Source organism: Aegilops tauschii, chromosome 7 (assembly GCF_002575655.3).
Source record: "Aegilops tauschii subsp. strangulata cultivar AL8/78 chromosome 7, Aet v6.0, whole genome shotgun sequence".
In the NCBI taxonomy this organism is placed as follows: Eukaryota; Viridiplantae; Streptophyta; class Magnoliopsida; order Poales; family Poaceae; genus Aegilops; species Aegilops tauschii.
Window position 1 is genome coordinate 317,179,178 of NC_053041.3, and position 72,089 is coordinate 317,251,266.

General features: G+C 45.9%; 1 protein-coding gene, 1 long non-coding RNA gene and 2 pseudogenes across 4 annotated transcripts; 2 read left to right on the forward strand and 2 right to left on the reverse strand.

Moving 5' to 3' along the window:
• Positions 1 to 2,910: 2,910 nt before the first annotated feature.
• Positions 2,911 to 16,369, reverse strand: LOC120969587 (uncharacterized). Of its 3 annotated transcripts, none has more exons than XR_012188750.1 (3): positions 15,725 to 16,369; positions 4,200 to 4,279; positions 2,911 to 3,176 (listed from the first exon to the last, which is right to left on the reverse strand). It is a non-coding gene; the product is annotated as an uncharacterized lncRNA (long non-coding RNA). The 3 variants fall into 3 exon arrangements; XR_012188751.1 differs by having other exon boundaries at positions 15,721 to 16,369; XR_005763913.3 differs by lacking the exon at positions 15,725 to 16,369 and having other exon boundaries at positions 4,200 to 5,607.
• Positions 8,831 to 13,658, forward strand: LOC141028081 (uncharacterized). The gene is made up of 7 exons (XM_073505939.1): positions 8,831 to 8,836; positions 10,332 to 10,412; positions 10,832 to 11,127; positions 11,217 to 11,481; positions 11,567 to 12,011; positions 12,091 to 12,287; positions 13,428 to 13,658. Exons 1-7 carry the CDS (start codon positions 8,831 to 8,833, stop codon positions 13,656 to 13,658), a joined length of 1,521 nt encoding a protein of 506 aa, XP_073362040.1.
• Positions 16,370 to 30,993: 14,624 nt separating the features above from the next.
• LOC109787386 (uncharacterized) lies at positions 30,994 to 31,254 on the reverse strand (annotated as a pseudogene).
• A 13,463-nt stretch (positions 31,255 to 44,717) lies between these two features.
• On the forward strand, positions 44,718 to 46,770 carry LOC109732345 (uncharacterized; annotated as a pseudogene).
• Positions 46,771 to 72,089: the final 25,319 nt, after the last annotated feature.

Consider the following 72,089-nt stretch of genomic DNA (forward strand, 5'->3'; position numbering starts at 1 on the left):
CAATTGATGGGCATCTCCATAGCCCGTTGATTAGCCTCATTAATGTGAGACTTTCTCCTTTTTTGTCTTCCCACATAACCCCTACCATTATACCTTATTCCACCATAGTGCTATATCCATGGCTTGCGCTCATGTATTGCGTAAGAGTTGAAAAGGCTGAAGCGCGTTAAAAGTATGAACCAATTGCTTTGCTAAAACCGGGGTCGTACATGATATGAATATTTTGTGTCGGGAAGATGGAGCATAGCCAGACTATATGATTTTGTAGGGATAACTTGCTTTGGCTATGTTATTTTGATAAGACATAATTGCTTAGTTAGTATGCTTGAAGTATTATTGTTTTTATGTCAACATTAAACTTTTATCTTGAATCATATCAAATCTGAACATTCATGCCACAATAATAAGAATTACATTGAAATTATGCCAAGTAGCATTCCACATAAAAAATTCTGTTTTTATCATTTACCTACTCGAGGACGAGCAGGAATAAAGCTTGGGGATGCTTGATACGTCTCCAACGTATCTATAATTTTTTATTGCTCCATGCTATATTATCTTCTATTTTGGATATTATTGGGCTTTATTATTCACTTTTATATTATTTTTGGGACTAACCTATTAACCGGAGGCCCAGCCAGAATTGCTGTTTTTTTGCCTATTTCAGAGTTTCGCAGAAAAAGAATATCAAACGGAGTCCAAACGGAATGAAACCTTCGGGAACATGATTTTTGGAACGAACATGATCCAGGAGACTTGGACCCTAAGTCCAGGAAGCTTCCAGGAAGCCACGAGGTAGGGGGCACGTCTACCCCCTCTAGGCGCGCCCTCCACCCTCGTGGGCCCCACGTTGCTCCACCGACGCACTTCTTCCTCCTATATATACCTACGTACCCCCAAACGATCAGATACGGAGCCAAAAACCTAATTCCACCACCGCAACCTTCTGTACCCACGAGATCCCATCTTGCGGCCTGTTCCGGAGCTCCGCCGGACGGGGCGTCGATCACGGAGGGCTTCTACATCAACACCATAGCCTCTCCGATGAAGTGTGAGTAGTTTACCTCAGACCTTCGGGTCCATAGTTATTAGCTAGATGGCTTCTTCTCTCTTTTTGGATCTCAATACAATGTTCTCCCCCTCTCTCGTGGAGATCTATTCGATGTAATCTTCTTTTGCGGTGTGTTTGTTGAGACCGATGAATTGTGGGTTTATGATCAAGTTTATCTATGAACAATATTTGAATCTTCTCTGAATTCTTTTATGTATGATTGGTTATCTTTGCAAGTCTCTTCGAATTATCAGTTTGGTTTGGCCTACTAGATTGATCTTTCTTACAATGGGAGAAGTGCTTAGCTTTGGGTCAATCTTGCGGTGTCCTTTCCCAGTGACAGTAGGGGCAACAAGGCACGTATTGTATTGTTGCCATCGAGGATAACAAGATGGGGTTTTTATCATATTGCATGAATTTATCCCTCTACATCATGTCATCTTGCTTAAGGCGTTACTCTGTTCTTATGAACTTAATACTCTAGATGCATGCTGGATAGCGGTCGATGTGTGGAGTAATAGTAGTAGATGTAGGCAGGAGTCGGTCTACTTGTCTCGGACGTGATGCCTATATACATGATCATACCTAGATATTCTCAAAACTATGCTCAATTTTGTCAATTGCTCAACACGTTCACCCAATGTAAAATACTTATGCTCTTGAGAGAAGCCACTAGTGAAACCTATGGCCCCCAGGTCTATCTTCATCATATTAATCTTCCAACTCCGTTGCTTTTTATTTTGCTTTTATTTTACTTTGCATCTTTATCATAAAAATACCAAAAATATTATCCTATCAGATCTCACTCTCGTAAGTGACGATGTAGGGATTGACAACCCCTTATCGCGTTGGTTGCGAGGATTTATTTGTTTGTGTAGGTACGAGGGACTTGCGTGTACCCTCCTACTAGATTGATACCTTGGTTCTCAAAAACTGAGGAAAATACTTACGCTACTTTGCTGCATCACCCTTTCCTCTTCAAGGGAAAACCAACGCAGTGCTCAAGAGGTAGCAATCAGCTTGTTCACCTTTGCCTTCTTGCTGGGTTTGGCTTGGCCCCAGAAAATAAGAAATGTAAAAAGGTCAGTATAATGATCAAGCATAAGGTGTGAATAATTAAAATATATCCTTACCAGGTACAGTTTTGAAAGCTGGGATTTGCGTTACCGTTGACTCGCCAGAGGAGGAATGAGAAGTCCCCTGATAGTTTGAATCAGACAGGTTAAGAGGTTGTCGGAAATGACCCGCCTTAGGATAAAGTATGTCAGAAATATGTAAGACCTCTGGCCGGCATTTGCGAACCGGTGTGTTTGGTAAGCCGGAGGAACTAATCACGCCGCCACTATGTCGGGTGGTGCGGGGAGCTTCGTGTTGTTGTTTCTTCAAAAGAAACACTACACCACAACACTGGTGTAAGGACATATAAACTGCCGGGAAAAGGCTCTTTAAAGGGCAAATAAACTGCCGGGGCAGTGGTTCTCCTGACAAATAGAACCGCCACGAGAACGGCTGCCAGGGATTACTTGTCCCGGCAGATAAACTTCTCCCGGCAGTTTTTCTGCCTTGGCCCATGCATTTGCCGGCAGTCTATTTTCTCCCGGCAGATTGGTCGGGGCAAGGGAAACTACAATTACCGGCAGTTTAACTGCCTGCACAAGCACATTTACCCGACAGATGTTACTCCACCAAGTTGATTTCGCTAGCAAAATTTTATAGGCATTCGTATTATGTAATATCCATCCACTATATATGTCTAGACAACCAGGACATATCATACAATTTATACATGTAATTCAATCAAAGTAACATACAGGCTTCATCGAAATCTTAAACATCATTCCATAAACAAAATGACCATATATAAGGAGGTTGTTCACAAAAGGAGTACATATATGTTTGCCACAACCAGAATAAAGTACCGCCACAAGAGGAGATGTACATATGTTTCTAAATGTGTGCCACACAACCAAAATGAGCTTAACAAGCACCAAAATGGGCAGAGCAAATCTCTAGGTTCAACAAACAAGACATACAACATTATCACTCCATCTTAGTTGTAGATATTCCAAATCTCCAGCATCTTGAAGATCTTCCAAACCTTAGTGAACTTGTACCTTTGGGAAACCTGCAACAAATCAGAAGATGTTACATACAACAGTTGCATTCAGCACTTAAGGAAGAAGTTACAACAATCACATGCAACAGCTGGATAGCATTCTGAAATATAGAGCAACCAGTAACATCTCTAGAGTAATCTCTACTATAGTAGAGAACAAGTCCATTTTTATTATCTTAACAAGTAACAAGCTTATCTTCTCATCAAAATTGTGCAAAGTCTGTACAAATATTAACAGGAATATGTTACAACAATCATATACAGCAGCCGCATGGCCACATACAACAGCCGAATATGTTCTGAAACATAGAGCAACTAGTAACATCTCTAGAGTAATCTCTACTTTAGTAGAGAACATGTCCATTTTTATCATACTGATAGTAGCAAGTTTATCTTACTTCTCATCCAAATAGTGTGCAAAGTACAAATATTAACAGTAAATAGTACGTGTACCTATCTTGTATAGCAGAAAGTGGTATAATCATGTTCCATGCACAAAGTTACTGTACTAGCCAGCAAAAAAAGGAAAACTAATTTGAATCCTTATCAGCTTGAGGATTGTCACTGCAAGATGGCAGGAATTTTGAGAAAACAGTTTGACAGGCTTGCAAATATCTTAAGAATAATAATATAAAACTTCACAATATGACGGAGGTGTTACCATCGAAAAAACTTGAATGCAAGTACGTTATCATCAAATGACACTCCTAATAAGGCAGAGACACTAAAGATGTCCACAATCAGCTTTAATTTAAGAAACTGAATCATATTAACAAATCTAAGCTTTCAAAAGTGCAGAAGCAGAGTAGCAGTTATATATTAAGTTTTAGGCCAACAATAACAATGAATAAGCATGTGGTTCCAAGCTCTGATTCCTTGCTAGAAGTAATCCATATACATCATATGGGAAACTTCTTTGTTACTCAAGCAAATTTCTTTCTCAAGATATACATTGGAGTCTGCAACATGCAGAGACAGATAATGCCTGCCAGACATCAATCTCAAAAGAACATCTTCCAAGAAGGAACTTACATTACACCTTGTGTCAGAGTTATTCGATATAGCTATAAGGTTGGTGTTATTTTCGCCAAAGCATTATAATCCACCGCCATCTGCAAAAATAAAACACTGACAAGTAGCTTGAATTATATTCCTTGGTAGAATATATCAATAAGTACATATTATTACATGCTTGTGTAGCTATGACAATTTATTAAGTGGTTGTTGTAGCGTTCTCTTTTATCAGATTCGGCTAGAGTGTAATAGAAGAAATGCATAACTTAATTCAAAACCATTGAGTGATTATATATACTAACAATATAAGGTGTACTACTCGAAGCAGGATACAGGTTAACTACAATGTCAATATATATCAACAGTGAGAGGCTTTTGAGAAGAGCCTAGATTTAGTTATGTTTAAATTCTGGGACAAGATTGTTTGTAACAATTTCTAGGCAGAACCACCATAAGCCCTAGAGCTCCAGCCCTTTCCCAAAGCTTCTATCACTCCATATTCTATCCTTCAGCGAAGAAATGTGAGTGCTAAGCAGCAATGACGGAAAAAAGTCGGAATTAGTGCTGATTTCTAACACTATCTGCATGTAACAAGTACTGCTACACTACCCAGGTGGCCAAATTCAGAGCAACAAAGGTCAATGGGGAAAATCAAGAGCATGCACTTTACTGAAATAGTAAGGAGTTTTAACCCACATTGGAACAAATATAACTGAAATCCTAATAGAGTCAGAATAAATCCTAAACCCGAAGAATTAACAACCCAATCCACTGTCACTGCTTGCATAGCCATTGTATCCAAACAGGCCCTACATTCAGTGCTACCACTTCTGTATGGTTCTGAGCTTAAAAATAAGTTCTAGCTGGAGGAATGTAATCAACCAATAGAAAAATTAAGGCATGGGAAATAAGAAAACATAATCGAAACAACTGATGAAAATTTCCAATTCTCAAGATTTTGTTAGGAGAAGAACTTTGCATAAGTTTGAAGATTCTAAACTGTTCATATTTGGGCGGTGATCTTGCTCGCAATATTTATCCTTGACAGATGGATCAGAAATGAAAGCGAAAGTCAGTAACATACCCTTCTTTTTTTAAACGAACATGGCCTACATTTTAAGAATCTTCCGTATGACCTCATATACCTGAGCCTTTTCTTGTTTTGTTTTCTAAACTTACTCTTAGACCTGAAATAGGAAATGACTCTTACACCTGAAATAGGACCATATAGTTTTGCTATTACAACTGATAGGTACAAACTCAACTATATGGCTTCAAAAGTTGGAGCAACAAAGCTTCACAAAATGTACGCATAACTGAACTAATGCTCAAGGCATAAACCATGTGTGTTGTGGTGTATATTGGTTAATTAAAGGTAAAAGTTCCACTAGGCGCTAATTTTTTTTAAATAATACATTTTTTTAAATTACAGAAATAATACACAGAAAAAAAGAATTTACAAAAATAATACACCGTCGCCCACTGCAGGCCGACTGAGCCCAGTCGGCCCACAGCAGGCCGATCGGCTAGCAGGAGGCCGACTGCAGGCCGGGCTGGCACGCGGCGGCCTGTGGTTGGTCGGGCCACGTCGCGAGGGGGAGGCAGTGGCCTGTTGGCGTGGTGCGCCCCTGTCGGCCTGCGGCCCGCCGATCGGCCACCTGGTGGCCGACAGGGTGCTGCCGACCTGACGCGCGCTGGCCGGCCCGCCCTTATCCTCTCCTTCCTCTCCTTCCTCCATTATTCTTCTCCCGTGGCTCATTTCTTCTGTGTTCTTCCTCCTCCTCTCTCTAGAGAAAAATGGCACACATTTTTACACCTAAATGAGCTACATTTTCGCGATTTTGGCACCGTGAATGGGTTCAACTCATTTAGGGCAGCCAAAAGAGGTGTCGATCTACTGACGGGGTAGCTCGTGGTGGTCGTGGTGAGCATTTTGGTGGAGGTGGTGGTGGTGAAGTTGGGGCAGTGTTCGTCGTTGGGGCAGTTGGGGTGGTGAGGTGGTGGTGGTGGTGGAGGTGGTGGAGGTGGTGGTGGAGGTCGTTCGTCGTTCGTCGTTCGTCGTTCGTCGTTCGTCGTTCGCACGCACGCTTCAAGGGTATATTTCAGCCCACATTTTATTTTTCGTAGGTGCTCCGGTAGTATACGTAAATATTGTTATTTGCCGCGGTAGTATACGTAAATATTTGTGTGCGATTATTGTTATTTGGCCCGGTAGTATACGAAAATATTGTTATTTGCCCCGGTAGTATACGTAAATATTATTCGTTCGCACGCACGCTTCGTTCGATGTGAAATTAAATTTGTGTGCGATTATTGTTATTTGCCGCGGTTGTATACGTAAATATTTGTAGTTGCTACGGCTAATATTCGTAATATAGTTATAGGTGTGTGAATTGTATTAGTTGTTAGTGGGGATAATAAGTTGTTGCTTAATACTTGGCACGTACACAGGTGCGGGATAAGAAGTTGGAAACATGAATAAAAAGTTGGAAAGAAGAGACAAGTTTTTTTTAAAGAGTTGGGGTCGGCATGTGCATAGCATGTCAGTGTGATGGAAATTTAACAAGCAAACAAAAAATAGGAAAAGTAGAACTACATGTTAAAAAACGTTTCAGTCCGTACCCGATGCCAATATGAAGCAGATTACCCGCTAACCTTTATTATGCGTATTTTCTAAAGTTTTACCCATAACAAGCAATGCCACACTTTTTTTTAAACGGCCACGCTGTAGTTTAACAAAAAAACTTCGGATAAAAACTTCTTTGCAAGGAAGAATTTTACATGATCGTAGAAATAAGACGCATGCCTTTTTCTAAATTATTCTTAACATAGATTAAAATAAAAAATACATCAACATGGGCCATATAATTCAAATAAACTGAATTATCATATTTGTCGGTTATATTATTATTATTATTTGAGGCCTATTTATTATTAGTAAACATGGGCCTATTTATTATATTATTTTTAAAACAAGAGTCAAGCAACTCATCATGATCGTCCACATAGATTAAATTATATTGATCGTGAAATTTACTATGGTCCTGGTAATATATATATAGACATGTCTAATACTTGTATTTCTATGTTGAAAAAAAATAGGTGAGTCGAGATGTCCGATGTAGTGAAGTTGAGATTTTACTATGGTCCTAGTACTGTCCAAACAAATGAGTTGGGAGAAGATCTGAGTGAATTTACTCACATAGAGGTGGCAATCAACGCACCACAAACATGGTCTGTTAGTCAGTTGAAAGAATGGATTGCGGCAAGTTTAGGTCTTGATACTGAAACACACACCGTCGGTGTTCATGCATTGTGGACACGGTCAAGTTCAAAAATTTACTTTTATTTGAGGCCAATAGAGGGAGACTCCGATTGGGTGCGGTGGTTACAAGGTTGTGAACGAAGGGGATGCAATCCTGTTGCTTTAGTGCTTCCCATCGTGAAGGAGGTCACTGCACATGAAGGGGAGTGTGGCTACGAAGGACAGAGCAGTCATGTAGCAGGAGGAAATGCTTATGGTTACGAACAAGGACAGAGCAGTCAGGTAGAAGGAGGAAATGCTTATGGTTATGAACCAGGGCAGAGTAGTCAGGTAGAAGGAGGAAATGCCGATGGTGATTACAATGGCGAGGTGGACGCTGACGAGGTAGATGGGCACATGCAGAACCAGATGGAAGAAGAAGACACCGATGTTGAAAGGGGTCATGCCGATGATTCTGACGAGTCAGATGAAGAAGAAAATGCAGAGGAGGTCCCGAATCCTGCATGGTGGAATCATGACTTATCATCTGCAATGACCGTGAATGATGGACATGATTCAGCCTGGCAATATCACCAGAACAATATTGCGACGGGTGCTATGTATCCGAACAAGCAAGCCCTGAAGGATGCAATAATTAATTGGGCAATGTCCACGCAAAGGGTTTTCAAAGCTGAGGTGTCCAGTCAGAAATTCCTCACAATGGTATGCAAGAACGCAGATTGTCCCGCAAGGGTGCACGGCTTTCTCCCTAAGTATGGCACAAGTTGGGTGATAAGTGACTTAGTTAATCACACTTGTCTTATTCCCTGCATCCCTCAAGATCATGCCAACCTTTCATCCACGCTTATTGCTCGACTGTTTTATGATGAGATAGTGCAAGGCAAAGCTATGGAAGTGAAGGCAGTGCAGACAAAAGTGTTCGCCAGGTTGAAGTACAAAATTTCTTATTGCAAGGCTTGGAGGGCTAAGCATGCAGCGCTTGAGAGGAGATTTGGTTCTTATTTTGATGCATATGACTCTGTTGTCCACCTCCTCCACACCCTGCAGCAGCGGAATCCAGGCACCTATATCGATATCCAAGACATGTTCATGCCAGAGTTCCCAACTGTGAGGGTTTTGCATCGTCTCTTCTTCTCTTTCGGTGTATGCATCGAAGCTTTCAGGCATTGCCGACCGGTGATATGTGTTGACGGTACTTTTCTCACAAGCAAGTACAAGGGTCAGATCCTAACAGCCATAGGTCAAGACGGCCAAAATCAAGTCGTCCCACTGGCATTTGCTTTTGTGGAGAGTGAGAACATTGAAAGTTGGACATGGTTCTTCAGGTAGTTGAATATATCAGTTGTGAAGGAGAAGCCCAATGTGTGCATCCTTCATGACAGGCATGCAGGTATACTCAGTGCGATAAGGACACTGACAAACCCAGGCCCTGAGGAACAAGTTCCATGGCAGGACTTGCAGAGCCGTTGGTGCATGCGCCATCTCGGGGCTAATTTCTTCTCGCAGTTTAGAAATAAGAACCTGATGAATCTGTTCAAAAAACTCTGCAAGCAGAACCAGTTATGGAAGTACAATTTGATACGCGACAGACTTAATGTGTGCACGCAGAGACACATGAGGGACAGGAAAGCTGCAAGAGATGCAGCGGTGAGGGCACATGTTGAAGCAGTAGCTGCACAGTTGGCAACAGGAACAGCGGCCGTGGAGGAGGAGGCTGTTGGGCTATGTGACCTGCCAGGCTTTGACCCACCTGGTACTAGGAGAAGGCTCGGGAGGTCGATTAAAACCTTCGAGCAGTGGATAGAGCATGAGCCTCTGGAGAGGTGGTCTTTGCTACATGACACACATGGAGCAAGGTACGGTGTCATGACAATGAACCTCGCGGAAACATACAACTTTGTCCTCAGAGGAAACCGGGCATTGCCACTTACAGCCATCGTTGAGGGTATTTTCTATGGCACCGTCAAGTATTTCAGAGACAGACGTCAAATAGCAGAGCAGCATATCTTGAACAACCCAAATACACGGTACTGTGGAAGAGTCACGAAGTACATGGACAACAAGATGCAAAAAGCTAGGTCACACACTGTAGTCGCCATCGGTAATCAAGGAAGAAGGTTTGAGGTCCGCTTAGCCAACAACAAATTCGGATGTGCAAATGAGTTGAGGACGCATGAGGTGAAAATTGGCAATGAAGCCTGGCCAACGTGTGAGTGCACATGCAATAAACTGAAATTGCTTCACCTACCTTGCTCACATGTACTTGCTGCTTGCGGGCAGCTTGGAATGGACGCAATATCGTTTGTGTCTCCATATTTTCTGAAAGAGGCTGTCCTCAATACCTGGACAGGTGAGCTGATGGGTTTTCGATCAATGGGTAATTTCAACAGCGTCAACCCCGCTGAAAGGCGTTACATTCCAAACCCAGAGCATATGCGTACAAGTAGAGGCAGACGGCAGTGTTAGCGCATCCGAAATGATATGGATGAATCTGAAGCAGGAGTCCGACTAGGCAATGCATTCTATGCAATGAGTTTGGCCATAGGGACACTAATTGTCCCACTTTCGTCACTGGGCATGGACCAGGCAACCGGGGAAGAAGAGGAGGTAGAGGCAGTAGAGGAGTAAGGTCGAGAGGAAGAAGAGGAGGTAGATGCCATAGGACCGTTGGACGCACCGGCTGGTTGGGAGCGAGCTCTTACACAACGTTTTCACGGTGTTTTTCCGGATGCTCCGGATCCGGTATGGGAGCATCACGGACCTAAGTATGAGTGGTTGCTAAATTTCCGGGTAATTTGCCCTACCTATTATCTTCAAGTTATCGTGCATAAAGTTTTACAGAAAATAATTGCGGCTTACTAAAACTTTCTCTTTGCTTAATGCAGATCCAGAACTTCCGGGCGCCGTTGACTGCGGAACAGATCACTCGGAGCCTCGAGGCCTACTTACTATGGCTTTTCGGCAAGGTGATGTTCACGCAGAACCATGTCACCACTATTAGCGCCCTCTACATCCCTATGGCACTCGAGATAGCGAGCGCTCAGACGGTGGATCAGATCAGACAGAGGAGTTGGGGTTCGGCGGTGTTAGCGGCTACATACCGAGGTATGTGCAACGGTTGCCAGCTTACATCGAGAAAGCCAGCCCTTCTTGGATGCCCTCTATTCCTCCAGCTGTGGTCGTGGGAGAGGTTCTCTATAGGGCGACCAGATGTACGTGTTCATGAGCCTATAGACGCCATGTTTGATGTTGACGGCATCGACATGCCTACTTTTGGTCTGTGTTGGACTCGTCGCAAGGTATGCACCGTGTTGTAGTTTAATGCAACTTTTTCTGCACAAGAGATCATTCGATGCTAGCGGCTACTAACTTTTATTCTCTGCAGAGACGCTTTGCTAGTGATCAGACCAGGAAGGCATACACAGCATTGAACGAGCAGTTCGATGCGTACACCGGGGTCATCTGGCAGCCCTACACGGAAGCAGCCATACAAGCGAGATACCTTGCTCGTATGTCTGTGCTATGCACAAGGGACCGAGATTACTGGATGACAAAATCGAAGATCATCTTCGATGTCTTCGTCGAGGAGATGGCACAACAGAGGGTTATGAGGCAATTTGGTCTTCTGCAGTTGGAGCTACCTCCCCCTATAGAGAACCCGGTGCCAGCACACATCCACAGGTATTAACCAGTTTTTCAATGTTGCATTTTCTTTCATAGTACTCCATTCGAAGCTTTAGGTAATTGTTGAACACACACCACAATTTTAGGACGACAAGGAAGGGCATGAACAGGACAACTGCTGACTGGCTAGTTAGACTAGAGCCGTATGTTATAGAATGGGAGACAGCAAACACAAATCTATGGCACGAGAATCACAATTTCGATCTCGATGAATTCAATCTCTATTTGCGGCGCTACATGACCGGAACACGGTTACGCATTGTTGAGTACTCCCACCCAGAGGAGTTACCGGATCCTACTCCGTCGGATATGTACCCGAGCTATGATACTTCGGGCTCTAGGCAGTACGCGGTAAGATATTTTTTCTTTACTTAATGTTGTCACATACTTTGACATGCAAGAGACAGACATTATTAATCGTCATGCAAATTTGCAGGCTACCTTGACACGCGAACTGTACGACGACGTGACCACCTTTGGACGATCACTATCGTCTGGACCTCTTCTTCATCATCGTCCAGTGGTACAGCCCTTCTTGGAAAGAATTCAGAATAAGATACGGACTGTGTACGAGGCTATCACGTGCACCCGGAGAACCGATGTTGTTCAGCACGAGCAGGAGCAGCCGCGTCACTCCATGCACCGACATCAACCACGTCCACGTCTAGCACAGCAGCCGACAACCAGGCCACCCCGTCCTGACCAACCTGGCAGTTCTACGTGGCACCCGCAGCACTATGGTCCCACGTCGAGCTTCGTGTTTTCTCCACAGCCACAGCAACACGGTCCCTCGTCAAGCTTCGTGTTATCTCCACAGCCACAGCAGCACGGTCCCTCGTCCAGTTTCGTGTTTCAGCCAGAGCAGACGTCACACCCAGCAGGTATGTGTCTTCATATTTATTGTTTTCAATATTAATTGATGCAACCTCCTTCTTCATGATGAAACGTTCCATCGTGTAGGGGCCTATGGATATCAGGCGTCTATGTCGGCATCACATGATACGTGGGGGAGTGATCAACATCCCGAGGACAACATACAGGCTCAGACGTCGCAGCACACCCAGTGGATGAACATGTTTTCGACTCCTCCACCAGGCCCGACACAGGATACACAACATGACCAGGGAGAGTCTGAGATTCCTCCTCGTCACATTAGGGCAACCGACAGGTTGGGATGGTCTCCGATTCCAGATCCGCCTCCCCGCCAGGCCAGACGTCGTCACTGATGCTTCTATGTATCAGTAGAGACATTACCATCTATTTCTGTGTAAGACTTATGTCTATTCTATGTATGAGACAAATGACTATGTACTTATGTACGAGACATATGCCTACTCTATTTTAGTACTCTGTTATCGGAAGTACAAGATCATATTTAGATAGAACATAATATTCATACAACGAGACATTGCAAACAATTAGATAGAACTACATCTAATTAAATGGTACGTAACTAAACTCACAACATACAACATAAAAACTACATGAAGTCATCATCGTCATATGTTCGCGCCAACTTTTTCCCGCCATATGTTCGCGCCAACTTTTTCCCGCCACCCGTTTCCCGCCACCCGTTTCCCACCACCCGTTTCCCTCCTGCCATTTCCCGCCCCATTTCCCGCCACCCGTTTCCCGCCACCCGTTTCCCGCCACCCGTTTCCCTCATCCCATTTCCCGCCAACCCTTTCCCGCCATACCGCAGTCATTCTTTCCCGCCATTTTCTCCTCTCTACCTATAAAACCCCCTTCAGACGGAGCTGGATAAGCATTGCAGTGTGCTGGTGGTGAAGTTGGGGCACTGTGGTGGAGGTGAAGCTGTTGTTCGTCGTTCTTTGTTGGAGCCGGAGCACCGGCAGTTTGGTGGCCGCCGTTCGTCATTCTTCCTTCGCAAGCACGCTTCAAGGGTATATTTCACCCCACATTTTATTTTTCGTAGGTGCTCCGGTAGTATTTGTTAATATATTTACATGTCAACTAATTAGTTGTGAAAAAATGTGTAGTTGCTCCGGTAATAATCCGTCCTATATGTGGATGTCAAGTATTTAGGAGTGTCAGTATATGTAGGAGTCCAGAAAAAAGGTCCGTAATATAGGCAGTCCAGTCAAATATATTAATCTGTTAATATTTGTAGTTGCTACGGCAAATATTCGTAATATACTTGTAGGTGGGTTAATTGTATTAGTTGCTCCGTTAATATTCTGTAATATATAGCTTCGTAATATATAGACATGTCTAATATTTGTTAGTGGGGATATTAAGGGGTAGGTTAGGTACTCAATGCGATTTGTGTGTTGCAGATGGCTGAGGGTACTCAGTGGGTGCTTACCCCTATTGTTCATGTCCAAGGCTTGTCTCCAAGTGTTGTGCAAGTTAGTGAAGTGGACCTCACTTTTGATTGGTTGAAGACTAAATTCATGTTGAAGCAAGGGTTGAAGGAAGATGATTTTGTGTACTACGTCAGCAGGAAGCATTCAGATGGCCCTGGGGAAAGAAAATTGATTGACATAACTGATGATGGCAAGATTTAAGAAATGCTGAGCAAATGGGAATGGAAAAGGGTTGTTCAGTTGCATTGCTATAGGAAACCGAGTTATATGTGATGAATTTGTCATTCGAGATCCGCCTCCCAGGCAGGCCAGACGTCGTCATTGCCGCTCCTATCTATCAGTAGAGACATTACCATCTATTTCTGTGTGAGACATATGTCTATTCTATGTATGAGACAAATGACTATGTACTTATGTACGAGACATATGCCTACTCTATTTTAGTACTCTGTTATCGGAAGTACAAGATTATATTTAGATAGAACATAATATTCATACAACGAGACATTACAAACAACTAGATAGAACTACATCTAAATTAAATGGCACGTAACTGAACTCACAACATACAGCATAAAAACTACATGAAGTCATCATCGTCATCCTCGATTGATGCAGAACTCTTGCCCTTCGACGATGAAGAACTCTTGCCCTTCGACGATGCAGAAACCTTGCCCTTCGATGATGAAGAACTCTTGCCCTTCGACGATGCAGAAACCTTGCCCTTCGATGATGAAGAACTCTTGCCCTTCGACGATGCAGAACCCGGAAGCGGCGGCATGAAGATATCGTCTTCGTCCTCGCTCTCCTCACTCCATAAACATGGATTATTTGCTGCAATCCTTCTGAAAGTTTCACTCTTCGGCACCACTACCTTCTTCCACCTGTCATGCAACCTAAGAAGTTCTTTACGTACCTCCTCATAGGTCCTTTCAGGCCACCCAGACCTACGTAATTGGTGAGCCAACTCATTCATTATGGTGTCACTACCGGTGAGTTCGTCCCATGGAACTATCCTATTATCCATCCTGAAATCGGTAGCTAGCCTCAGAAGAGTCCTGCTCATCCCAGGGTGAAAACTACGATCGAAAAAATAATGGGACATCTCAACTACACTACACTGCAATGCTTATCCAGCTCCGTCTGAAGGGGGTTTTATAGGTAGAGACGAGAAAATGGCGGGAAAGAACGACTGCGGTATGGTGGGAAAGGTTGGCGGGAAATGGAAGGAGGGAAACGGTTGGCGGGAAATTGGTTGGCGGGAAATGGGTGGCGGTAAATGGGTGGCGGGAAAGGGTTGGCGGGAAATGGGTGGCGGGAAATGGGTGGCGGGAAAAGCGCAGTTTGGAAATGTCGATAACTTTCAAAACAAATGTTCATCACAATGGAAAAAGGTTCCCGCCTTTCAAAAAATGCATGCAATTTTTTTCGAAAATATGAAAAGAAATAGTTCGTGCCACTAAATGAATGTACGTCACCTTTGCTAGAAATATTCTCGTGTTTCCAAAAAATATCCATGACATTGTAAAAAAATGGTACTCCCTTCATCCCATAATATAAGATGATATTACAATCAATATACTCACATATCACGTGGGTTAACCAATGTTTAGATGGATCATGACATTTTAAGAAAATATTCGCGTGTTTCTAAAAAAAGTTTGTGAAAATTTCAGAAAAGCATTTTTAAAAATGTTGTGTGGTTTAAAAAAATGGTATTTCCATTAAAAATGTATTTGAAGAAATGTTACCATGTATTCATAACGTGTTAAAATATATACTTTTAAAAAATATCATCATGTATTATTAAAAATAGGCATGCACCAGTCGGCCCACAGCAGGCCAACTGAGCATAGTCAGCCCACTCCAGGCCTGTCGGTGTACTGGAGGCCGACTGGGCTTGAATCTGGTGGCCGACAGCCCAATCGGCCAGCAGCAAACTGATGGGCCACCAGTCGGCCTGCTGTGGGCCGACTGGGCTCAGTCGGCCTGCAGTAGGCCGATGGTGTATTATTTTTGAAAATTCTTTTTTTTGCGTATTATTTCTGTAATTTAAAAAAATTGTATTATTTAAAAAAAATTAGCCCACTAGGCTATCAGAATACTCGAGAAGATTATAAAATAATATCACATGAGAATTCTTTTACATAATGTTTACTTTGGTACAAAAGATTTATTTGGTGCATTGTGACCGTGAGTGTCCTTGTTAAGGAGAGAAAAGACATACAGGGAAACAAACAAGTGATAGCATCTTGATCCATACATACAGGTGATGAGCTCGATTATGATAGAGGTGTTGTGGTGCTCACTGGTAGCGAGTGTAGAGGAACTGGTGGTGCAGCGCGTGGTTGAACAATTAGTGGTTGAGCTCGACAGGGCCGACGTGGAGCAGCTCTACCAGCACCGCGCCATCTGTCTTCCACAGCAGCAGGTGCTGCACGGCTGCACCCCGAGAAGGTGCAGGCCCGACGAAGAAGAGGGACGCTCGATGACGATACAGCTCGCGGTTGACCCTGCTTGAACTCGATGCCACGAAGAAGAGCACCGTGTGGCGTTGGGAGTGAGGAAGAGGGAGTCCTTGGAGAGGCCGTCGGGGATGAACTCCTCAGGAGACAGGCGGCTACTCTCCCGGTCTCACTCTCTCAGAGGATCTGGGCGAGGCAGACAAGATGACGATGGGGGAAGTGGTGATGTGGAGGTGAACAACCGGGGCGGCGTTGATGAGGCCCGGGCCAGATCCGGCAGCATCGACCACCGGTGCGGCCAGACCGCCAGATCCAGCAATGACCAGGTCGGGCCGCTTCCATGGAAATGGCAGCTCAGCGGAGGAAGAGAGGTAGGGCGGCGGCGCACAGGGAAGGGGAGAACGGGCCGGCCAGAAGTAGAGTTAGGAAGGGGCGGCGGTGGAGGGGGGGCGGCGGCGGCGGGTCTGTGATTTGGGGAAGTAGGGTTAGGATGGGACGGGAGTGGCTGGGTCGATACAGAGGGATTTGGGGAAGAGAGGTTTTTTTAAGCAAAAGGAAAGAGAGGTTGGGCTAAGCGGCTATATTTCTTCGGCCGCGAAACTTTTGGGGATCTCCCGCGGTAGGCCCGATACTATTTCAGTTTGGCGTCAAATAAAGGGGCCCGGTAGAAAATGGGCTGTGGTTGTGTTGTCTCGGCAGAATATGCGCCTGAAAGACGTACCAGCAGTGTAAATGCCCCTGCGGCTCAAGTTCTATCGGCAGTTTGCGTGCCCTAAAGTATATGTACCGGCAGTAACAAATGTCCCGACAGATAGTTTGTCCTTATTCAGCAACTTCTCCCGGCAGTTAACTGCCCCTAATTAAGTGTTGTGGTGTAGTGAAAGTTGGGATCCAAGTGAGCTAGAGGGTGAGTAAAGCTTACTTTCTGGCTTGCTTGTCGGATTTTATGTGTTGGCAGAGGTTTTGAGCTGGAGGAAAGAATAATTACCTCTGCGTCACCTGCACGGCTAGCCTCTGCATCGTCCTGGTAATAATCATGGTCAATGAAATGTACAAAAAAGGAGCCAAGAGAGTCAAGTTTTACCTCTGACTCATCATCATCATCATCAATGTTTAACTCGGCGGTCTTCTTCTTGGCAGGCCTCTTGGTGGCCTTGGTTTTTGTACGAGCCGGTTTGGCCGGCTTATCTTACGGTTTCTTCTTCCAAAATGGAGAATCAGCCTGTTGAGGTCAAAAAGATCATGAGTAGGCATAACTACTGAAAGTATTGATTGAGCGGAAGGTGTGCAACACTTACGGCTGGCGGCTTATTGAAGGTGTTGAAAGGACTAAGTCATGTTTTGTTGCATTCCTTTAAAGGTCCGTTTAGCAATTTCTTGGTGGCCTCAGTGATTTCTGTATCAGACAATTGAATGTCACAGTGGCGTTGGGGATCTCTTACATCGCCAGTGTATTCGCACATTAAGCCGGGGTGACGGCTTAATGGCAAGATACTCCAGGACACCCAACACCGGACAAAGTCAATGACGGTTAAGCCATTGGCCATAAAGGCTCTGAGCTTTCAAAATGATGGCGCGTATTTGGCCCATTCCTTCGCACTGAGCCGTGTGGGGAGTGGGTGTGTGCTGCTAAGTCGGTGATCGCGGTAACCCGGCAGAGGATTCTCGCTAGTTGGAGATGTGTCTTGACAATAGAACCAAGTCTGGTTCCAATCTTTGGAATGACTTGGCGGCTTAGCATGCAGAAAGCTGACTTCTTTCCTCTTTTGAATTGAAACCCCACCGAGTTCGGTGTTGGGCCCGTCAACAAACTCTGTCTGACGGTTTAAATAGTAGAATTCTCTGAATAAATCAACTGTGGGCTCCTCTTGAAGATAAGCTTCATAGAATACTTGGAAGTTGCAAATGTTGGACACGGAGTTGGGTCCAATATCTTGAGGGTGAAGTTGAAAAAAATGAAGCACGTCACGAAAAAACTTTGAGCCGGGTGGGCTGAATCCCCGACTCAGGTGGTCAGCGAAAACAATCACTTCTCCATCCTTGGGTTTAGGAGGATTTTCTTCACCAGGGACCCTCCAGTGGATGACCTCTTTCTTGGCTAGGGCGCCAGTGGCAACAAAATTGTTTAAGTCTTCTTCGGTAACTCGGGATTGGACCCAGTTGCAAGCAGTATATGTCTTAGCCATGTTTCAATGATCTGAAAGAACGATTATGCTGGTTCAAGATTGTATGGTTAAGCCGGCTGTTGACTTAAAAGGCAAAACAATAATGAAGCATGTATAGGTATTAAACTAGAGATTGGCATTGAATTCATAAAGAGCTATTGGCGGCTTAAGAGGGGACTAATGGTACCTGGCGGGTTACTATTTATGCGTTAAGCCGCCCACACAATTATTGATTTACAGATCTAAGAAACGAAAAATTGCTAAGTGTTGGAAAAACAGGTTTCACAAATTGATACCATAATTTTGGATCTACGGCGCTTCAGATAATGGAAAAATATCTAGACCTAAATTGCACTGCTGTAGCAGTTCATATGTCCAGATCGGATTTTTTATGCAAAAGGAGATGACCTAATAGTGAAAATGAGTGTTACGACTACCACCGCGCAGGAGAGGTACCAAGTTCGACTAAAAAATGAGTGCTACAACGAAGAACGAAGATGAACTTCGATGAACTCATGGAAACCCTAATGGGATCTATGGGAAAAGAAAGAAGGATAATTCACCAGAGCTGTTGAACAGCGGAGGTGCGCGGACGAACTCTGGTCGATTCAGGTTGATGCAGCGGCCGTTGTTGAGGCAGTGGCAAAGGTCAACGACGACGGCGGAGCTCGGGCGCTGAGGCGACGCGAGGTGGAAGACAGAGACGAGGAGGCAAGGGGGGAAAGTGGAAGGGACCCCTGGCCCTATTTATATGGCTGGAAAGATAAGTGGCATGCGCGAGAATCGAGGAGACTAAAAATGGATATGTGACGGCGCAGACGCCTCGATTTTCGGAGGTTCATTAAAAGAGGAGATATATTGAGATTTTGGTTTTGTGTAATATTAATGACACGTGACGTCACGACGGGTTACCATAATCTTAAAAGATGACGTCACGGTGGGTTACAGGGCCTCGCAAGAATAAATGAAGAAGGATTTTTTCAAAGTGTTGAAGATTGATATGAACAAGTTCAAATCAACCTGGGGCCTAATGTTGGGGATATAACTACTGGGTACAACCCGGCCAGGAGGGGCCGGGTTATACCGCTGATGGTTGGTTATGACAAAGCCCATGAAGATGTTGAAGATGGTGGTTCACGAAGCAAGCTTACTGAAGGCCCAGAACCCAAAGGCGACTTAAGGCCCAACAGGTGTAAACCGCCAAATATGCATGACTTGTATTATAAAGCATGTATAGTTACTCACCGAGCCGGACACGTTGTGTATGAACCGGTCGGGACTCCGTGAGCCATCGGGCGTCAACCTGTGTATATAAAGGGACGACCCAACGGCGGTTCAGGACAAGAGACAAGACATCGAAAGCTAGGTCAAGCGTATTCGCTCCCTGGTAATCGAGACATAAGCAATACCACCTCAAACTAGATTAGGACTTTACCTTCACCGCAAGGGGCGGAACCAGTATAAACTCCTCGTGTCCTTTTTTCCGTTTAACCCCTTTAAGCTAACCTAGGTGCGATGGCTCCACAACTAAGTCCTTCTGCTAGGACATTTGTCGTGACAATTCGACGACACCATGTAAGGCCAATAGTTGAGGTACCTAGATCCAGACAAAACTCCAGACATGTAAGAATCTACCTTGAAGCAAGGTTTCTACTTGTTAAGGCGTTCCTCCCTATTGATGACAACTAATGCTACTAAAAGCTTAGATGAAGAAAAAGCTTCTGAGCGAAGGCTTGTTGGCTTTGGTTGTTTGCGTGGATTATCTTGTTAAGCTTTGTAGAGATGGTGAGCGTGAAGAAAGGACACTACCATCAAAGAAAGACAACTCTCAAATGGATTTACTGGTCTATGATGACCAAGTAGAAGCATCCGTTCCACATAGGTGATTTTTATAGAAGCATAGGCGCAAGCTCTTCTCAAAAGAATTTCGTTTTAGGATTCAGTCGTCCGTTTGTTTTGTTTTGAATTGACATAGAGAAATCTTTCTCGCGTTCCCTTAATTCAGGAATAGGTGGCAAAGGCTACTTGTTCCTTGTATATATATAAAGGAAAGGGGTTATTTTTCCTTTACGGCAATAAGAGTTGATTCCCTTGCTTGTAGTTTTGGATTGATTCCGTGTATTTCGCATATTTAAGAGTGGTTAGGAGAGAGAATCAATGTTTATGGGAAGATCAGGGGAAGAAGCGAGGTAGAGGAATTGGTCAACACATCAGGCTCATGACCTGAAGACTACATGTTCGAATCGTGTCCCCGCCTAATCATAGTCAAAATCTGAGATTGATCCTGGCTCAGAAGGAACGCTAGCTATATGCTTAACACATGCAAGTTGAACGTTCTTTTCGGGGAGCTGGGAAGAAGGAAAAGAGGCTCCTAACTAAAGTTGTCTCGCCCTGCTTCAAAACTACAGGGCGCGCGCTACGGCTTTGACCTAACGGCCTCCGTTTGCTGGAATCAAAATAGTTGAGAACAAAGTGGCGAACGGGTGCGTAACGCGTGGGAATCTACCGAACAGTTCGGGCCAAATCCTGAAGAAAGCTCAAAAGCGCTGTTTGATGAGCCTGTGTAGTATTAGGTAGTTGGTCAGGTAAAGGCTGACCAAGCCAACGACGCTTAGCTGGTCTTTTCGGATGATTGGCCACACTGGGACTGAGACACGACCCAGACTCCCACGGGGGACAGCAGTGGGGAATCTTGGCCAATGGGCGAAAGCCCGATCCAGCAATATCGCGCGAGTGAAGAAGGGCAATGCCGCTTGTAAAGCACTTTCGTCGAGTTCGCGATCATGACAGGACTCGAGGAAGAAGCCCCGGCTAACTCCGTGCCAGAAGCCGCAGTAAGACGGGGGGGCAAGTGTTCTTTGGAACGACTCGGCGTAAAGGGCATGTAGGCGGTGGATCGGGTTGAAAGTGAAAGTCGCCAAAAAGTGGCGGAATGCTCTCGAAACCAATTCACTTGAGTGAGACAGAGGAGAGTGGAATTTCGTGTGCAGGGGTGAAATTCGTAGATCTACGAAGGAACGCCAAAAGCGAAGGCAGCTCTCTGGGTGCCTACCGACGCTGGGGTGCGAAAGCATGGGGAGCGAACAGAAATAGATACCCTGGTAGTCCATGCTGTAAATGATGAGTGTTTGCCCTTGGTCTACGCGGATCAGGGGCCCAGCTAACGCGTGAAACACTCCGCCTGGGGAGTACGGTCGCAAGACCGAAACTCAAAGGAATTGACGGGGGCCTGCACAAGCGGTGGAGCATGTGGTTTAATTCGATACAACGCGCAAAACCTTACCAGCCCTTGACATATGAACAACAAAACCTGTCCTTAATAGGATGGTACTGACTTTCATACAGGTGCTGCATGGCTGTCGTTAGCACGTGTCGTGAGATGTTTGGTCTAGTCCCATAACGAGCGAAACTCTCGTTTTGTGTTGCTGAGACATGAAATTGCCACCGAGTGACGTGCCAGCGCTACTACTTGATTGAGTGTCAACACGTAGCTGTGCTTTCAGCAAGAATTTCACCATTGGGAGCCAGTGCCTTTCGAAGCACTTTCACGTGTGAACCGAAGTCTTCTTGCGCAAGACCCACGGAGACCTACCTATAGTGACATCAAAATACCAGTGAGCATGGAGGTTTGGTTGAAATTGGTAACGACGACGTCGAGTTGGCGGCGGAGGAAGACTCTGCATGAAGGCCAGAAAATGGTGTGGAACGTAGTGGTAATAGTACGCGCCCCGCTCCGAAACAAAGAAAAAGGTGCGTGCCGCACTCATGAGGGACTGCAGTGACATACTGGAGGAAGGTGGGGATGACGTCAAGTCCGCATGGCCCTTATGGGCTGGGCCACACACGTGCTACAATGGCAATGACAATGGGAAGCAAGGCTGTAAGGCGGAGCGAATCCGGAAAGATTGCCTCAGTTCGGATTGTTCTCTGCAACTCGGGAACATGAAGTTGAAATCGCTAGTAAACACGGATTAGCATGCCACGGTGAATATGTGCCCGGGCCCTATACACACTGCCCGTCACACCCTAGGAATTGGTTTTGCCCGAAACATCGGACCAATGATCACCCATGACTTCTGTGTACCACTAGTGCCATAAAGTCCTTTGGTAGTCTTATTGGCGCATACCACGGTGGGGTGTTCGACTAGAGTGAAGTCGTAACAAGATAGCCGTAGGGGAACCTGTGGCTAGATTGAATCCTTCGCGATGGAAATGCCCTCGCCTACTTGACTAAACTAAGGACCTCAACGGTATAAGCATGTAGATTTTCTACTTTTCCATTTCCTTCTTCTCTATCAATCACTAATCAAGACAAACCGGGCACTACGGTGAGACGTGAAAACACTCGATCCCATTCCGACCTCGATATATATGTGGAATCGTCTTGCCCCATATGTACTGAAATTGTTCGGGAGACATGGTCAAAGCCCATAGAAAGAGCACGAATACTAAAGAAAGCATTAGCGCATTGGACTCGAAATCCAAATTGTGCTAGCTGACAAAGAAAAAACAGAATATAACAGAGAAATATTGGTTCCGACTGGTTGGTAAAAGGACTCTAAATCCTTTGAGTTGTTCGACTCCACAACAGAACAAAGAATGAAATGAATGAATGAAAGCCATGACCTTGCCTCCAGTAGGAAGATCGAGGAACCGGTGCTGGCGCTCCTGGTTCATGGGATCCTAACCGCGATGGGGAAAAAGAGATAGGTTGAGGAGAAAGAAAGGAGAAAACTAAAGAGAAAGATGGACAGTATCCGAATCAAATAAGAAAAAAAAACGTAGCTATTTCATCAAATCCCGATTGTGTGGGTGTGAAGTGGAAAAATCCCGTTCTGGCTGGCAGCAGGCATAGGACTGAAAATCCTCTTCCGCCGGGCCTTTTGGACTCGAAATCCAAACAGAGAGAGTGGTTCAAATCCACCTGATGAGGACATGACTAGCTTGGATAAGACCAAAAATATTGCATACATGTATATTTGTGAGGTGATTTCTAATGCAAACTATGCAATAATTTATTTATGTCATCCAGGACAAAAATACTTCGCAAACTTTTGTGCCATGTCTAATTGTAGGTGTATGGGACATTTGTACAATCCACATATGAAGATAAGGGAAAAAGAGAAGTTTGGGTGCTGTTCAAAAACTCCTCTCATGTCACTTTTGGGCCAAGAGAAGATAGAGTCCATGTCTCATACGTGAATTTTTTGACTCCTCATATCAACTCGGAATTGAGTGATTCTTTTTGCGTTTGAAAGCTTGAGTCAGTGCCATTCTTGAGAAAAATTGTCAAAAATTTGGCACAAACCTTTCTAGAGGAAAGTTGGAGAGAAAGTTGTTGGTATATCCCGCTTGGCAGTTGTTTCACATCATTATCTTTAATGCTATTGTGATCTTCACTTTTATCTTGCTGTCCAGAGCTACTTCATATCCTTTATTGATGCTAGTTGTGCTACGCCGTGACCTCATTAGTGTTCTAGGCTCGCGTCTCTAGTCCGGTCTAGCCTAGGACCAGCTCAGTACCGTCGTTGAGCGTTTATTCAACATTGCATCTCTGAATTGATTATTGCTAATCTTTTGCTACCATATATTTAAGCCTTCCAAGCTCCACATGTTTCTACACCGTGTATACGTACGTTCCCCTGGCAATCGCTTTACTCAATCTTTGGAGTTATTTGACACCGTTGGTTGCCTGTCACCACCTGCTGCTTGGTAAGAACTTGTAAGATATTGATATTTGCTTTACTGTGAGCGCTTTAACACCACATCCTAGTAGTTCATAGGAACATTATTCTTGAATTTTGTTTCCTTTTTCTACTAATCATGACAGGTTCCGAAGATAGAAGTTCTTGGACGATGGATACATCTTCACCATCACAAGAGGTGGGACAACACACAAAAGCACGTGGTCGGGTTATCTCTTTACCATCATTTGAGGGTAGATTTAATCCTGCTATTTATCTAGCCTGGGAGCTTGAAGTAAAACAAGTTTTTAGTCACCATAATTTTTCTGAACTTGAGAGAGTACGAGCTGCCACTTGATACTGGTTTTTCTTATGTATGGTGGAGTGTACATTGTAAGAAAAACATTGATAACCAACCCACAACTTGGAAAGATTTGAAAGCTGTAATGAGACAACAATTTTTTCCTCCTTACTCGTCGTGAATTGCTTCGCAAATTGGAACAAATAAGACAAGGCAGTAACACTGTTGATGCTTACTATCAAGAGTTCAAATCTTATATGCATCATTGTGACATAGAAGAATCTGAGGATGATACAATGAATAGATTTTTTGGTGGTTAGAACCATGATATTCAAGCAAGATTTTGGTATATTCCTCGTTGCATTACTGGTATGTATGTTCATGCTTGTACCTTTGAGAGACAGATACAGGAGTACTCACTGGGTGACTACAACAACTACTATTCCAGTTCATGCTCACCACCACCGGTTGGTTCCTCCACCGTTGCACCTACTAGAGCAGCCACACCTCATATTGTGAGCGCGACATCATCTCAAGAGTATGGTACATTGCCATCATCCATACCTACATCCGCTACATGTTTGCGACAAGGTAACTGTAAAGGTATTGATGCTATAACTTCACATGAGAATGATGCATGCCTAGTTAACTTGAATACATCATGTGTTGAGTTACCTGTTGATTTAAGCACATCACCGATTTTAGAGAATGGAGTTACTTTCATGAATGCGTCATATGATCAAACAGTTGAAGTACCAACAATTTTGAGTGCATCCAATGAATTAATTGTTGATGCAAAAGAACCAACGTTTAATCATTTTGATATGACCTCTAATCATGGTGATGATTCTGTGCCAAATGACTTATTGCATGTTTGCTTATTTAAGCATGTTGTATCATGTAAATTTGATGCAAGTAAGGTTTATTCACCAATGTTAGATGGTCTAATAATGAACATTGTCAATCCTTTGATATGAATAAGAGCTTCACTTATATGTGCAAATGGAGTTGCAATATTTTCATGCCTTATACTACTTGTGATAATATTTTGGCTTTAAATTTTATGAACCATGAAAGTTACTCATGTATAGATGTGTCATATGTGCAAAAATCAAGGGAAGTAAAAATGGATGACATATACATATACAACATGTACACCTTGTCTCTTTTGTTAGCCACATTTCAGATTAAGCAACACTGAGGACGCCTTTGTTTTCAAGAAAGGGAGGATGATGAGGACATGACTACCTTGGATATGACCAAAAATACTGCATACATGTATATTTGTGATGTGATTTCTAATGCAAACTATGCAATAATTTATTTATGTCATCCAGGACAAAAATACTTCACAAACTTTTGTGCCATGTCTAATTGCATGTGTATGAGACATTTGTACAATCCACATATGAAGATAAGGGAAAAAGAGAAGTTTGGGTGCTGTTCAAAAACTCCTCTCACGTCACTTTTGGCCAAGAGAAGATAGAGTCCAAGTCTCTTACGTTCTGGATTCAGATTCGGACTGCACAGACATACCAAACTCAAAATGCCAAGAACTCTTTCATATGAACTCTGAACTGGGTGATTCCTTTTTTGTTGGAAAGTAGATTTCGTTCTCTTTCCAACTCAATTTGATTCACTTTAAAATTCGTCCGGTGCATTAAGTTGTTGACAAAATAATCTGACGCTGCAGCAAAATCCGAGTCAAAGTAGAAATCCAAAGGTGTTGCATCACCTCTACTTGGGCCCATGAGGCTTGTACGACCTAGGGTTAGTTTTAGGCTGCCTTGGGATGTCCTCCCACCTCCTTGGTTGCCACACCTTGCTCCTATCTAAGTAGATCCATCTAGTAGATTTTTCCTTGGGATTTGTTTAGTTAAAAGTTATCCATTGCAACTTCGTGTACTTCATTTGTGTCCAACGACAAGACCAAGACCGCTTTCGGATCCCCACCTTTATCAATACTTCATCTTTATTCGCAATATTCAGATTGCACTATCATATTCTTGCTTGTTCTTCGATTGCGTGCAGGACTAGACCTTCGTGGTTAGGTTGATCATGCTCCGGCGTGGTCAATAACTTCTCGGAGTTAGTTTAGCGATTGCTAAGGCGCAACGTCGTGCATGTTTGTAGTCGGATCGTCAAAGTCGACTCCACCAAATCGATAGTTATCATCTCATCAAAAGATCGGGACACCCTTGCCTCTATCACCACCTCAGAACAAACAATGAAAAAGGCGTCGAGCGGGTGCAAGCTCGAGGAGCTAGGAAGGATGAAAGAAAGCTTGACCGTTTTTTCACTGAACTACTTGAACTTTTTGTTCGAAAAAGCGGAGATAGCTCAATTCGAGAGAGGGTTGAGCTTCATCGGTTAGTGTGCACCAAAGGATGAGGTTTCTTTCCCGTCCTACAAGCTGAAACCGTTCTAACTTGATACTGCGATATCGTCAAATCATCCAACGGAGCATGGAAACCATTTCGGTGGCTGTAATGGCCTCCAATAGTTTTCTATGGAACCATACCACTATGGTCATCTATATGATTAGACCGTGCTACTTCACTAGACTTTCCTGAACTATCCATTTGATCCCCACGCTCGTGACACCACTTTCTAAACAAATGTTTCCAAAATCCAATGCGGAACCAAGTAGTAAGAGAAATTTATCATGGTAATTATTAGTAGAAAACCAAAGTGGAACGGAGAGAACGGAGAGTCAGTTACAATGAAAAAATTGTTGTGGAATCATGTTGAAAGAACAACATTCTGTGTCATAAATATCGTATATAGAGATTTTTCATGTATCGACGCTTTTGATTGAATTATGAAAGTACGTTGTACTGGACTTGCACCCCTAGTTACGCAGAAGTGCAAGCACAGAAGCGGATGACCGGACCTTACCAACATACTCAAAAAAGTATTCTATACTGGGGTATGTGCTCTTGACAAGCAATGTTTCCAGTCTAGCTGTGTCAAATCGGGTGTGAAGTGTCCTTCTAGGTTCTGGCTGGTAGAGCATAGGACTGAAAATCCTCTTTAGTTTCACACATGGGAATCTAAATCCCAATTGCGCTAGCTCTGTGGTTCGAGTCCACAACAGAACGAACAATGAATAAATGTGGGCGGTCAACCAGGTAAGCCTGTGCCCAGGAAAGAAAGGACTAGGGAGGGATTGAGAGAAGCTTTCACAGTGGAAATGAAAAAAAGCATATCGTTCTTAGAAATTGTGGAATTTGACTTAGTTAGAGCTATGGTTTAGCATCAAGAGGGAAGTTTTGTAAAAGCAACAGGAAGAATTGCTCAGATACCCGTGAGCGTATATAACTTGGGTCGTGTTATAAATGCTCTGGCTAAACCTATTGATGGGAGAGGCGAAATTATAGCTTCTGAATCTCGCTTAATTGAATCTCCTGCTCCAAGTAGAATTTCTAGACGTTCCATATATGAACCTCTTCAAACAGGGCTTATTGCTATCGACTCGATGATCCCTATAGGGCGCAGTCAGCGAGAGTTCATTATTGGGGACAGACAGATTGGCAAAACAGCAGTAGCCACAGATACAATTCTCAATCAAGAAGGGCAAGGTGTAATATGTGTTTATGTAGCTATCGGTCAAAGAGCATCCTCCGTAGCTCAAGTAGTAACTACTTTCCATGAGGAGGGGGCCATGGAATGCACTATTGTAGTAGCTAAAATGGCGGATTCACCTGCTACATTACAATACCTCGCTCCTTATACGGGAGCAGCCCCGGCTGAGTATTTTATGTACCACGAACGACATACTTTAATAATTTATGATGATCTCTCCAAACAGGCACAAGCTTATCGCCAAATGTCCCTTCTATTAAGAAGACCTCCCGGCCATGAGGCTTATCCAGGGGATGTTTTTTATTAGCATTCACGCCTTTTATAAAGAGCCTCTAAATGAAATTCTCTTTTAGGCGAAGGAAGTATGACCGCTTTACCAATAGTTGAGACTCAGTCTGGAGATGTTTCGACCTATATTCCTACTAATGTAATCTCCATTACAGATGGACAAATATTCTTATCTACGGATCTATTCAATGTCAGAATTTGAACCGCTATTAATGTGGGTATTTCTCCTTCCAGAGTAGGATCCGCGGCTCAAATTAGAGCCATGAAACAAGTAGCTGGCAAATCCAAATTGGAACTAGCTCAATTCGCAGAGTTACAAGCCTTTGCACAATTCGCCTCTGCTCTCAATAAAACAAGTTAGAATCAATTGGCAAGGGGTCGACAATTAAGGGAATTGCTTAAACAATCCCAGGAAAATCCTCTCCCAATGGAAGAGCAGATAGCTACTATTTATACCGGAACAAGAGGATATCTTGATTCGTTAGAAATTGAACAGGTAAAGGAATAGTTCAATCACCCCAGAGTCATCGAAATCCCCTCGAAATGGAGAGCGGCGCAAGTCTCACACTCTTTCTCTCACTCTCTATCCTCTGTCTTTAAGATTTTCCCCTCGTAGCTGATACAGTGAAATATTATTATGTAAGGGAGCTGATCCACATGATTCAATGGTGAATTCTGATTTCCCCACAGACTGAATCAAAGGAGAAGAATAGAATAATTCACTGGTGCATGCGGAGCAACAAACCTTCGTAGAAAAGGGAGAAAACCTGGAAAAAAAACTGGAAGTCTTGGTTGTATGACAAATGCTCAAATAATTGAGCTGCGTATTCGGATCCAAACGATCAAGAAAGGATCCCAGACTGCTCAAGATTATCTGCGCAGGATCAAATTCCAGTCTGATCAACTTGCAGCAGCAGGAGAACCTGTGACAGACAAAGATCTTGTCTTGTACACACTTGGTGGATTAGGCAGAGACAACCACTGATCAGATTCAGCTGACCTCGGAGAGGACTGAGATGGTGGAGAATAGCCACCAAGGAGAGTGGCATAAGACATCATATCCAAGGACCAAGAGAGTAGCAAATAAGATGAAATGTAAGTCACCATTCAAAGCCATGAGGAAGAGCTCAAGGATTCAGGACACTGGGCTGACCATCCAGGAGAAGGCGACACAGAGGGTATCATAAAAGAATCTGGAAGGTAATCCCTCTTGCTCCAAAAATGCTTTTGCTATCCTAAATGCTGTCCCTAATACATATTATTACGAGATTGCTTCCAAAAAGTAATATTAAACTAAAAGGATCCAATGAAGAACCGGTGAATAGCTTATATCCAGTCCTTCTCTATGACTTGCCGAATAGACTTATTCACAACCATTCACTGTCTTATTTAAAAGAGTCCCCTGTCTCGTGAACGATCAAACTTGGTAAACTTTGAAATAATCGTTTAGATAACATTAGCCGCTTTTCTTCCTTTTCTCTGCCAGTCTTTCAAGTTCTCACCCTCCCAGAAAAGAAGGGAAAGTCTTCTTACTAGATAGCTTTTATATCTCGCGAATAGGGAGTTAAGGAGTGTAACTATAACCCATTTGTCACAAAGTTCAATACTCTCTAGAGGAGGTAAACCAGTGGATACGGGTACGCCTGGTTGAAGCAGCCCCTACACTTCTATGGGTTGTTCCAGCCTCTGCTAGTGGGTGGTTTTTCATTTCCACAGCAGGTGCTTGGTTCAAAAAAGCTTATGAGTTGAGTTCGTCCTCAGCTACGGATTGGGGGCAGCATTCTCAGATTACTTGACTTGCTGCTAGCTTAGAGGAGAGAAAAAAATCCCGCTTTCCTTTACCTTTAAGTCCGAGAGAAGGCTTTTTCTTTCTATTAAAAGATGACAAATAAGAGGGGTGATCAGTCCTCTTTCAATACTTCATCTTCTTATGAGTAGGCACCACAGGGGGTCCTCAGTCTGAATCCTCCACTAGCATTGGACCAACAGTCAGTCTAGCTCTCGCTCTTATCCAATTTCCTTATCCTTTCAGGGGAAGGTTGGAGTAGTAGGAAAATACAATTTCTTTTGTTGCATGCGTACTCGCTTGTGAGACTGAAGAAATTAAAGCTAAATGACAATCTTAACCTACCTGCTTACAGGATCCTTAAGAAACTGTGGACTTTTGCACCTTTCTGTCTAACTTGAGTTATCTTTTACTTCTCTCCCCTCGGCAAAGTGGATAGGAAAGAGTCTTGCTTCCATTCCACTAGCCAAGAATAAGGAGAGCGACTTTCTCTTTTGAACCTCTTAAGCTGACATGGAAAAAAAGTGGTGCACCCCTCAAAGATATAGGGACCGCCATGCTCGTCCACTTTCTTGATAAACGACTCGATGCATTTTCTCTTCCTTGCCGCTGAGACTGAGACCTATCAAAAAGATCTATTACTAAAAGGATATTGGGATCATCCTATGGTTACCGGATGATGGGAATAACTAATCATAAATTTGGAAATGAGCACGAAATGTCTATAAATGAATTTTCTCACCATTCATTATTTTCGGGTCTTTTCGTTGCATTCACTTACAACAAGAAACAACCACCAGCGTTTGGTGCAAAACTTGCATTTTGGTGCATTCTTCTTCCTTTCCTTGGTCTTTCGTTCTGTCATATTCCAAATAACTTATCTAATTACAATGTATTAACCGCTAATGCACCTTTGTTATCAAATCTCAGGGACATGGTCTAATCATGAGGGTAGTATTTTATCATGGTGTTGGATCCCAAGTTTTTATGGATACCTTTTTTGTTACCGGGGTCGACCCCAAAGCCATAATGTCTCAAAACGAAGAGGCTATAGAGAAACTTTGATTTTTTTTCCTTTGTCTCGAACTTCATGAAGAACTCCATTCTATCTCTCCAACAAAAAAGTTGGGCTGCGCCCTAGTTGTACACTCCCTTCGTTCGGAGAACCCTTGTTGATTCTGAACTTCGTTCTCAAAGTAAGCATCCTTTTAACGGGGCATCCCTTTTTAATGTGCCACTTAACCCTGTTTTGAAAATGAGTTTTACTCTTCTGGGCGCTCCCGTGGTTTGCAAGAAGGAAAAAGGACTAATCTTTTGTTACATTTGGCACGAGATGAAAAAGAGAGAGCTTCGTCTGTCGATGAACAACAGATTGACGGAGCTCTTGGCATTGCTTTGTTTTTCTCTCCTTTCCTATCAGCGAGTTCTGATCCTTTTGTTCGAAATTTCTTCGTTCATACCGAACCGCTTGCAGAATCAAATCCAGTTCCACAAGATCCTATATCAGCTATACATCATCCTTGTATTTATGCCAGAGATGTCGCCAGTGCTATGGGCTTTGGGTTATGTAGTTCAAAAATGATGAATCGGATTGTGGCACTCCACTCGCCGCCAATGCAGAAGAATGTCGTCGAAAAAATGGAACGCTGCTTCGCTATGCTGCATGCGTCAGATCCCATATAAGAAGCTCGCTCTTTACCTGATCATTCAAAGATTTTGTGGGTGGCGCGCCTGCTCTATTGTTGCGTAGCAATAGAAGCCTGCTCATGCTGCTTCGGTGGCGCTTTTTCACCTTCTCTTCGCTCTGGACAGGAGCGCTAATGGACACGGGGAGGGAGCAGGAGAAGCGTGTCGTTCATAATGGAAAGAAAGACACCACTACTTCGCCTCTTTGTTGGAACGCCGGCGCGAACACGGTGGTCTCTGACCAGGACGAGGAACCAGTTTGAATTTGGATCTTGACATGTCGGTTGTTTTTAACCATAGGCATCTTGCTAGGAAGTTGGTGGGCTCATCATGAATTAGGTCGGGGTGGCTGGTGGTTTCGGGATCCCATAGAAAATGCGTCTTTTATGCCTCAGTAATTCTACCCCTTCTTCATTCTTGGACCTCGCTTCCGAATATTTTGACTCTTCCATGTTGTGTCTTAGGAACCTTTTCAACACGGTCCGGATTGCTAGCTCCCGTTCATAGTTCCGCTATAGACGATACACAAGGAAGATTTTTATGGCGGTTCTTCCTTCTAATTATAGGCATATCTATGACTCCTTTTTACCAGATGAAGCAGGAGGCATCGGTCCGTAGAACCTATAAAAAAGAGATGGTTGTGGCGCGAAGTACTCTTGTGCACCTACGTCACTCGGCTCGCGCGCAACCCCGCCCCGTTATGTTATGTTATGGAAGACTTTAGATTCTTGTTGGGCTGGTTATTCAGAGCCAGCAACTGGCTGCCGGATTTCGTCCCGTCCGTAGCGCTTCAGAAGTCACTCTGGCATGGCGCTGCTGGATAATTCTGACCAATAGGAATAGGAGGAAAAAAAGATTATGATGAACATCTATTGGAGTCGATCATTTCCAACATCCAATTCAAGTATCTTATTATGTAGTGGAAACGCCTCACAATCTTCAGTTTTACGCTTACGCTTAAGGGAAGAAATGTTCTTGGTGGATGCAGACCCTGGTACCCCCAAAATTTGTATGCAAGATGAGCTTACAGGACTGCCAATCAAGCGAGCCACCAGGTTTGAGAATAAGGTGGGATATGTAGTGGCTGGTGAATCACTGATCAAAAAGCGGATTTTTGATAGATTATTCATCAATATAGTGGCCGGTGAATCACTGATCAAAGAGCGAGCAGCCTCCAGGTTTAATGATTTTTTGGGATCCCTGGATGTAGCGGCTAGCGAACCGCTTCTTCTTCCACAAAGATTCAGACAAAACCGAGCTTGGATAGAACTGAAGAAGATTTGGCGAACGAAGAAAAAGGTCAACGGGTTTATTTAAAAAAATCAAAGGAGGTTATTCAGTAGCCATCGCGGGTTTCATTACTTTTCTTCCATTCAAAAAAGCTCTTCAAAAAAAGGATAGCGAATGATCGATTCACCATTGCTAGCATTAACCCTAAAAGGAGAGATATTGTGATAATAGCAGGAGATCAAACAAGAACTTGATGAAAAGATAGAAAAAAATTATGAAAAATCCGAAGCCCACCTTAATCCATTTTGTTGAGGATCTTGCATTTATTCCGGCCCTATAGTTACATAGCCAAGAAAGGCTCTGGCAATCATGCATGACTGGCGGAGCGCCTATCGCCCTAGCACGACACTCTAAAATGGATGTTGGGTTGGGCCAGCAAGAAGACTTCGACTAGGGTAACGAAGAATGGAATTGAAGAAGGCAGCATAGTCTAAGATAACAAGTAAGTGGTGGATTTGGATGGAGTCTCGCAGAAGAAGAGTACGCGCGCTAGCGTGCCCCAAGACCTCAGCCCTTTTTCTGCTTGCTAGCCAAGGTCAGTTTACTGAATCCCCCTTCCAAACACCAACCCAATCTCCATTCCTTGATGAGAAATGAGCAAGAGCATATGTTTCTCAAAAATATAGCTCCTATATAAACCTAGCCCTTACTACCCGAACTTCTTACCTTCAAAAAGGACTAACTGCCTGAACCCGCTTGCTTATCTTCTACAATCTAATTAAGTTAAGCACTGGTTATTTTTTTAAGTGACCGGAAGTTCTATCAACTACTATTCTAGCACCCAGCTGTGCCATTTGTTTATTCTATTCTTCAGGTATTCCTTTGAATAACTCATCTTATAAAGCCAAGGCCTGACATCCATTGTGGGGATCATGTTTTATCGGGAGACATGGCCTGGTGGTTTCTGACCGAGATTCCTAATCAATAGGGGTAAGATCTCTTCGCATGATCTGGTCCTACCTTTCGTCTACGCTATCTTTTTCTCCCTTCTCAGCTACTGTCCTTACTCCGGATAAATTGGAACACATAGATTATGTTCGTTCCTACCCTTCGCTTCAGGCCATAGTGCTTCTGAATTATTTCTATACCCCTTTGATGATGCAGCATCTGACTCTCGTGGGTAAACTCCTACTTGATTAGTTAGAACTTCTCTGTCTCAACTCGTGGACCTATCTATCTTCTTCTTTTTAAGAGATAGGGGTTTGCTATTCTCACGGATTGCAATTTATTTACCCCATTGAATAGTTTTTTCCTTGTTTTAGCCCTTCCTTCATCTGAACCTTCCAAGTACTAATCTATCTTTATGGGGAAGACCCTTCATCTGACCTCCGGGCTACCTTGTCAATTGTAAAAAGTAGTTGAGTCGTGTCTCGCAAGAGCAAAAAGAGTGAAATGAGGACGTAAGCCCCCTGGGTCTTCCTCTTCCTTCTAAACTAATTGCTTTCGCTTGAATCATCTAGTAAAAAAGTATACTGAGTGGTTGAAGGAAAGCGAAAAGGAATGGCTTTTTCATGTACCAGATCTGGTGAGCCAGACATCAAGCAAAAATGGACATACAATCAAAGAGTAAGGACGAGTTATTTGCAATGACGGGTGGATTGTGTTGGGGAACGTAGTAATTTCAAAAAAAATTCCTACGCACACGCAACATCATGGTGATGCATAGCAATGAGAGGGGAGAGTGTTGTCCACGTACCCTCGTAGACCGACAGCGGAAGCGTTATCACAACGCGGTTGATGTAGTCGTACGTCTTCACGATCCGACCGATCAAGTACCGAACGTACGGCACCTCCAAGTTCTACACACGTTCAGCTCGATGACGTCCCTCGAACTCCGATCCAGCCGAGTGTTGAGGGAGAGTTTCGTCAGCACGACGGCGTGGTGACGATGATGATGTTCCACCGACGCAGGGCTTCGCCTAAGCTCCGCAACGGTATTATCGAGGTGTAATATGGTGGAGGGGGGCACAGCACACGGCTAAAATATCGTATATCAAGTTGTGTCTATGGGGTGCCCCCTGCCCCTGTATATAAAGGAGCAAGGGGAAGAGGGCCGGCCAAGGGGAGGTGGCGCGCCCAAGGGGGGAGTCCTACTCCCACCGGGAGTAGGACTCCTCCTTTCCTTGTGGGAGTAGGAGAAGGGAAGGGGGTAGGAGAAAGAAGGAAGGGGGCGCCCCCCTCCCTAGTCCAATTCGGACTAGCCCATGGGGAGGGGTGCGGCCACCCTTTGAGCTCTTTCCCTCCTTTCCCGGATGGCCCATTAAGGCCCAATACGAATTCCCGTAACTCTCCGGTACTCCGAAAAATACCCAAATCACTCGGAACCTTTCCGAAGTCCGAATATAGTCGTCCAATATATTGATCTTTACGTCTCGGCCATTTCGAGACTCCTCGTCATGTCCCCGATCTCATCCGGGACTCCGAACTCCTTCGGTACATCAAAACTCAATAAAACTGTCATCGTAACGTTAAGCGTGCGGACCCTTCGGGTTCGAGAACTATGTAGACATGACCGAGACACCTCTCCGGTCAACAACCAATAGCGGGACCTGGATGCCCATATTGGCTCCCACATATTCTACGAAGATCTTTATCGGTCAGACCGCATAACAACATACGTTGTTCCCTTTGTCATCGGTATGTTACTTGCCCGAGATTCGATCGTCGGTATCTCGATACCTAGTTCAATCTCGTTACCGGCAAGTCTCTTTACTCGTTCTGTAATACATCATCCCGCAACTAACTCATTAGTCACAATGCTTGCAAGGCTTATAGTGATGTACATTACCGAGTGGGCCCAGAGATACCTCTCCGACAATCGGAGTGACAAATCCTAATCTCGAAATACGCCAACCCAACAAGTACCTTTGGAGACACCTATAGAGCACCTTTATAATCACCCATTTACGTTGTGACGTTTGGTAGCACACAAAGTGTTCCTCCGGTAAACGGGAGTTGCATAATCTCATAGTCATAGGAACATGTATAAGTCAATGAAGAAAGCAATAGCAATATACTAAACGATCGGGTGCTAAGCTAACGAAATGGGTCAAGTCAATCACGTCATTCTCCTAATGAGGTGATCCCGTTAATCAAATGACAACTCATGTCTATGGCTTGGAAACATAACCATCTTTGATTAACGAGCTAGTCAAGTAGAGGCATAATAGTGACACTCTGTTTGTTTATGTATTCACACATGTATCATGTTTCCGGTTAATACAATTCTAGCATGAATAATAAACATTTATCATGATATAAGGAAATAAATAATACTTTATTATTGCCTCTAGGGCATATTTCCTTCAGTCTCCCACTTGCACTAGAGTCAATAATCTAGTTCACATCGCCATGTGATTTAACATTAATAATTCACATCACCATGTGATTAACACCCATAGTTCACATCTCTATGTGACCAACACTCAAAGGGTTTACTAGAGTCAATAATCTAGTTCACATCGCTATGTGATTAACACTCAAAGAGTACTAAGGTGTGATCATGTTTTGATTGTGAGATAATTTTAGTCAACGGGTCTGTCACATTCAGATACGTAAGTATTTTGCAAATTTCTATGTCTACAATGCTCTGCACGGAGCTACTCTAGCTAATTGCTCCAACTTTCAATATGTATCTAGACCGAGACTTAGAGTCATCTAGATTTAGTGTCAAAACTTGCATCGACGTAACCCTTTACGACGAACCTTTTGTCAATTCCATAATCGAGAAACATATCCTTATTCCACTAAGGATAATTTTGACCGCTGTCCAGTGATCTACTCCTAGATCACTATTGTACTCCCTTTCCAAAATCAGTGTAGGGTATACAATAGATCTGGTACACAGCATGGCATACTTTATAGAACCTATGGCCAAGGCATAGGGAATGACTTTCATTCTCTTTCTATCTTTTGCCGTGGTCGTGCTTTGAGTCTTTACTCAATTTCACACCTTGTAACACAGGCAAGAACTCTTTCTTTGACTGTTCTATTTTGAACTACTTCAAAATCTTGTTAAGGTATGTACTCATTGAAAAACTTATCAAGCGTCTTCATCTATCTCTATAGATCTTGATGCTCAATATGTAAGCAGCTTCACCGAGGTCTATCTTTGAAAAACTCCTTTCAAACACTCCTTTATGCTTTGCAGAATAATTCTACATTATTTCCGATCAACAATATGTCATTCACATATACTTATCAGAAATGTTGTAGTGCTCCCACTCACTTTCTTGTAAATACAGGTTTCACTGCAAGTCTGTATAAAACTATATCCTTTGATCAACTTATCAAAGCGTATATTCCAACTCCGAGATGCTTGCACCAGTCCATAGATGGATCGCTGGAGCTTGCATATTTTGTTAGCACTTTTAGGATTGACAAAACCTCCTGGTTGCATCATATACAACTCTTCTTTAATAAATCCATTAAGGAATGTAGTTTTGTTTATCCATTTGCCAGATTTCATAAAATGCGGCAATTGCTAACATGATTCAGATAGACTTTAAGCATAGATACGAGTGAGAAACTCTCTCATCGTAGTCAACACCTTGAACTTGTCGAAAACCTTTTGCGACAATTCTAGCTTTGTAGATAGTAACACTACTATCAGCGTCCGTATTCCTCTTGAAGATCCATTTAATCTCAATGGCTCGCCGATCATTGGGCAAGTCAATCAAAGTCCATACTTTGTTCTCATACATGGATCTCATCTCAGATTTCATGGCCTCAAGCCATTTTGCGGAATCTGGGCTCACCATCGCTTCCTCATAGTTCGTAGGTTCGTCATGGTCAAATAACATGACCTCCAGAACAGGATTACCATACCACTCTGGTGTGGATCTCACTCTAGTTTACCTACGAGGTTTGGTAGTAACTTGATCTGAAGTTTACATGATCATCATCATTAACTTCCTCACTAATTGGTGTAGGAGTCACAGGAACAGATTTCTGTGATGAACTACTTTCCAATAAGGGAGCAGGTACAGTTACCTCATCAAGTTCTACTTTCCTCCCACTCACTTCTTTCGAGAGAAACTCCTTCTCTAGAAAGGATCCATACTTAGCAACGAATGTCTTGCCTTCGGATCTGTGATAGAAGGTATACCCAACTGTCTCCTTTGGGTATCCTATGAAGACACATTTCTCCGATTTGGGTTTGAGCTTATCAGGATGAAACTTTTTCACATAAGCATCGCAACCTCAAACTTTAAGAAACGACAACTTTGGTTTCTTGCTAAACCTCAGTTCATAAGGCGTCGTCTCAACGGATTTTGATGGTGCCCTATTTAACGTGAATGTAGCTGTCTCTAATGCATAACCCCAAAACGATTAGTGGTAAATTGGTAAGAGACATCATAGATTGCACTATATCCAATAAAGTACGGTTATGACGTTCGGACACACCATTATGCTGTGGTGTTCCAGGTGGCATGAATTTGTGAAACTACTCCACATTGTTTTAATTGAAGACCAAACTCGTAACTCAAATATTTGTCTCCGCGATCAGATTGTAGAAACTTTATTTTCTTGTTACGATGATTTTCTACTTCACTCTGAAATTATATGAACTTTTCAAATGTTTCAGACTTCTGTTTCATTAAGTAGATATACCTATATCTGCTCAAATCATCTATGAAGGTCAGAAAATAATGATACCTGCTACGAGCCTCAATATTCATCGGACCACATACATCAGTATGTATGATTTCCAACAAATCTGTTGCTTGCTCCATTGTTCCGGAGAATGGCGTTTTAGTCATCTTGCCCAAGAGGCATGGTTCGCAAGCATCAAGTGATTCATAGTCAAGTGATTCCAAAATCCCATCAGCATGGAGTTTCTTCATGCGCTTTACACCAATATGACCTAAACGGCAGTGCTACAAATAAGTTGCACTATGATTATTAACTTTGCATCTTTTGGCTTGAATATTATGAATATGTGTATCACTACGATCGAGATCCAACAAATCATTTTTGTTGGTGTGTATGACCAAAAAAGGTTTTTATTCATGTAAACAGAACAACAATTGTTCTCTAACTTAAATGAATAACCGTATTGCAATAAACATGATCATATCATATTCATGCTCAACGTAAACACTAAATAACACTTATTTAGTTTCAACACTAATCCCGAAAGTACAGGGAGTGTGCGATGATGATCATATCAATCTTGGAACTACTTCCAACACACATCGTCACCTCGCCTTTTTACTAGTCTCTGTTTATTCTGCAACTCCCGTTTCGAGTTACTACTTTAGCAACTAAACCAGTATCAAATACCGAGGGGTTGCTATAAACACTAGTAAAGTACACATCAATAACATGTATATCCAATATACCTTTGTTCACTTTGCCATCCTTCTTATCCACCAAATACTTGGGGCAGTTCCGCTTCCAGTGACCAGTCCCTTTGCAGTAGAAGCACTTCGTCTCAGGCTTAGGTACAGACTTGGGCTTCTTCACTTGAGTAGCAACTTGCTTGCCATTCTTTTTGAAGTTCCCCTTCTATCCCTTTGCCCTTTTCTTGAAACTAGTGGTCATGTTAACCATCAACACTTGATGCTCTTTCTTGATTTCTACCTGCGTCGATTTCAACATCACGAAGAGCTTGGGAATTACTTTCTTCATCCCTTGCATACTATAGTTCATCACGAAGTTCTACTAACTTGGTGATGGTGACTAGAGAATTCTGTCAATCACTATTTTATCTGGAAGATTAACTCCCACTTGATTCAAGCGATTATAGTACCCAGACAATCTGAGCACATACTCACTAGTTGAGCGATTCTCCTCCATCTTTTAGCTATAGAACTTGTTGGAGACTTCATATCTCTCAACTCGGGTATTTGCTTGAAATATTAACTTCAACTCCTGGAACATCTTATATGGTCCATGACGTTCAAAACGTCTTTGAAGTCCTCATTCTAAGCCGTTAAGCATGGTGCACTAAACTATCAAGTAGTCATCATATTGAGCTAGCCAAACGTTCATAACGTCTGCATCTGCTCATGCAATAGGTCTGTCACCTAGCGGTGCATCAAGGACATAATTTTTCTGTGCAGCAATGAGGATTATCCTCAGATCACGGATCCAATCCGCATCTTTGCTACTAACATCTTTCAACATAATTTTTCTCTAGGAACATATCAATAATAAACACAGGGAAGCAACAACGCGAGCTATTGATCTACAACATAATTTGCAAAATACTATCAGGACTAAGTTCATGATAAATTCAAGTTCAATTAATCATATTACTTAAGAACTCCCACTTAGATAGATATCCCTGTAATCATCTAAGTGATTACGTGATCCAAATCAACTAAACCATGTCCGATTAACACGTGAGATGGAGTAGTTTCAATGGTGAACATCACTATGTTGATCATATCTACTATATGATTCACGCTCGACCTTTCGGTCTCCGTGTTCCGAGGCCATATCTGTTATATGCTAGGCTCGTCAAGTTTAACCTGAGTATTCCGCGTGTGCAACTGTTTTGCACCCGTTGTATTTGAACGTAGAGCCTATTACACCCGATCATCACGTGGTGTCTCAGCACGAAGAACTTTCGCGATGGTGCATACTCAGGGAGAACACTTATACTTTGATAATTTAGTGAAGGATCATCTTATAATGCTACCGTCAAACAAAGCAAGATAAGATGCATAAAGGATTAACATCACATGCAATCAATATAAGTGATATGATATGGCCATCATCATCTTGTGCTTGTGATCTCCATCTCCGAAGCACCGTGCTTGTGATCTCCATCTCCGAAGCACCGTCATGATCACCATCGTCACCGGCGCGACACCTTGATCTCCATCGTAGCATCGTTGTCGTCTCGTCAATCTTATGCTTCTACGACTATCGCTACCGCTTAGTGATAAAGTAAAGCATTACATGGCGATTGCATTGCATACAATAAAACGACAACCATATGGCTCCTGCCAGTTGCCGATAACTCGGTTACGAAACATGATCATCTCATACAAGAAATTATATCACATCATGTCTTTGACCATATCACATCACAACATGCCCTGCAAAAACAAGTTAGACGTCCTCTACTTTGTTGTTGCAAGTTTTACGTGGCTGCTACGGGCTTAGCAAGAACCGTTCTTACCTACGCATCAAAACCACAATGATAGTTTGTCAAGTTGGTGCTGTTTTAACCTTCGCAAGGACCGGGCGTAGCCACACTCGGTTCAACTAAAGTGAGAGAGACAGACACCCGCGAGTCACCTTTAAGCAACGAGTGCTCGCAACGGTGAAACCAGTCTCGCGTAAGCGTACGCGTAATGTCGGTCCGGGCCGCTTCATCTCACAATACCGCTGAACCAAAGTATGACATGCTGGTAAGCAGTATGACTTATATCACCCACAACTCACTTGTGTTCTAATCGTGCATAGCATCAACGCATAAAACCAGGCTCGGATGCCACTGTTGGGGAACGTAGTAATTTCAAAAAAATTCCTACGCACACGCAAGATCATGGTGATGCATAGTAACGAGAGGGGAGAGTGTTGTCCACGTACCCTCGTAGACCGACAGCGGAAGCGTTATCACAACGCGGTTGATGTAGTCGTACGTCTTCACGATCCGACCGATCAAGTACCGAACGTACGGCACCTCCAAGTTCTACACACGTTCAGCATGGTGATGCATAGCAACGAGAGGGGAGAGTGTTGTCCACGTACCCTCGTAGACCGACAGCGGAAGCGTTATCACAACGCGGTTGATGTAGTCGTACGTCTTCACGATCCGACCGATCAAGTACCGAACGTACAGCACCTCCAAGTTCTACACACATTCAGCTCGATGACGTCCCTCGAACTCTGATCCAGCCGAGTGTAGAGGGAGAGTTTCGTCAGCACGACGGCGTAGTGACGATGATGATGTTCCACCGACGCAGGGCTTCGCCTAAGCTCCGCAACGGTATTATCGAGGTGTAATATGGTGGAGGGGGCACCGCACACGGCTAAAATATCGTATATCAAGTTGTGTCTATGGGGTGCCCCCCTGCCCCTGTATATAAAGGAGCAAGGGGAAGAGGGCCGGCCAAGGGGAGGTCGCGCGCCCAAGGGGGAGTCCTACTCCCACCGGGAGTAGGACTCCTCCTTTCCTTGTGGGAGTAGGAGAAGGGAAGGGGGAAGGAGAAAGAAGGAAGGGGGCGCCCCCCTCCCTAGTCCAATTCGGACTAGCCCATGGGGAGGGGTGCGGCCACCCTTTGAGGTCTTTCCCTCCTTTCCCGGATGGCCCATTAAGGCCCAATACGAATTCCCGTAACTCTCCGGTACTCCGAAAAATACCCGAATCACTCGGAACCTTTCCGAAGTCCGAATATAGTCGTCCAATATATTGATCTTTACGTCTCGGCCATTTCGAGACTCCTCGTCATGTCTCCGATCTCATCCGGGACTCTGAACTCCTTCGGTACATCAAAACTCAATAAAACTGTCATCGTAATGTTAAGCGTGCGGACCCTTCGGGTTCGAGAACTATGTAGACATGACCGAGACACCTCTCCGGTCAATAACCAATAGCGGGACCTGGATGCCCATATTGGCTCCCACATATTCTACGAAGATCTTTATCGGTCAGACCGCATAACAACATACGTTGTTCCCTTTGTCATCGGTATGTTACTTGCCCGAGATTCGATCGTCGGTATCTCGATACCTAGTTCAATCTCGTTACCGGCAAGTCTCTTTACTCGTTCCGTAATACATCATCCCGCAACTAACTCATTAGTCACAATGCTTGCAAGGCTTATAGTGATGTGCATTACCGAGTGGGCCCAGAGATACCTCTCCGACAATCGGAGTGACAAATCCTAATCTCGAAATACGCCAACCCAACAAGTACCTTTGGAGACACCTGTAGAGCACCTTTATAATCACCCATTTACGTTGTGACGTTTGGTAGCACACAAAGTGTTCCTCCGGTAAACGGGAGTTGCATAATCTCATAGTCATAGGAACATGTATAAGTCATGAAGAAAGCCATAGCAATATACTAAACGATCGGGTGCTAAGCTAACGGAATGGGTCAAGTCAATCACGTCATTCTCCTAATGAGGTGATCCCGTTAATCAAATGACAACTCATGTCTATGGCTAGGAAACATAACCATCTTTGATTAATGAGCTAGTCAAGTAGAGGCATACTAGTGACACTCTGTTTGTTTATGTATTCACACATGTATCATGTTTCCGGTTAATACAATTCTAGCATGAATAATAAACATTTATCATGATATAAGGAAATAAATAATACTTTATTATTGCCTCTAGGGCATATTTCCTTCAGATTGGTCAGAGCTGCAAGGAGAGACTCAGTTATGGCGAGATAAACAGCTTGCTTCAATGCTCGGATTCAGGTAGAAAGTAAGAGAAGTAGCATATTCATAGGAGAGCTTTGTACTTGAATTAGTAGTCCCAGTAGTTGGAAAAAAGCTCTGAATACAGATTTAAAGCATCAAGATAGGTAGTCCTATCATTAGTTGGCCAGTCATAGCAATTTAAGTAGAGAGCTTGCTTCGGGATCAGATCATTCAGCTAAAGCTGTCAAGCCGGGTAGGCTTTGAGGAACATTGGGGGTTCCTTATGTTGTTACTGAGCAGATATGTCTATTGTGCCCGGCAAAAACAGATTTGCAAGGAGTTTGACAAAGGCTTTCTCATTCAAAAAAAAACAATTTCAAGTATATCTCCCTTGTCCATTCTCTGCTCGGATGATTGCCACTTATGTGAATTTCATTGCTGTGGGTCCCGTGTGTGCTCGAATAAGATTGTTTTAGGATTCTATTTAGTTGAATTTCTTGACTCCACGATGCTGGTTATCGAGTTTATGGCGCCGCCGACCATCCAAAAAGTCAAAGATGGCATCGGCATTTACTTATTATGTTCTCTTCTAATAGTGATCCCTTGGTATTCAGGTTGTAAAATCCTGATAGGAAAGTCGACTATTATACCTTGTTTTTGTAATGGCCTATCATCTTTAAAAATCCGAAAGATAAGGATTTCACAAAACTTTTGCATTCCTTTTTCTTTGAAAAGAAAACCTTGCCATTTTGGGCCGCTGTTACCATTTCCATTTCCTGAACCTAAACCTAACTAATACTTAGTTGTTTCCACTTCCTCATCTGGTGATAGATCTTCATCTTCTTCTGGCTCAAATCCCTTTTTCATATCCAGGGCAGGCTTTAGGTATGCTTTAGTTCGAAATCATTAAAGATATGCTCGACCTCGTTTATGTCCATGGTATCAGTGTACGTACCTTCTACTATCAACCAGATGAGATAGGGCTTTGAATGGTCAGAGTCAGTCTCCTCTTATTCTTTTAGGTCGTTTAGCAGTTCCCCAACCAGCTTTCTCCTCGAGAAAGCCTTCCCGAGATTCAAAGAACAAGGTTTGAAGGTTGATCTCTGGGATCAGTGATAGTTCGGAACCAGCAAAGGGAGGCTGAAAAGCCGTAGTGCTAACGTACGCCCTGTAGTTTTGAAGCTAAAAAGACAGCAGCGAGCTCCGCGTCGAAAAGCGAAGCGAGCCGCGCTAGCGCGCTACTCTTCCTTTATGAGCGAGACTCTATCCAGATCTACTGATCTAAGAACTCCGCGAGCGAACTGAGCGAGCCACGAGGTGCCTATCGGCAAGGCTTGGAAAAGCCTTAAGTTTAGGCTCCCTTCCTTCACTGAACTGATTCACCCAGGTCCAAACCAGCTGAGCTAGCTAATTTTTCCTTTATGAGATCTCGGCTCTTCGGAATGATTGGAGAGAGCCCCGCCTCCTCTTGGTTGGTGTCGGGCCCGAGAGTTATGGGACTAGTTCCTTAAAGAGCCTTTCGTTCGGGCTGGCAGGAGGGGCCCTGATCTATCAATTGAGGGAGCAAAAAACAGGCTTTGCTCCCCCCTTTTTAAATGAAGAAAGAAAGAAGGGTCGAAGTTTAGACCGCTCACAGTAGTTCTACCCGTAGAAAAGATCATGAAATAGGCGACCAAAATGGTACCCGAATCCATTTACGATCCTGAGTTTCCAGACACATCGCACTTCCGCTCGGGTCAAGGCTACCACTCGGCCCTCAGACGGATCAAAGAAGAGTGGGGAACCTCTCGCTGGTTTTTGGAATTCGACATCAGGAAGTATTTTCACACCATTGACCGACATTGATTCATCTCAATCTTGAAGGAAGAGATCGACAATTCCAAGTTCTTTTACCCCACTCAGAAAAAGTTTTCTGCCGGACGACTCGTAGGGGGTGAGAAGGGCCCTGACTCCATCCCAAACACTGTACTACTGTCGGCCCTACCAGGCAATATCTACCTACACAAGCTCGATTAGGACATAGGGAGGATCCGGCAGAAGCACGAAATTCCTCTTGTAGTGAGAATAAGATCGGATGTATTAAGAATAGGTCGTCCTATTGATCACGAAGAAAAGTATGGAAAAGATGCAAGCTTCAACGCTCCCCAAGACAACAGAGCCCTCATAGTGGGGAGGGTAAAGAGCATCCAACGCAAAGCGACCTTTCATTCCCTTGTTTCGTCGTGGCACACCCCCCCCCACAAGCACCCCCAGGCGAAGGGGAGACCAGAAAACGCCTTTCGTTTCCCCCCCTTCAGCGGCCCTAGCCGCCTTCCTTAACGAGCCCTCGAGCCTCCTTTGCGCCGCCTTCCTCATAGAAGCTGTTGGGTTGACCCCGAAGGCCGAATTCAATGGTAGAGAAGGCTTTAATAAGAATTTGGCCATGGGAGACCTTCTTAAGTATTGCAAAAGAAGGGGCCTGCTGATAGAGCTGGGCGGGGAGGCGATACTAGTTATCAGGTCAGAGAGAGGCCTCACCCGTAAGATGGCCCCCTTTAAAAGCCATCCCTTATTAATAAGGATTTGTTACGCGCGATATGCCGACGACTTACTACTGGGCATCGTGGGTGCCGTATTTCTTCTCATAGAAATACAAAAATGTATCACCCACTTCCTACAATCCGGTCTGAACCTTTGGGTAGGCTCCGCAGGATCAACAACCATAGCTTCATGGAGTACGGTAGAATTCCCCGGCACGGTCATTCGGGAAGTCCCCCAGAGGACGACTCCCATACAATTCTTGCGAGAGCTGGAGAAGCGTCTACGGGTAAAGCACCGTATCCATATAACTGCCTGCCACCTATGCACCGCCATCCATTCCATGTTTAGGGACCTAGGTTATAGTATCCCTATCAAAGAGTTGACGAAGGGATGAGCGGAAGAGGTCATCTACTGGACGCGGTTCAACTAGCAGAGACTCTTGGAAAAGATGGACTAAAAAGTCCCCAAGTTAGCGTATTATGGGGGACAGTCATCCGGCAAAGATCGAGGGGGATCTTGTTGTTGCATAGCTCAGGTCAGAGCAAGGTGCCATCAGGCGTTCAACAGGAAGTCCCACGATCGGGCATGAGTGTCCTGAAGAAGAAATTGTATACTCCCTTTGGTCGGAAGGCGGCGGGGGAAGGAAGGGGACACTGGGCGGGATCTTTCAGCAGCGAATTCCCCATACAGATAGAGGCGCCTATCAAAAAGATACTCTGAAGGCTTCGGGATCAAGGTCTCATTAACCGAAGAAGACCTAGGACAATCCACGTGGCCTCGTTGACCAACGTCAGCGACAGAGACATAGTAAATTGGTCCGCGAACATCGCGCTAAGTCCTTGTCCTACTACAGGTGTTGCGACAACCTTTACCAAGTCCGAACGAGTGTCAACTACCAGATCCACTGGTCCGCTATATTCACCCTAGCCCACAAGCACAAATCTTCGGCGCCGAATATAATCCTAAAGTACCCCAATGACTCAAATATAGTCAATCGAGAAGGTGGTAAGACCCTTGCTGATTTCCCAAACAGCATAGAGCTTGGGAAGCTCGGACTCGGTCAAGATCCGAACAACGACGGAGCACTCAACTACATGTTTAATAAGTAGTTGTCTTTTTCTATTTGGATTTTAGCGAACAGGCGTTTACATGAGATTAGTTGAGTAGGCTTGCCTTATCTGCTATAAGATAGCTAGTTGTGGGGCTTTCGAAAAAAGGCTGAAGGCTTCGCTATCGCTCATGGCTTGTATTGTAGTCGTAGTCTTGTAGTCGGCCCTTCATGCCTCTTTAGTCTTTCTAATCCTCAGGCCTTTTTCCTTCATTCATTTTGCGGTAGCTTATGCGTCAGAAAATAAGAACCTTTTCGGCCCGGAAGATCGCTGCTTCGCTTCTGGCGACTAGCTTCTACCCACAATGGCTAAAGCTACCTTGAATCAATGAACGAATGAATGATTCATAACCCCCATGGGTTCGAGGACCCGTTGGTCAAAGGAAAAGGGGGGTACAGATTCTAGGACGGAGCCGTACGAGGCGAGAGTCTCACGCACAGTTCCTTTGAGAAGGGTGTGATACCACCACCTATCAGGCCCGACGAGCGGTCCACGGAGCTGCATCCCTACTCACTTGGTCTATGCACACCGCTCTTTCCAGGAGGTTGGCTGCCTATCCTAGATCTTCCCATTTCCAAGAAGATCCCTTGTTCGATCTGGTTTAGTATCAAGGTTCTTCTTTTTCTGTTTCTATATAGATGGGTCCGTGCAGCATTTCCACGATATCGTTATGATAAATTAATGGGACTTGGCCGGAAAGTGTTCTTGCCTCTATCATTAGCTCGGGTAGTCCCCGTTTCAGGTGTTTTAGTCACCTTTCGATGGCTCCCTTAATGTATGTGCCAGGAAGTTTCTTATGAAGGGGGCTACTCCCCGAAAATGCCCCGCCCCTTGTTCGTTTGTCGTTGGGGATTCATTGCTCGTTCTGCGGTTATAAGTAACGTAGCCAGCATAAGTTCTAGAATAGGGTTGCGGGCAGGAGGGCTTTGTTTGTGCAATCTTATTCGCAACACCCTCTCCTCCGGCGAACCTGCGATCGCCGCCTCTAACTGAATGCTCAACTGAGGTCGTGTACAACAACCTTAACCGCACAAGCCTGGGCTGGGCCTACCCCCATCCCTAGAGGAGCCGTATGAGGCGGAAGCTCCACGTACGGTTTGAAGACGAGCCTTTCCAGTAATGGGGCCTAGGGACCGATATGATGATTGGTTTAGGTAGGGCGGTCGGCCTACTACGGGCACCTGTAGGGATTAGTGCGTGAGACCACGACCCACAAACTGACACATGGGACTCACCCTTGACTTGAGAATGGAAGAAGGGAAACATAGCATGTCACAAGAGCGAGGCGAGGGGGCTCCGCCCTACAGCGAGAGGGACGCCTCGCGAGCCAGGCTTTGGAGATGAGGCCTTTTGGCGAAGCCAAGTCAATTTTGGGCCACCAAACCCTGCAACTGAGGAAAAGGCCCTATGGAGTAAAGGGAAGCATGTACGTTGTCACACTCCCTGCCCTCCAAAGTTGCCTAGAGGACGGGCCAGACGCAGCAGAGCGAAGCCCCAGGAGCGGATTCCTCATGAGCAGGGGGACAGGACACGGCCATCTCGAGGCACATCACGACCTACAGGCAACACCAGCGAGACCTAGGAAGGTAACCCGATTGGGAGTTAGAGGATCCATAATACCCGCAGCCTCCCGGACTTCATATTCATCATTTTCTAAAGAAAGGGTAAGGGATCTCTTTTCTGCAATGGAAAAAAATAAGCTCCGCTGATTTGACTCGGCACAACCTAACGATACATCCAATACCAATGATCTGTGCCTACCGATAGGATACTCCTCCAAAAAATTGACTATATAAAGAGCTAGTGTCAATAAAAAGGCTAATGACAGAGAAGAGTCAATCTCCTTTACTCCTCCCGACACCTCAAAATGAGAAAATCCCTTCATCTAGGGGGGCGCCCGTGCCTACTCAGGGAGGAACTTCTACCACGGCTGACACATTATCTCCCACAAAGACCAACGACCCTTCCCGAAGAGAAGTTGGCTGACGGGGATGTCTTGAGAAGAAATACAAGAATTGGTAGCCTCCCAAATCAAACATACATTGACAGGGGTTGCCAACAAAAAGAAAGGAAATAGGCCCTAGTGAATTTGATATGGTACCGTACCCCAAGGAAGAGGTATAGTACACTGCGCCAAAATGCAAAATGTTGAATGGGGTAGGGAACCCTGAACAACACCTCGCCCTTTTCAAAGCTACATGCGGGAATACCGGGGGCAATGAAGCCCTTCTTCTCGTATTCTATACTAAATAAACAATCTAATCTAGAAAGAGTTTCAAATACTAAAACTTAAAGGAAGGGCGGTTAGAACAAAGAAAGGGATGACACTTTCAATGCGCGAAATCCGTATCGAGTTAGAGTGCGAAAGTTCTTGCTGCAGCCGTTCTATTCGCTGCTTGCTACTTTCTAGAATGGAAGATAAGATGAATGAATGAATAGATTGCATTGTTTTCTAGTTCAATCTATAGTCTAGATTCCATTCCCTCAATCCACTCTAGTTTAAATGACGGGATTGGGCCATACCAACCTTCACTTAGTCTTAATAAAATACTGCTTCATAACTTCAAGGATTGGGAGGAGGTGGCGTAAAAAGGAAGGAAAAAGGAATTCAAAATCCGTCCCTTCCCACAGAATCATCGGTCTTGACTTTCCTTACTCTCCCAACCCCACTACTGTAAAAAGTACTCTTTTTGTTTTGAGACTAGCTAGTCGCTATGGTTTGTGGGAAAACTCTTCTCTCTCTGGTCTCACTTCGAGTCCTTCTAGAAGTAAATAAAGGAAATGCTTATTCAACTACGGCATTGTCGGACAACCGACCGGATTCAAGCCCTTGGCCCTCAACTCGGACGGACTTGTGGAAATCCTCGAAAACAAGTATTGCTCAACTCACCTATCTATAACATAGAAATGTTGCATCCAACCCTGGAACGAGAGGTAAAGAATAGGCTACCATACGAGATGAGACGACTTCATTCTTGGCTTTCATCCCTATGCTTAAGAAAGATAAGGGATTGGATTTCATATGTTTTATTTAGAGCTCCGTCGTTCCGACTGGAATATGTAACCTTCCACCACACGTAAACCAAACCTCTTTGCTTTTTGGCGTTTCCTTCCAATAAACATCAGGGTGCGAATCTGAGTAGTTCCTTGCTCAAGACCATGAAGCAAGAGCGAAGCAGAACCGGTTTTCAATTCATCGAAACTCTTGAAAAGTTCCTTTGCTTTTAAAGCGAAAGCACATGCCAACAAATTGGAACCATAATCCCCTCCATCTGCCTCACTCTCTGGTAGTATATGCTCTGATCGAGGCCCTATTCTTATTATGATGATTTGGATATTTAATTGCCTTTGACTGATTCATCTTACCATTTTACTAGAGTTTTTTTTCTAGTAAGTTTAACATGAGCGGAATTGGTGTACTTGACCAGTAGTGAACTCTCAGTTGTGTTCGATAGTCGGTTACGAGTTCCCATATCTTACGCAACCTTACCTTTTCTTACCATGGGCCAAATTGCGGAGGAAAGAAGAATCACTATTTTTCATAGAACTCACTTTTGGTACTGGAGAGTACCTTCCACTAGGTCAGAGCCATGGATCCAAAGCCTACTAGTTAGCTTTGAAGGTTTAGGCTTGAGAGAAATCTTGAACAGAACACCGCCTCCCTCCTATCAACCTATTCAGATTTGCTTATAACTTTCTCTTTCGTTTTTGTAGATATAGGCTTTGGCGGATTTTCTCAAGGCTCGAGTGAAGTGACAAGCACATATTACCGGAAGCTAGTGATCCCGCCCGGCCAGCTCAGCATGCTTTAGAGCTCCTTGATTGGTACGAGGTAGTGATAGCAAGAGACAACTCTCAATTGTTGTAATATAGAGACTCCTTTCAATGATTATAGATCCAAAGGATCGTTATTGATAGGAAACTGCCTTGACTTGAAGAATTGAATCCGAATTCTTCTTCTTATTCTTCTGAAAGTCTCCCAGGCATGGTATCATCGGATCCACAAGGTCAATTTGTATCCATTTGTTTGGAAACCGGAAATGCCAACTGCTCACTTCTTGCTGACGATGAAGGTGCCATGGGTGATTGCGCCAGCCATTCCCTCATTGAAAAGAAAGCGCCAACCCTGCCACTAAAGCTAAGGCCAACCACAACCCAGTGAAATGAAATGAGTATGAAAAATAACATAGATTAATCTTGATGCGATCGATGCAGACACACTTCTTTTCTTACAGGCTACAGTCAGAAACAACAACTTCGCAAATCACCCTAAGTGTGCCATATGAAAAAACAAAAGCAACTGTGGGTATAGACCAATTTCCTGCCCGAGAAGAGGCTCAGCCTACCAAACTGTAACATCCCAAATTTTCAATTTGGAATGTTATACATAGGTCATTCATGCATATCATATTTTATTGCATTTCATTTCGCGATCCTCAAAATTCTAAGCAACTCAAGGACCCTTGGAGAGAGTTGGGGATTTCACGTTTTTCATATTTGACTTTTATCAAATATTGAAACAAGGGTCACTTGGTTTTAATTTATTTTCTCTTCGAAAATATTTCATATTAAAATATCAAAGAGGAGATAATATGAATTCTCCCAAAATAAATGAAATATTGGAGGAAATATATTAAAATCAAATATTTGATTTTATTCGGATTTTATTGCAATTTTATTTGAATTAGGAAAAATACGCGTTTTCAAAATTACATTTTAGGCCCAAATAAATGTTCACCTTGTCCGGCATATTTTTAGAGGACAGGGAAAATTTATTTCGGGATTTTTGGAGTCCGTTTAGTATTATTTTTCTTTCTTTTTCTGCGCGTCGGAATTATTAAAAAAAAGAAGGCAACCGACCTACGGGCCGTAACCGGCCCGGACTCCCCTGGCCAGGTCGCCTTTATAAGCCACCCGAGCTGCCCCCGCAGCCCACCCCACCGCCAGCCCGCCCACGCCTCCGAAACCCTAGCCGCCGCCGCCTCGAGCCGCGTGCCGCGCCGCCGCCGCAGACTTCGCCGGAGTTAGCCGCCGCCGTTTTTTTCATCGGTTCATTTCGATAAACCCTAGATCTATATCTGTTTTTTAATTTCCGGTTTATTTCATTAGATTGGTTTTTCTGTCGGTTTATTTATTTTGCGAACGTTCGTCCGTTCGTTCGTTTAAACGAACGCCGTTCACCCGATAGTCACAGACAGCGAACGTTCGTTCGTTGGCCTGTTCGTCAGTTTTTCTTTTTCCAGGGTTTTTCACGATTATTTCCGATCACGATTTCTGACCCGATTTTCGTTTTAGTTTATCTTTTCGCTCGTTTGTCGGAATCAGGCGATTCAAGCGCCTAGATCTTTCTCTCGAAGCCCTCTTTCTGTTTAACCAACTTGAACAAGATTTTGGTACTGTAAAATTTGACTTTAGTCCAAATTAGTAATCGGATCTTGTTTCTTCCGCAGTTTGAGTTTCGTTGCTCCGTTTGATTTGATTCTTTTTGCAAACCGGAGTTCTTAAGTTGAACTTTCTGGTTAGATCTTCTTATTTGAGTTTTACCCATGCATCTTTGCTTGATTGCTTATGTATGCTATTGTTTGTTTGCGATAGAATTCCCGGAGTGCGAAGCGTGCTACTACGAGTCACTAGGTTTTGTGTATCGTCGGCAAGGCAAGTAACACATTGATCATACCCCTTTATACCCAGTTTTTATGCATTAGATACAATCCTCACACATTGCATGAGTAGGATCCCTTAACATGTGTGTCTGGGCAGTAGATGTTGAGGTAGAACCTATTGCCCTGATTTATTATCAAACCCTGGGAGTTACTTCTACGTTATGCTTATTGCCATGCTATGCTCGTAGACGTGGTTTGGGTTTGAGTGTATCCATGACAGATGTGAGTTGTTAATTAGTGGTTCAACTTAAGGTGGCAACTTTAATACACATCTGGGTGGATTGCTTGTTTGGGCACCTGGAGAATCCAGTGTTGTCCTAGGATATCCCGGAGTACCCGTGTGATTATCCTACGGTCCGCCACCCAGGCTCAAAGGGATCATAAGATTATTCATGCTAGAAACTTCCGTGTGCAGCCACAAGCTATTATGGGCTCTAGCATAGTTGAGTATGTTGCATGACCTCTTTCAGTGGTGGGCTAGCAGATGTAGAGGGAAAGTAGGTGGAACTGTCCATCTAGAGTAAAGAGTTAATGCTTCTGAAAGACTGTGTCTCGGTCATCCGTTTCTCAAACACCATGTAGTGCGAGAAATCCAACGGAGGCGATCGAGTCTTGTGGGGAAAAGTGTGCAAACCTCTGCAGAGTGTATAAACTAATCACGGTTAGCCGTGTCCCCGGTTATGGACATCTTGAGTATATGGTACTTGAATTATGATTTGATCTCATCACTCTAAATTAATATGTTGGGTTGTTAATGATTGCTTTAATTGGGATTGAGTTGGAGGAACCTTCTCAATGATGTTTCAAACACCATGATAGTTAAATAAAATTTATTTCTTTGTTGTAGGAAAAAATTGGCTTTTCGCAAAATCATATAACCATAGAGCCTCCACCAGCCATATATGCATATAGTGATAGTATTTATCTGTTCATTGCTCTACTGTGTTATATTGCCAGCATATTCCATGTGCTAACCCGTTTTCGGGCTGCAACGTATTATGTTGCAGACTTTTCAGACGAAGAGTAAGGTTCGCTAGGCCGTTGTCATGCACTCAGCTATGCCGTTGGAGTTGATGGACTCACTTTATCTTCCAAGCCTTCCGCTGTTATCGTGTTAGATGGCCTTAAGCCATATTTATTGTAACAATTTCTCTTTGGAGACATTTGATGTAATAAGTGTGTGATTGCTACTCTGTTATAAATTCTTCGAGTACTGTGTGTGTCAGCATCACCGATCCAGGGATGACACTGAAGCACAGAGACTTGATCGTCTGAGGTCGGGTCGCTACAAGATGGTATCAGAGCACACGCTGAATGTAGGACACGACCACTAAGAAAGCCATAGGTCACTCTTCTCTACTCATTCCTGACTCCTCTCCATTTTCTAATCTTTAGAATGGCGGACTCGAGGAACAAGTTTGCACAACCGGATGAAGATACACCCTTTGGACGACACTTGAAGGAAGTCACTAGATACCTGAACATTGGAATACCAAGCTTCACCAGGACCTACAACGCCACTTTACCAGAAGAGGAGCACTGGATGATTCGAGTTCAAATTCCAGGAAGGACATTCACGCCAGTCACGGAGCCCATAGAGTTTTCCTTTGATGCCCCAACCTGGAGTTTGGGAAAGAGCATGGCAGCCCACATCGCCATGGGACGCATTGGAGAAGTTTACCACAAGGATCTCAAGGATACTATCTACCAGATATGTGGGCGCCGAGATGAGCAATGGGAGATAGTCAGCACCAGGAGGGACAGGTCCATTGCACATTCATCCAGGAGCTAAACCAGCACATTCGATGCCAGGAGAACTAGATGTGCGCAAGCATGATAGATTTGAAGAAGGCGATGACAAGGATCACCGAGCTAGAAGAGGAACTCAAGTCTACACGCGATGGATATGAGGAGGAAATCGCGACACTGTTGGAGAAGAACGACGACTTGATAAAGAAGATCGGAGTATTCATGGGAGACCCCGCGCCAGGAGGAGAAGATGACGATTCCACTTGTCCGGAGAACTGCATCATCATCGACGACACCGACTCCGACCCCGATGTTTGTGATGATGATTATGAAGACGAAGCTGGATCGGATATCATGGAGTCTTCCACTGACCAAAATTTCTAGTAGACCACCATATGATCAGTAGTATTTCCCCCATGTAAATAGTATAGTCCGAGCACTGTAACGATAGTTAGATCGATTGTATGCCCTTTCTTGATTGATTGAGTGATATGATTGTGTTTGTCTCATGTGCATATGGGTAGTGTTTTCTCACTATACCTAATTTCTATTCTACTCTCTTCCCTCTAAACCCATCAGATGCCTCCGAGACGTGACACCGGATTTGTCTTCCCACCGGAGATCACCCAGTTGATCCAGCAGCAGAATGCCTTGATGCAGATATTAGTTCAGAACCAAGGCAACAACAACAACAACAACAACCCTCCTCCAGTTGACAACTTAGCCCATTTTCTGAGGTTACAGCCGCCGGTGTTTTCCAGTAGCACCGAACCAATAGTTGCGGATGACTGGCTACGCAGGATTGGAAGGGAGTTGACCACCACAGGTTGCACAGATGCTGAGAAGGTGCGTTTTGCCGCACATCAATTGGATGGACCAGCAGCGTCATGGTGGGAGAATTACACAGCCACTTTTCCCATAGCCAATGTCACTTGGGATCAGTTTCAGCAAGCATTCCGCACATCCCATGTCTCAATTGGAGCTATGAGCATGAAGAAGCATGAGTTTCACAACTTGCGCTAGGGAAATCGTACTATGGCTCAGTACGTAGAGCTGAAGATCCGAGAGAAGGATATACCCAAAACCGCTTTCACCACAAGGTACGGGTTATATGAGTATACCGTTATGTAATTTGGACTAACTAATGCCCCTGCCTATTTCATGAGTATGATGAACAAGGTGTTCATGGAGTTCTTGGATAAGTTTGTCGTGGTGTTCATTGATGATATCTTGGTATACTCGAAGAATGAAGAGGAACACAAGGAGCATTTGCGTTTAGTTCTCGAGAAGCTCATGGAACATCAGTTATATGCAAAGTTCAGCAAATGTGAGTTTTGGTTGAAGGAAGTTGGATTTCTTGGACATGTTATATCAGGAGAAGGTATAGCAGTGGATCCCACCAAGGTTCAGTCAGTCACTGAGTGGTTGGCACCCACCTCAGTTGGAGAGATCCACAGTTATCTTGGACTCGCGGGATACTATCGGAGATTCATTGAGAATTTTTCTAAGATTGCGAAGTCTATGACGACATTGTTGAAGAAGGACACTAAGTTCCATTGGACTGATGAATGTGAATCAAGTTTCCAGGAGTTGAAGAAGCGTTTGACTATAGCCCCAGTGCTGATTCTGCCGAATATACATAAGGATTTCCAAGTGTATTGCGACGCCTCTCGCTTAGCACTTGGAAGAGTACTTATGCAAGACGGGAGAGTTGTTTCGTATGCCTCACGACAACTGAAACCGCACGAGTTGAATTATGCCACGCATGATTTGGAGTTAGCCGCTGTGGTGCATGCGCTCAAGACCAGGAGACATTTTCTCATTGGAAACCGTTGCGTTGTGTACACTAATCACAAGAGCTTGAAGTATATCTTTACTCAGAAGGAGCTGAACCTCAGGCAGAGGAGATGGTTACACCTCATAAAGGATTATGACATGAAGCTGCATTATCATCCAGGAAAGGCCAATGTCGTAGCAGACTGTCGTGGTATTCTCACGGGGGGGTGTGAATCGACAGATGCCACAAGGGCTTTCTGTGAGGGTAGGACTGCTGCTGATAGGACCGGGAGCGGGTATGCGAGTAGCACGCGCTAGTTTACCCAGGTTCGGGGCTCTCCGGAGAGATAATACCCCTACTCCTGCATGTCTGAGCATATATATCTGGGGTGTACATCGGGCAGTACAAAGCGCTCCTAGAGCTGTATCTGGGGGCAGTGCCATGGGCATCTGGCTCCGTATATGCATGCACCAGGCATGCTTTAGTGGCCGGCCATGAGCATGGCCGTATGTGGTGCTTGGGCATGCATGCTCATGGGAATGGATGGATGGATAGCTAGCTAGCTCTCTTGCTAGCTAGCTTGCTTGTTGTGTACGTGAGTCCCTCCTCCTGGATGGATGGATGGATGGATGGCTATATATAGTGTGGAGCTAGCTTACTATCTAAGCTATGTGGTGGTATGGGAGCAAGGCATGGTGCATGTCATGCTTGTCCCCTGGGTCACTTCATAAATAGTGCCAGGGGATAAGTGACACTATACATGATGGTGTTGCGGTACGGTTGTCTTGTCCGCGGTATGGCCGTCTCGTCGGGGTCTTGTCGATGCCGGGTCGGACTGCAGTCGGCAGCCGACTAGTCGGTGCAGTCGGTCAGCTGGCAGCCGGCCGGGTGGAGCAGTCGGACTGAGGAGCCGGCAGGAGCGGCCGGGCAGTCGGACTGAGGGGCTTTGCTAGCCCCGATGTCTTGAAATATTGTCTCGCCGTCTTCAGGATACCCGTGTCCAATTACTCCGACAGTAGCCCCCAAGCCTCCGGGCAACTTGGCAAAGTCGGGCGGAGGTTTTTTCGCGAGTGTTCATGGAAATGATCATGCAAAAGACAAAGTTAGTCCATGCAGATATGTCAAATGATTGCATTTTAGCGCTGCAAGTTTTATGCGGAGGGTGCCGACTCGGTTTCGTCCGAGCCCCCTTTCATCTCTTTCATGTTCCCTCCGCTCTTTGGCTTGTGCTCTCGCTTGCCGGACAGCCGCTCTGCGGTCTGTGGCTGAGAGTGGGCCGCGGAGTGGAGTGTACAATACTCAGACTCTGGGAGCGAATTTAACCGAGTAGATACTCATAAAGAAAACGGTCGGGTCGCCCGAAGCGTTTTTCTTCCCGGACGTTTTTCGCGTGGGTGGCCTTCAGCTTTCACTCTTGCCAGTTGGACAGCCGCTCTGCGGTCTGTGACTAAGAGTGGGCTTTTCATACCGCGCACGCTACTAAGCCGTCTGCGGGAACTAACGTCTTAGGCCAAGCGGCCAGCCCCCGGGCCAACTCTGGCTGGCGCCGGGGCGAACAGTGATGCAACTGTAATGAAATGCGGAGATAGCCCCCGAGCAACGCTCGAGGTTATCCGTGCTCTCGCGGTGAAAAAATCTGCGGGTGGGGAGCTCACATTGGTTTTCGTGTAGCCGAGGCGGAGTTTGCCGAAGAGAGCCGGCGCACCCGCTGGGTGTAGCCTTCGAGCCCCCGATCGCTCGAAGGAGGGTCCCGGCCGGTCAGGCTCGACCGGCCAGGCGGCAAGGCGTTTTGCAGCACCCTTTTTCTTCTTCTGCCGGCTGCTGGCAACCGGACAAAATTCTTCTCTTGTCTGCAATCTTCCGTGGGGGCGCGCCAGTGCACCCACTGGGTGTAGCCCCCGAGATTTGGGCCGACTGCTGAGCAGTCGGGCCGGATCTTCCGGCAACGACTTTGTCTTCTTTCCTCGCGGGGGCGCGTCAGCGCACCCGCTGGGTGTAGCCCCCGAGATTCGGGCCGACTGCTGAGCAGTCGGGCCGGATCTCCCGGCGACTACCTTGTCTTCTCTTCTCGCGGGGGCGCGTCAGCGCACCCGCTGGGTGTAGCCCCCGAGATTCGGGCCGACTGCTGAGCAGTCGGGCCGGATCTCCCGGCGACTACTCTGTCTACTCTTCTCGCGGGGGCGCGTCAGCGCACCTGCTGGGTGTAGCCCCCGAGATTCGGGCCGACTGCTGAGCAGTCGGGCCGGATCTCCCGGCGACTACTTTGTCTTCTCTCCTCGCAGGGGCGCGTCAGCGCACCCGCTGGGTGTAGCCCCCGAGATTCGGGCCGAGGTTCGACCGGCCAGGCGTCGAGGCGGACAGGCAGGCCAGGTCGCGTCCGGCTGTCCGAGTGACGAAGCAGGCGGACGGATAGACGGAGTTTTTCCTTTTCTTTGTCCCAGCCGACCTCTTTCTTTCCTTCTCTCTTCTTTTTTTTTGGGCAGTCGGCCCTTCTCTTCTAGCCGGCCCTATTTCCTCTTTCTCTTCTTGGGCAGCCAGCCCTGCGAGGGCGCCAGTCGGCGCGAGGTGGACGGGCACGCGGACGCCGGCTGGAGCGGCAAGCCGGCCGCACGCGGGGACGTCGGCTGGAGCAGCGAGTCTGCCAAGGCGGCGGGAGCCGGCCAAGGCGGCGCGGGGCGGCCGGCCGAAGCACCGCGACCCGGCAGTCGGCGCGGGAGGCCGGGACAGGGCCGTAGCCGGCGCGGCGTGGTCGGAGCCAGCCCGCACGGGGGCTGAGGCAAAGCAGGGCGGATGGGGCGCGCGGCCGCGTGGGCAGGGCGGACGCTGGCCCGCGGACGCGCTGGTCGGCGGAGTCGGCGCGGCGCGGTCGAAACCGGCCAGGGGCGAAGCGAGGCGGCCGGGCGGAGCCGCGGGCGCACAGGGGCAGCCGGATCCGGCGCGGCGCGGAGGGAGCTGGACCCGGCCCCGCGGGCGTAGGCGTCGAGCCGGCAGGTGCTGGGGGAGCCGGACCGGAACGAGCAGTCGGCCTCCCGCTAGAGCAGCAAGCCGGCAGGCAGGCGCGACCGTGGAGGAGAACGGGGCGCGGCCGGGCGTGGGAAGCCGGCGCGGAGGGCGGGCGGAGCAGGCCCGCGCGCGAGCTGGCCAGCGCGGGGCGGCGATCTTGCAGGCGCGCGGCGGCCCGGAGCCAGCGAGGCGGATGCTGGAGAGGCCGGAGCCGTGCGTGCGAGGGCGGAGTGACGCGCGAAGCGGGGAGCCGGCGCGGGGGCGGAGCAGCATCAACAGGGGCAGAGCCGCGGTCGCACAGGGGCAGCTGGACCCGGCGCAGCGTGGAAGGAGCTGGACCCAGCCCCGCGGGCGTAGGCGTCGAGCCGGCAGGTGCTGGGGGAGCCGGACCGGAACGAGCAGTTGGCCTCCCGCTGGAGTAGCAAGCCGGCAGGCAGGCGCGACCGTGGAGGAGAACGGGGCGCGGCCGGGCGTGGGAAGCCGGCGCGGAGGGCGGGCGGAGCAGGCCCGCGCGGGGCGGCGATCTTGCAGGCGCGCGGGGGCCCGGAGCCAGCGAGGCGGATGCTGGAGAGGCCGGAGCCACCGAACGGCCAAGGGCGCGAGGCGCAGCTGGGCCGGGCGGAGCCGGGCGCGGAGCCGGCGACGGGCAGGACCGGGCGCGGAGCACTCGGAGACGAGTAGTCGGCAACGGGCGAAGGCGGGCGCAGAGCAGCCGGCGCGCGGGAGGTCTGGAGCCGGTGAGCGCATGGGTGCCGGGGTTATCGCACCCGGCGCGGCAGACGAGCCGGCAGGCCGGGTGGAGGCGTGAGACCGACTGGAGCAGGCGCGGGTGCAAGCGCGAGGTCGGAGGAGGCCGGGCGCGGCCGGGTCGCGCGGAGCCGGTTGCTCGGGAGGCGCAGCCGGTGTCTTGGACTACGGCAGAAGCCGGCCTCCGCGTTGCGGAGAAGCCGGCGTGGGGCAAAGCCGGCAGGCCGGCAGGCGGGCGGAGCCGGCCGCCCGGAGTAGGCGCGGGCACGAGCGCGAAGTCGGAGGAGGCCGGGCGCGGCCGGGTCGCGCGGAGCCGGCTGCTCGGGAGGCGCAGCCGGATGGAGCCGGCGGGACGGAGCACCCGGACGCGGGCGGGGCGCCAGATGGAGCCGGTGGGGGTGAGGTAGAGCCGACAGGCGCCGGGGCGCGGCCGGGCACGGGACGGGCAGCGCAGGGGGTGCCCGGGGGATGGCACAGGCGGCCGGTGCGACGCGGCGCCACGGGCGGGCGGAGCAGCAGGCGGCCAGACCGACCGGCGCGCGCGGGGGCGTCCACGGGGAAGAGGCATGGCGGAGCCGGTGCGGGAGTTGGGGCGGACAGAGCAGCGCACAGGAGCTGGGTAGGCGGGGGCACAGGAAGGCCGTCCGGGGTCGCGCGGGAGGCGCGGAACGACGCGGAGACACAAGCCGGAGCCGGCCGAGGGAGCTCGGGCAGAGCAGCGCACGACTGCGAGGGGGTGACGGCAGCGCAGCCGTGGCTGGGCGAGGAGGCGGGGCGTCACTTGTGCGATGACGTAGGGGACGGAGCAGCGCGCGGGGGCGCTGCGGGCCGTGCCGGCCAGCGAGGAGCCGCGCCAACAGCGGCGGCGACACGCAAGAGGACGAGCAGAGGCGCGTGTATACCCAACGTCTGGGAAGTGTATCTGCAGTATACGGCAGTAGTCTGACTAGCACACTGGGATTATCTGGGTTGTGTACGACTTGCGTCTGGTTATTGTATGAGGAGTGTATGAGCGTTGTATGGGTGGTGTGGCTGCGTTTTTCGGCCAGAGCAAGGCATAATGCGGAGGGGAGCAGACGCGAGCGACGTGGCATGGCGCGCGCACCGATACGGCCGACCGAAGCGAGGCACCGCACGCGCGGCGCGTGTGCGGACGGACGATCGGCGTTGCAATGGTGATGATGACGGAGGCGGCGAGGGCGACGACGAGGACGCGCCGTCCCGCGCGGCCGCTCCGGGGGCGGGTCGAAGTCGAGCCCCCGAGCGCTACCGGAGAGACGGCGCGACGCCGCAACGGTGATGGCGAAGATGGTCCCGACGGCGAGGACGCGCCGCCCCTCGCGTCCATTCCGAGGGTGTGTCGATATCGAGCCCTCGACCGCTATCGGAGGGACGGCGCGACGCCGCGGTGATGATGACGAAGGCGAGGCCTACGGCAAGGACGCGCCGCCCCTCGCGGCCATTCCGAGGGTGTGTCGATATCGAGCCCTCGACCGCTATCGGAGGGACGGCGCGACGCCGCGGTGATGATGGCGAAGATGGTCCCGACGGCGAGGACGCGCCGCCCCTCGCGGCCATTCCGAGGGTGTGTCGATATCGAGCCCTCGACCGCTATCGGAGGGACGGCGCGACGCCGCGGTGATGATGACGAAGGCGAGGCCTACGGCAAGGACGCGCCGCCCCTCGCGGCCATTCCGAGGGTGTGTCGATATCGAGCCCTCGACCGCTATCGGAGGGACGGCGCGACGCCGCGGTGATGATGGCGAAGATGGTCCCGCCCGGACTGCGAAACCAGCAGCAGCGCGGTAGCATAGTACCGCCCCACTGTGGGCGCCAACTGTCGTGGTATTCTCACGGGGGGGTGTGAATCGACAGATGCCACAAGGGCTTTGTGTGAGGGTAGGACTGCTGCTGATAGGACCGGGAGCGGGTATGCGAGTAGCACGCGCTAGTTTACCCAGGTTCGGGGCTCTCCGGAGAGGTAATACCCCTACTCCTGCATGTCTGAGCATATATATCTGGGGTGTGCATCGGGCAGTACAAAGCGCTCCTAGAGCTGTATCTGGGGGCAGTTCCATGGGCATCTGGCTCCGTATATGCATGCACCATGCATGCTTTAGTGGCCGGCCATGAGCATGGACGTATGTGGTGCTTGGGCATGCATGCCCATGGGAATGGATGGATGGATAGCTTGCTAGCTCTCTTGCTAGCTAGCTTGCTTGTTGTGTACGTGAGTCCCTCCTCCTGGATGGATGGATGGATGGATGGCTATATATAGTGTGGAGCTAGCTTACTATCTAAGCTATGTGGTGGTATGGGAGCAAGGCATGGTGCATGTCATGCTTGTCCCCTGGGTCACTTCATAAATAGTGCCAGGGGACAAGTGACACTATACATGATGGTGTTGCGGTACGGTTGTCTTGTCCGCGGTATGGCCGTCTCGTCGTGGTCTTGTCGATGCCGGGTCGGACTGTAGTCAGCAGCCAGCTAGTCGGTGCAGTCGGTCAGCTGGCAGCCGGCGGGGTGGAGCAGTCGGACTGAGGAGCCGGCAGGAGCGGCCGGGCAGTCGGACTGAGGGGCTTTGCTAGCCCCGATGTCTTGAAATATTGTCTCGCCGTCTTCGGGATACCCGTGTCCAATTACTCCGACACAGACGCTTTGAGCATTAAGAGTTATGTTAACACCCTCGTAAGCGGAGGGATGCCAAAGGAGTTAGACGAGGATCTCGGGGAGCTACGTTTGGAGATAGTCCCTATAGGATTTGTTGTAGCAATGGAAGTTCAGTCTACATTGTTGGGAAGGATTCGAGAAGCTCAGATGGATGACAAGGAGATTGCCGAGATAAAGGAGAAGATGAGTGAAGGGAAAGCCAAAGGTTTTCGTGAGGATGAGCACGACACCTTGTGGTTTGAGGACCGTATATATGTGCCCAATAATGTAGAGATCAGGAAGTGATACTACAGGAAGCTCATGACTCGCCATACTCGATACACCCCGGAGACACTAAGATGTATTTGGATTTGAAGGAGCGTTTCTGGTGGACTGGTATGAAGAAGGATATTGCCGAGTATGTAGCCGTATGTGATGTATGTTAGAGAGTGAAGGCAGAACATCAGAAGCCAGCAGGATTACTGCAGCCTATGCCGATACCCCAATGGAAGTGGGATAAGCTTGGCATGGATTTTATCACCGGATTGCCCAGGACCTAATCAGGATATGATTCTATCTGGGTAGTAGTGGATCACTTGACCAAAGTAGCCCACTTTATCCCAGTGAAAACCACGTATACAAGTGCGAAGTTGGCCAAGATATACATGACCAGGATCGTATGTCTGCACGGAGTTCCGAGGACCATCGTATCAGATAGAGGAACACAGTTTACTTCAAAGTTTTGGCACCAGCTGCACCAGACTTTGGGAACCAGGCTAGAGTTTAGTACAGCTTTTCACCCGCAGACAGATGGACAGACAGAGAGAGTCAATCAGATTCTGGAGGACATGTTGAGAGCTTGTGCGCTAGATTACGGATCTAGTTGGGATGACAACTTGCCCTACGCGGAGTTCTCTTACAATAACAGCTACCAGGCCAGTTTGAAGATGGCACCGTTTTAAGCCCTGTATGGAAGAAGATGCCGAACACCGTTGATGTGGGATGAAGTTGGAGACCGCCAGTTGTTTGTACCGGATTTGGTTAAGGAATCTGAAGAGAAGGTTAAGCTGATTCGGGATAGACTGAAGGTAGCTCACTCCCGACAGAAGAGTTATGCAGATTCGAAAGGCAAGGAGGTAGTCTATGAAATTGGAGACAAAGCGTATCTGCGAGTGTCACCTCTTCGAGGAGTTAAGCGTTTTGGAGTTAAGGGAAAGTTAGCCCCGAGATTTGTAGGACCGTACCGTGTTTTGGAACGTATGGGAGAGGTTGCCTACAAGTTGGAGTTACCCGAAGGACTGTCAGGAGTACATGATGTGTTTCACGTTTCCCAGTTGAAGAAGTGCCATGCAGAGATGGCCGATATTCCTCTGAGAGATACAGTGCCCCTAGAAGCAATTCAGTTGGACAATGATTTGACAAATGAGGAGAAACCTATCAATGTGCTAGAGTTTGCTAGCCGGGTTACTCGCAGCAAGGTTATCAAGTTTTGCAAAGTTCAGTGGAGCCACCATACCGAGGAAGAAGCCACCTGGGAATGAGAGGATGATCTACACAAAGACCACCCGCACCTATTTTGGAAAACCCGAATCTCGAGGGCGAGATTTATCTTAAGGGGGGTAGGTTTGTAACATCCCAAATTTTCAATTTGGAATGTTATACATAGGTCATTCATGCATATCATATTTTATTCCATTTCGTTTCGCGATCCTCGAAATTCTAAGCAACTCAAGGACCTCGGAGAGAGTTGGGGATTTCATGTTTTTCATATTTGACTTTTATCAAATATTGAAACAAGGGTCACTTGGTTTTAATTTATTTTCTCTCCGAAAATATTTCATATTAAAATATCTGAGAGGAGATAATATGACTTCTCCCAAAATAAATGAAATATTGGAGGAAATATATTAAAATCAAATATTTGATTTTATTCAGATTTTATTGCAATTTTATTTGAATTGGGAAAAATACACGTTTTTCAAAATTACATTTTAGGCCCAAATAAATGTTCACCTTGTCCGGCGTATTTTTAGAGGACGGGGAAAATTTATTTCAGGATTTTTGGAGTCCCTTTAATATTCTTTTTCTTTGTTTTTCTGTGCGTCGGAATTATTTTAAAAAAAAAGAAGGCAACCAACCTACGGGCCGTAACCGGCCCGGACTCCCCAGGCCAGGTCGCCTTTATAAGCTGCCCGAGCCGCCCCCGCAGCCCACCCCGCCGCCAGCCCACCCGCGCCTCCCAAACCCTAGCCGCCGCCTCGAGCCGCGCGCCACATCGCCGCCAGCCGCTGCCGCGCCGCCTCGCCGCACCAGCCACCGCCGCCGCCGCCGACTTCGCCGGAGTTAGCCGCCGCCGCCGTTTTTTTCATTGGTTTATTTTGGTAAACCCTAGATCTAGATCCGTTTTTTAATTTCCGGTTTATTTCACTAGATCGGTTTTTCCGTCGGTTTATTTATTTTGCGGACGTTCGTCCGTTCATTCGTCTAAACGAACGCGTTCACCCGTTAGTCACAGACAGCGAACGTTCGTTCGTTAGCCCGTTTGTCAGTTTTTCTTTTTCCAGGGTTTTTCGCGATTATTTCCGATCGCGATTTCTCACCCGATTTTTGTTTTAGTTTATCTTTTCGCTCGTTTGTCGGAATCAGGCGATTCAAGCACCTAGATCTTCGTCTCGAAGCCCTCTTTCTATTTAACCAACTTGAACAAGATTTTGGTACTGTAAAATTTGACTTTAGTGCAGATTAGTAATTGGATCTTGTTTCTTTCGCAGTTTGAGTTTCGTTGCTCCGTTTGATTTGATTCTTTTTGCAAACCGGAGTTCTTGAGTTGAACTTTTTGGTTAGATCTTATTATTTGAGTTTTACCTGTGCATCTTTGCTTGATTGCTTATGTATGCAACTGTTTGTTTGCGATAGAATTCCCGGAGTGCGAAGCATTCTACTACGAGTCATTAGGTTTTGCGGATCGTCAGCAAGGCAAGTAACACATTGATCATACCCCTTTATACCCAGTTTTTATGCATTAGATACAATCCACACACATTGCATGAGTAGGATCTCTTAACATGTGGGTCTGGGAAGTAGATGTTGAGGTAGAACCTATTGCCCTGATTTATTGTCAAACCCTGGGAGTTACTTCTACGTTATGCTTATTGCCATGCTATGCTCGTAGACGTGGATTGGGTTTGAGTGTATCCATGACAGATGTGAGTTGCTAATTAATGGTTCATCTTAAGGTGGCAACTTTAATACACATCTGGGTGGATTGCTTGTTTGGGCACCTGGAGAATCCAGTGTTGTTCGAGGATATCCCGGAGTACCAGTGTGATTATCCTACGGTCCGCCACCTAGGCTCGAAGGGATCATATGATTATTCATGGTAGAAACTTCCGTGTGCAGCCACAAGCTATTATGGGCTCTAGCATAGTTGAGTATGTTGCATGACCTATTTCAATGGTGGGCTAGCAGATGTAGAGGGAAAGTAGGTGTAACTGTCCATCCAGAGTAAATAGTTAATGCTTCTGAAAGACTGCGTCTCGGTCATCCGTTTCTCAAACACCATGTAGTGCGAGAAATCCAACGGAGGCAATCGAGTCTTGTGGGGAAAAGTGTGCAGACCTCTGCAGAGTGTATAAACTAATCATGGTTAGCTGTGTCCCTAGTTATGGATATCTTGAGTATCTGGTACTTGAATTATTGATTTGATCTCATCACTCTAAATTAATTTGTTGGGTTGTTAATGATTACTTTAATTGGGATTGAGTTGGAGGAACCTTCTCAATGATGTTTCAACCACCATGATAGTTAAATAAAATTTATTCCTTTGTTGTAGGAAAAAATTGGCTTTTCGCAAAATCATATAACCTTAGAGCCTCCACCAGCCATATATGCATATAGTGATAGTATTTATCTGTTCATTGCTCTACTGTGTTATATTGCCAGCATATTCCATGTGCTAACCCGTTTTCGGGCTGTAACATATTATGTTGCAGACTTTTCAAACAAAGAGTAAGGTTCGCTAGGCCGTTGTCATGCACTCAGCTATGCCGTTGGAGTTGATGGACTCACTTTATCTTCCAAGCCTTCCGCTGTTATCGTGTTAGATGGCCTTAAGCCATATTTATTGTAATAAGTTCTCTTTGGAGACATTCGATGTAATAAGTGTGTGATTGCTACTCTGTTATAAATCCTTCGAGTACTGTGTGTGTCAGCATTACCGGTCCAGGGATGACACTGAAGCAAAGAGACTTGACCGTCTGAGGTCGGGTCGCTACACAAACCCTGCTCTTTGCCTGCTTACCGAGCTCTCCTCATACTGAGTATCTAGGCATTTCTTCTCACAGACCGGTTGGGAGAAAGTTGGCATTCTTTAATATGTTACTGGGTACCCATACTTACTTGATGGAATGGATGGGATGATGTGTTTCAGTTCAGCCAGTAGTGGAGGTTTCCTCGGCCTAGTCGCGTAAGAGCCCCCTTCTTTTTCTAGTTAATTGAAAGAAAAGCAATGGGGAAGGTTGGCTTACCAGTTAATTGGTCTGTATCATATCTTGCTATGGTGGGACATCCTCTTCAGTTTAGGTATCCGGGTTGGCTGTTAGCTTTAGTCGTTCGGCACTCTTCCTTCATTCTCATTCAACAAGGAGAAGTGTCTAATCAAAATCATCGGTTGAGCCTCGCGTATATTATATGATGTTGTCCTAGAATTGAACTAGCGTTCAAGGTCGATCAAGTTCAAACAATTCGGCTCTGCAAGATCAATCAGATATCAAGTAAGAGATAGGCGCTTCCTATTAGTTATAGACTGCTTCTATGACAAGTGGATCCCTTTAGGTCCAGTTGTTAATTGTACTATTCTCTTCAATAATTAGGTCTTCTGTATTCCTATAGGGGTCAGTGGTCTTCACCACTTACTGAGTTTGGATTCGTTTCATGGGTATTATTTGATGAGTGATCATCAGTCTCTTCCATTGTTGCTATGTGTTGCTATGCATACAAGGTACATGTGCCATGGGGCCTAACACACACTATATAGCACAACCCAATACTCAACACTCCCCCTGCTAAAGATATCTAACATGCCTATCTTGTTACAAATTGCTAAACCCTCACAAGGACCTACTCGTTTAGTAAAACAATCAGCTACCTGTTCACTATACTTAATGTTACCCCCTTCTTCGACCGAACAATCTCAATCCGAAGGAAGTATCAAAGAGGTCCAAGATCCTTTACCTCAAATGATTCTCCCAGTATTGCCTTCAAACATTTGATTTCTTCAACATCGTCTCCAGTAATCACAATGTCATCCACATACACCGCCAAAATGGTGATATGGATTCGTATATGCCAGTACTGTATGATCTCCATTACACTAAGAGTAGCCCATACCACAAACAACTCTCCTGAACCTGTCCACGCCCGTGGCGACTGTTCCAAGCCATACAAAGATTTCTTGAGCCTACACACCTTCCCATCAGTCTGTTTGTTCAAAAAACTGGAGGAATGTCCATATGGATCTCTTCTTGTAAATAACCACCATGAAGAAAAGCGTTCTTCACATCTAGCTGATGTAAAGGCCACCCAAAGTAAGTTGACTGCGCATGAGATTAAGGTTCTCACCATGTCAATCTTCGCCACTGGTGCTTTGGTCCCATCATAGTCTAGCTCCCATCTTCCTATAACCTTCTGCAATTAGCCTTATCTTCTAACTATCCACCTTACCCTCTGGAGTCTGTTTTATGGTGAACACCCATTTGCATCCAACTGCTCTTTTTCCTGCTGGGAGTGGAAGAAGATCCCACGTCTTGTTCTTCTGAAGTGCACCAAGCTCCTCCTTCATTGCGTCTTTCTTTCCACTGGGGATCCAGCTTTGCAGCCTTCCAATCCTTTGGAATAGACACTAATTGTAGACATGCAATGAATGCTTTGTGTACGGGTGAGACATAAGAGTCTGAAACTCAATTTTGCAATGTCATGCTCATAGCCATATCGGATCGGAGGCTTTCTAGCATTAGTCCTAGTCTCTCTGCATAGTGCAAGCGGCAATTCCAAATAAGTATTACCACCTGTCTCATTTTAACCTCCCTCTTGCTCTTGTGGCTCCTCCTCGACTACCTCAGGTTGCTCTTGTGGTTCTTCATCCAAGACCACTAGCGATACAAGAAGAAGGGGTCCCGGCTCGGGGGCGGGGGTATCTTACTTATTTTCCTCTGCGTTGGTGACAAGCTAGTAGGCACTCTTGTGTGGGTTAGCTCATTCCCCTGGAAAACGAATATTAAGAAAATAGATACCATTCTGTCGGTACTAGATTCATTCTTTCTACTCAAAAAGAACAAAGCCTCTATTGTGGGAAAGTCTTTGAAACCCGAAGTTCTAAAATAGAAAATGGAATGAAGAAGGGGTGTGACCTTATGGTCAACTATACTAGCTCCCCTAGAGGGATAATATAGCTCCTAAAGGTTGATTTTTATGGTATATTACCTTAATTGGAGAACTTGACCTGGTGCTGACTTACTGCTGTTCTGAGAAGGGGACCTTGCAAAGCTTGACAAGTTTTTTATATATTTATTGATCCAATCTGTCTACAGATAGGCGCCTGATGTGGCAGCAATTAATTAATCTCTGCCTTAGCATACAAGGACCATGGCTCGTGATGACCCACAAGTATAGGGGATCTATCATAGTCCTTTCGATAAGTAAGAGTGTCGAACCCAACGAGGAGTAGAAGGAAATGACAAGCGGTTTTCAGTAAGGTATTCTCTGCAAGCACTGAAATTATAGGTAACAGATAGTTTTGTGATAAGGTAATTTGTAACGGGTAACAAGTAATGAGAGTAAATAAAATGTAGCAAGGTGGCCCAATCCTTTTTGTAGCAAAGGATAAGCCTGGACAAACTCTTATCACTACAAAAAAATACACTTCCGTGATGATACGTGTTTGTCATAGTAGGTCGCGTTTTCTGTCATGCATGTACATCCATGACAAATTTATGACAGAATCAAGATAGTCATACATGTGCTGTCGTAGAAGTGTTCCATGACATTGCCAAAATTATCATCACGGAAGTGTCCACTTCCATGACGATAAATCGCGCGTCACAAAAGTGCTTTCGTCAAGGGTGACCGACACGTGGCATCCACCGTAACAGAACGCCGTTAAGCTATCGGGTCGGGTTTTGGATCCGATAACCCATTAACAGCCCCGACCAATGGGGATTTTCCACGTGTAAAATCATCATTGGCTGGAGGAAACACGTGTCGGCTCATCGTTGGGACAGATGTCATCCACTCATTGGATGGAAGGCGCCTATGATACGTCGACACATGGCACGGCCCAATAGAGGCCCATTCCTATGAAAAGGCCGGCCCATTTGACTTGGTCAAAAGGTGGCGGGCCGGCCCATGGAAAGCCTGTTAACGACCTGTTCGCATATAGCCCATTTACAGCCCGCTAACCCAAGGCCCGTTACGCCCTATCCGAATTAGGCCCAGTAGCGTCATCTGGGCCATCCAATATGATTCCAGCCCGTTTTCACTTCTGGCGCATGTATGGCCCATGACGTCTTTCAGCCCATATGAGGCCCTATGTAACTCTTGGCCTATTAACGGCCCGTGGTGAAACTGGCCCGTAATGAACAGTGTATCACTTTACACCCATTAACGGCCCGTGGTGAAACTGGCCCGTAATGAACAGTGTATCACTTTATACCCATTAACGGCCCGTTATTCCGCTGGGCCGTTTCCAGCCCATGTTATCTTTCGGCCTTCTCAGAGCCCATTTATGCTTGGACTCATTTCCAGCATTCGTTTACTTACGGCCCGTTACTGTCATTTTCTGCTTGTGGGCCAAATTCAGCCCGTGGTTACAGTCGGCCCGTTTGTGGTCCGTTAATACGTTGGGCCATTTTCATAGCGTCATCAAATACGGCCTATTAATGATGGCCCGTTATGGTTGGCCCATGAATGGGCGATTCCAACTCTAGCCCGTTTACGGCCATAATGCGGTCTGTTTGGCCCATGTTTGGCCAATCGATCATACGACCCGTATAAGGCCCATTGATGATACGGCCCGCAGAAGGCCCATTGTTTCTACAGCCCGTAGAAGGCCCACTGTTTCTACGGCCAGTAGGAGGCCCAGTGTCACTATAGTAAATATTAGCCCATGGTTATTGTGGCCTAGTTTTAAAAAATAGGTTATTGCAGCCACTAGCTAACCGCGGAAAAAGAACTACAATGACTACACGCAAACAAATAAACAAGACAACAAGGAAATAAATAAGCAAGCAACTAACGCTAGGCTATCACGGCTATTACACATATTACATCCACTGGGCATCAAAGTTCGCCACCAGTGCAAATATAGAGAACAAAGCAGCATATCATATACACTGGTTGTCAAAGTTGGCGACCAGCGCAAATAAACGCCGCAGCAAAACAAACCCAGAACTGAAACCACTTCTGAAGATCTCAAGAAACAATATCCTGGGTACCCATAATGCTGGCAAGATTCTTAGCAAGCTTATTAACTTTCTCTTGTTTGGCGCTTAAATCCTCCAACGGTTGCGGTTGCACCAGAAAATATGCATCTGAATTCTGTAGGGACTTCCTCAGTCCTTTAGCTTCCTGTCGCAGCACATCTGATCGATGTCTTTCAACTTGAAGTTGAGACACAAGAAGATGAACTGATTCAGGCAGCGAGTTCGAAGAGCTTGTGCCAGCAGTAGTGGCCAGTAACTCGAACACTACTTCAAGACAGGACTTTTGGGTTCCCTCACTGTCGTCAAGATAGTTTTTATCAGCTTTCTTGGAGACCAACAGCAATGTCTCACTATCTTGAACCTTATCTGCATTACTTCCTTTACCATTGGATAACGCGGTACTGTTCTCCAATATTTTGTCTGCATTCTAAAAGAGAAACAAGCAGACACATCACATGTTTACCATGTTGTATATGAAACTCATTTTGGTAAATGAGTTCAGTAGTAAAGTGGACAGGATAACAACATGAAACAAACATATATCTATGTACCATGGTCACTTTATGGTCTATATCATTCTAGTTTTTGTTGCCAAATCAAGATAGAGACACAGTTCAAATAATATTTGTTCAAGACAAAGCAGAATAGACAGAATATAAGTGTGGGTAACTATAGAGCAATAACAACACTTGTAATGTGCATGACATGAGAACATAACTATTTATTCAATTGAAACTGAAATCAACATAGAGCAGGTTACAACAGCAAACCAGTTAAAGAAACTGGTTTAAAACATACCTGTTGCGCCATTGGAGTTTCAATTCCATCCTTCAAAATTGAAAATAGTTGGTATGAGTAAATACAGTAATGCAAGAGCAAAGGAGTATGAACCATAGCTATAGAACCTGACCTGAGAACAAATCTTCTTCTCCTTTAAGCATTGAGTTGGGATTCGGAGTGGTGGTCCTCGTGCTTTGGGCACTGCAGTTCCCTTACTAACTGCTCGTGTTTGGGTGCTCTGTGGTGGAGACGGTGCCGTGTCAACTAGAACTGGGTTACTATCTGCCGGGGTTGGGGTTAGAAGGGGTGTAGCTGGTTCTCTGTCCAACTGGGTAGGGGTACAATCTGCGAGAGTCTGGGTTATGTGTGGTGGATCTGGTTCTTGGGAAAGTACAACCGTGGTTCTATCTGCATCAACTAGTAGCACTATCTTTTCTGAAGACCGTGTTGTTACTCCCTTAGATACTGCCATCACGCTCTCCAATTCAAATGGCTGATAAACAAGAAAAGTAATTGAAAGTATAGACATTGTATGATAGACAGGTGGAATGGATAGTGGGGAATAAAAGAGGGCA

Excerpts from the sequence above, each read along its gene's own strand:
- LOC141028081 (XM_073505939.1), top strand. Across the intron at positions 10,413-10,831 it reads TACTATGGCTTTTCGGCAAG|AGACGCTTTGCTAGTGATCA; the intron begins GTGATGTTCACG and ends TATTCTCTGCAG. Across the intron at positions 12,012-12,090 it reads GCAGACGTCACACCCAGCAG|GGGCCTATGGATATCAGGCG; the intron begins GTATGTGTCTTC and ends TCCATCGTGTAG.